This window comes from Lotus japonicus, chromosome 6, assembly GCF_012489685.1.
Source record: "Lotus japonicus ecotype B-129 chromosome 6, LjGifu_v1.2".
In the NCBI taxonomy this organism is placed as follows: Eukaryota; Viridiplantae; Streptophyta; class Magnoliopsida; order Fabales; family Fabaceae; genus Lotus; species Lotus japonicus.
This window is the reverse complement of record NC_080046.1, coordinates 29990401-30051348: the sequence shown is the minus strand read 5'-3', so window position 1 is coordinate 30051348 and position 60948 is coordinate 29990401. Positions and strand designations below refer to the sequence as shown.

Genomic DNA, 60948 nt, shown 5'->3' with positions numbered 1-60948 from the left:
ACCCGATCCCAAAAGCAAAACGAATCAGAGCTATTACAGTAACAACCAACTCCAAAAGACTCTAACCACCCATACCCCACACTACTATCATCGACCCTCCCTCGATCAGGCATGAAGTCCGGGTCCTCGTCGAAAGCTTCAGTAATAATCGTTCCGCTCCGGGTCTTTCCCGCACAACGAATCATCATGAACCGGCTGACAGACGCCTGGCAGCAGGCCGACCGCCCAAACACAAACATACAAACAAAGCCAAGGCTCTAGGGTCAACTTACAGAATACAATAGATATACAATCAACTTGTGATAAAGGGGATATATACATATGTTGTATATATATACATATAAGTTATGTATTGCCTACTCTAAGGTATATACATAGCATGTTCTCGAATCTCCTACACAGTTCAATCATTAATACCTAACGATGTTCATCAACATCAAATCATCATAATCTCAACATATGAAGTTAGGTGATAAGGTTAGTCAAACAATGTATCGTCCTCCCAACACACACGTATCCAACTAAACCAATGTTCCCTGTCGTTGCCCTAGGGTAAACGACGATGAAATCTCACGCTTCCATGAAGTCTCACGCTTCAATGGGGTCTTACGCTTTCACAAAGTCTCACGCTTCAGTGAAATCTCACACATTCACGAAGTCTCACGCTTCAGTGAAGTTTCGCGCCTTCACGAAGTCTCACGCTTCAGTGAAGTTGCACGCCTCCGCAAAGTCTCCCGCTTCAGCAAAGGTGTACGCCTCCGCAAAGTCTCCCGTTTCAGCGAAGGTTCCCGTCTCCACGAGGTCTCCCGCCTCAGTGAAGTTTCTGCTTTCACGAAGTCTCACGCCTCAGTGAAGCTTACTCACTTTCACGAAGTCTCACGCTTCAGTGAAGTTCCATGCTTTCACGAAGTCTCACGCCTCAGTGAAGCTTCCCGGCTCATCCTTTGGATGGCTAAATAAACTGCTCCGACCCAAACTCAAAACAACCCAAGAGTTAGTGTCGGTCAATACAACACAACTCCACCAACAAGATTACACGAGGGTCTAGTGTCGGTCAATACAACACAGCCCAAACAACAAGAGCACTAGGTGTCGGTCAATACAACACGGCTCCATAACACTTCCCCAAGAGTACTAACGTACTCGGTGACTTTCAATCATCACCATAGCTCACCTTAGTGGCTTTCCCAATTCCGATAACTCTCCAAACCCACAACAAAGGTCGACTTTTCCCCCGCCTTTCGTAAATATTTTTCCCCTTCAGTTCTCCTATGCTTAAACGTTAATAAAAATGATTTCAATTCAAATTAGTCAAATTATGAGTTTATTTCTCAAAGTCTAAGTTTCCCAAGTCTTTATTTTTCGAAAGCTCTATCATTCTAAGTTTCCAAAAATCAACCACCCAAAATACATTTCCCGGGGAAAGTCTAGGAATTCCAACGAATCCCAACAAATGGCTAAGTCTCAAACCCCACATTCGGACTTGCCTAGGGTTGTTCATCCAACCCGAAATGTCAAAGATCACCAGGTCAATGAACCTCCACTCCGAAGTTGCGTCAAAACGCTCAATTCAACACATCATCAATATCATAAGTTATGAAAACAATCATAACAATAAATCATCATCATAAACAACATCAGATAAAGCATAAGTCGAATTTATCGACGCCTATCATGCAATCATAGCTAAATATAGCAAGTTGCCCTAACCTCGAGCTGTTCCAGCTTCGCAAACAAAGTTCTCCTCAAACAATTGCTCTGAGTCTTCCAAAGTTCCCTCAACTGAACCTCGGAGAAAAACAAAGCAGAATCCAAACAAAATCGATTAGTTCGATCGCAAAACAATACATAAACGATAGACAAAGCATTAAAGCTTCAGAATAGGACAATCAGGTACGAAAAGACAAGTTTTCGAAACCGAAAAACTCCCCCTAAAGGAAATAGTCCACGGCCTCAAAGGAAAAAGGGCTTCGGCTCTTTTTCTTCGATCAAATCAATTTACAAGGTAGTTTTAGGGTAAAACTAAGGCAAAGAAACTGTCAGAACAATTTTCGGACAATCGGGTCGAAATACGACTACGCAGGGGCATTTTGGTCCAAAATAAAGGCTCAAAACTTCAAAGTTATCAGTTCTGAAAACATATTTGACAGCAACGATCCTCATGACATCCGTGACAACAAATCCTAAAGGCACGAAGTCAGATTATAGCTTTACGACAATAAAGTTTCGAAATGTGAGACAAAAAGAGTTTTGAGTCAATTTTTCAGATCCTGGACAACTGAATCGCAATCAGAGTTTACTGACAGAGGTTTTAGACTCAGGGGAACATAAGGAACATAACCCAAGCGAGAAATCAGAGAAATCGGACAATTTTAGAAAAGCTCAAAACTTAGAGCACAGAAACGACTTCAGAAACGCAATAGAAACAACAATCAGAGGTAGGAATCGTGTTAGTTACCTTGATACCTAGAAGTAGGGACGAACTGCACGAAGATTGGTCAAGTTTTCGCGAAAATCTCCTCCCCCCTTGCTCTCCACGAATTTGGGCCTCCAATGGTGAAGATGAGAGGATTTTTGCTTTTTCGCGCTATTTATAGGCGGGCGAAATCGCGGGAAAATGAAAATTTCGCGATTCCGATTTTTGCAGCACGTTCACCGAGGAATTTTAAGAGAGATTCTGGCGTCATAAATCCAGAACTCAAAACAAATATCTATGATATGGGAAAAACGATATCGAAAATCTCAAAAGCGGTGTAAGTTAAATCTGTCCTGAAAAACCACTTTTTGTTGTGATCGCCGGACGACAAAACTTCCTTCTGAAGAAAGATTGGAAACGTCGAAACAAATCTGGCAACGCGGACGGAATCTTCGTTAGAAGTCCCGAATAGAAAAAGTCTTCATCCATTGCTCGAAAATAGGGTTTCGAAGCAAAGAAATTAGCGTCGGCGGACATCCGAAAAGTGAAACCTATCGTGCGTACAGTCCAGAGTTCCGAAATGAAACGCTGGTCGATGGAAAAATAAAGAGAATCTTTAAATTTTCCGAGAGTTCGAAATCTCACTCAAAACGTTGCTTTAAGAGCGAAATAGCCTATTCTGGACACGCTCGCCATAAGGCAGGTGTGCAGACAACTCGCACTAATTCCTACAGCGACTACGCAACATACCTCAAGCAATTCCTGAACTTTCTTCTTCATTGATTTTTCTCAAACAACAAACTCCTGTCACGTTTACACTGATTCTACGCGTGAGTCGGAACTTAACTGGTTCTGCAAATCCAGGTCTTACAATACTCCCCTCCAAAAAGAAAGTTTCGTCCTCGAAACTCAGAGTTCTGCGAAAAGTCCGGAATACAGTTCCTTGATCTCGTCCTCCAATTCTCATGTAGTAGTGCCTGTGTCATTGTTCCTCAAAATCTTTACTTAAGCAATCTGCCTTCCCCTTAACTGTTTCACTCTTCTATCCCCACTGCTAACTATCGACATCTCAAAAGACAAAACATCATTCAACCTCATGTCGTCTGACTCGATTACTTGCGTCGGACCTCTGCTTGAAATGATACCGGTTGGCATTCCGTGCAGTCGCACCATCTTAGCCACTTACTTCTTTACTTTCGGTCGTCCGAAATTCTTCTTAAACTCGGTGCCTCTCTGTCATCTTAAGGTAAATACTCAACTCGTCCTCGTGATCTTCATCTACAGTCCAAAACTCCACTTGTTCGTTCGATAACTCCTAGACGAAATATTGCGTTGGAATCTAATAGTCCATTAAAACACCTCCAACTTCGTAACTATCTTTACACACACCAAGTAATCAAACCTCTACTTAGTCACTATTCGAATTAAAACTCGACTTATGTCCTTATTTCTTGTCCTTCACTAATCTTATCCCCTTCAACATCAAGTTATCAACAACTTATAAGATAATCCTCTTCTTAATATCTAACAATCCATTATTATCGTCTTCTTCCTCAAAACTTCCCTCACTCAAACCTATTTACACTTACTGAAATTCCTAACACTTCGCACAAATCGAGACTTATCCTCTAGAAGATTAAATCATAACTATACCTCAAGGGACTTAACTAGCCATCTTATCATCCGATCCTTCAACATTCTGAGATTTAACTCTTACCGTAACCGCTAACACCACCAAATCTCTTATGTGTACAGGAATCTCAGCTCTCTAGGACAACCTTAGCCCTAGGATTCTTATTCAACTTTAGCAAAATTCACTTGTTACCCGTAATGTGCACCATCAAAATCCATAACAAAGTTTCATTCCCTCTTAGACTCTGAGGAACTTGTCCAAACATAACAACTTCAAGTATTCATCTTAATACTAACACTTTCCTTTTTGTCACTCCATCACCATCTCGTCACTCAACTTCTTAATCTCTCAATCAAATTCTGACAAACTTCGAGTCCTACACACCTTAGACAGACATTCATAGATTTAAAACCTAAACCTTCACCAAGTTTGGTCCTCTAATGACCTTTAATCCTTCAATACTTCTTAAATGGATATCCGTTTCTTAAAAACTATAACTCCTTCACTTACCCAAACGACCTGATAAATGTCGTCATGCTTCCACACTCACCACTTGATCCTGCTATCCATAATCATAACTTATTATGCTAACATCATTCAAATTTTATCACATGGTCATTATGTCCGCAACCTCCTAATCAACATCAATCGATCACCAACTTATGACCAACCTTAACACCCTACACAACCCAGAATTCCTTTACTTCAAGATCACTCTTATATTATACCTCAATGGTCTTAACCCGAAACTCATCTCCAGGTCTTCAATCTTCTAAGATTCAACTCCTATTGTCACACCTACAACCATAAGATCTCCTACTCGTACGCGATTCTCGGCTCTCAAGATTCAATCTTAACCCTAAGATTTCAATCCAACTTAGTATATCTCACTTAGTAATCTCAGCATATTTCTTTGGAATCCATATCAACAACCTCAAGTATTCAACTTATGCTAAAACTTTCTTTCTCCAACTTAATCATTAATTCAACACTTTTCAAGCGAAAATTCATCTCTTAAGACTATAATGTCTCCACATATTAATCAAACGCTTAGCAAAACTTATTCCTCGAACTCGACTATAACAATCTAGTTCAGAGCTAATTCTTCTCAATCTCGCTACCATCAAGGTATCATCTAAAACATGATTAAATCCAACTTATTTAGTCTCTAACAACTCCCCTCAGCAATCACATAACCTATGACTTCATAACTTCCGAGAAACTACTTAATACTTTTCCAGCACTAAATCTCTTGACTTGGTCTACCTCTACTTGGAGTAATCACACGAACTAACCAATCAATGTCTATACGACACTCATCGACTTCCACAGATTCAAATCTTAATCTTTTACAATCAAATGCTTAACACGAACTTTCCTCCCAAATCCGACTAATCCTCAATCAATTCAAATTCATCTTACCCGTCTTTCTATCAAAGTCCATAACCAGTTGTGATTCCGAATATCACCCCCTCAATATTAGGTTGATCAGGCCTAATACATCGAAGGTGGAAATTTAGAAAAACCCACTGGAACAGTCAATGAGTTCCTATCCTCCAGTAGTCACAAATATCCTGATACTAAATCCTTTAATGATCCCGCTACGGAACTACACACCCTCAACATGACACGTATACTACCCATACGGAATCTCCCTAAGATTCGTTCTTCAGCTACTAGCTTCCTCATAATCGCATCGGTGGAAGGCTACTTTCTAGACTTAGTGTGCTATTCCCAACCTCGTGTAACTTCTATAGTTAAATCACGAGCAACCTCGAATAAGGTCCTACATCGTTCCCACGTTCTTCCTCGTTCAACTCCTCAGCTCTTGCCCTCCTTGGCATGAATCCTTTCCTCTGGAGCAAGTTGTTTTCCTTTCCCAACATTCCCTGATGATTCGCCCCTGAGTGCCTTACAATCTCTGGAGAAATGTCCCGGTTGGTTGCAATTAAAGCATAGTTTTCCCTTGATCTTGCACTTACTAGCATAGTGCTCTACTTCCCTGCACCTGTAACACGTCACTGCTCTTCCCGAAGTCTTGTTTCATGTCCCTTCGGTAGCATCATTCCCTTTCATCTTACTATCAGACGTTTCCTCCTGGGGTGTCTTGCAGTTCACAGCTAGATGCCCCTCTCGGTTACACTTGAAGCATCTCCATCCAGTCACTGAGCACTTGTTAGCAAAATGCCCAAACTTTCCACAACGAGTACATGTCACACCTTTGTCACCAACTGGCTCCCCTCCAGTATCAGCAGTCGTTGGTTTGTAGACTCTTGAGATAAGATCTCTTCCCTTGAAACGCTGATACGGTCCCCACTGATGGTAGCTCTCCCTTCTGTTGTAGCCTTGAGATCCTGACCTTATTGGTCCCCCAGCTCCTGTTCGGTTCATTCCTCTTTGTTGATACATTGCTGTCGCCATCAGTCGTTGATGATGCTCACGTGTAGCCTCCGCCATCCGGTTAAGATCCACCATCCTATATCCCATCGAACGTCCGATTAGTACTAACCATACGGTAGCACTAGACAAACCACTCAATCCGATTGAGTAGTAACGCAAGCAATTAGAGCGAAAATCGCTCTGCAGACAATCAATTTTCACTCTTTGCAGAGTCACACAACCTAGCACAGAAGACCTATTCCCCAAAGACTCCCAAAAGACTCGACTAAGCTCTGATACCACAATGTAACACCCCGATTTCCAGGTGTCACTTTAGTAACCAAAAATAATCTTTACGCGGAAAACAGGTAATTTTTTTTTCGTTTTCTTTCCTTTAAATCAAAACGATAAGGAAGTAAAGACAAAACCCAACTACTCAACTAACCGATATACAACAAATATAAACATGTACAGCCTCAGCTGCACTTCCACGTCCCACACACTCACAGTGACTCCAAAGCAGTGTGCCCGTAGGCAAATATATACAGACCCAGAAGTGTAAGTGAGAAAATTATGATTACAAACCACTAGGAGAAAGTCGGCCTCAATATGGCCTAAGCAAAGACCCCTATGGTCCAACTGACTCACTGTGATCCCTCAGTAAGAGAACCACACGAAAATTCATGCGTCGGAAACCTACCCGATCCCAAAAGCAAAACGAATCAGAGCTATTACAGTAACAACCAACTCCAAAAGACTCTAACCACCCATACCCCACACTACTATCATCGACCCTCCCTCGATCAGGCATGAAGTCCGGGTCCTCGTCGAAAGCTTCAGTAATAATCGTTCCGCTCCGGGTCTTTCCCGCACAACGAATCATCATGAACCGGCTGACAGACGCCTGGCAGCAGGCCGACCGCCCAAACACAAACATACAAACAAAGCCAAGGCTCTAGGGTCAACTTACAGAATACAATAGATATACAATCAACTTGTGATAAAGGGGATATATACATATGTTGTATATATATACATATAAGTTATGTATTGCCTACTCTAAGGTATATACATAGCATGTTCTCGAATCTCCTACACAGTTCAATCATTAATACCTAACGATGTTCATCAACATCAAATCATCATAATCTCAACATATGAAGTTAGGTGATAAGGTTAGTCAAACAATGTATCGTCCTCCCAACACACACGTATCCAACTAAACCAATGTTCCCTGTCGTTGCCCTAGGGTAAACGACGATGAAATCTCACGCTTCCATGAAGTCTCACGCTTCAATGGGGTCTTACGCTTTCACAAAGTCTCACGCTTCAGTGAAATCTCACACATTCACGAAGTCTCACGCTTCAGTGAAGTTTCGCGCCTTCACGAAGTCTCACGCTTCAGTGAAGTTGCACGCCTCCGCAAAGTCTCCCGCTTCAGCAAAGGTGTACGCCTCCGCAAAGTCTCCCGTTTCAGCGAAGGTTCCCGTCTCCACGAGGTCTCCCGCCTCAGTGAAGTTTCTGCTTTCACGAAGTCTCACGCCTCAGTGAAGCTTACTCACTTTCACGAAGTCTCACGCTTCAGTGAAGTTCCATGCTTTCACGAAGTCTCACGCCTCAGTGAAGCTTCCCGGCTCATCCTTTGGATGGCTAAATAAACTGCTCCGACCCAAACTCAAAACAACCCAAGAGTTAGTGTCGGTCAATACAACACAACTCCACCAACAAGATTACACGAGGGTCTAGTGTCGGTCAATACAACACAGCCCAAACAACAAGAGCACTAGGTGTCGGTCAATACAACACGGCTCCATAACACTTCCCCAAGAGTACTAACGTACTCGGTGACTTTCAATCATCACCATAGCTCACCTTAGTGGCTTTCCCAATTCCGATAACTCTCCAAACCCACAACAAAGGTCGACTTTTCCCCCGCCTTTCGTAAATATTTTTCCCCTTCAGTTCTCCTATGCTTAAACGTTAATAAAAATGATTTCAATTCAAATTAGTCAAATTATGAGTTTATTTCTCAAAGTCTAAGTTTCCCAAGTCTTTATTTTTCGAAAGCTCTATCATTCTAAGTTTCCAAAAATCAACCACCCAAAATACATTTCCCGGGGAAAGTCTAGGAATTCCAACGAATCCCAACAAATGGCTAAGTCTCAAACCCCACATTCGGACTTGCCTAGGGTTGTTCATCCAACCCGAAATGTCAAAGATCACCAGGTCAATGAACCTCCACTCCGAAGTTGCGTCAAAACGCTCAATTCAACACATCATCAATATCATAAGTTATGAAAACAATCATAACAATAAATCATCATCATAAACAACATCAGATAAAGCATAAGTCGAATTTATCGACGCCTATCATGCAATCATAGCTAAATATAGCAAGTTGCCCTAACCTCGAGCTGTTCCAGCTTCGCAAACAAAGTTCTCCTCAAACAATTGCTCTGAGTCTTCCAAAGTTCCCTCAACTGAACCTCGGAGAAAAACAAAGCAGAATCCAAACAAAATCGATTAGTTCGATCGCAAAACAATACATAAACGATAGACAAAGCATTAAAGCTTCAGAATAGGACAATCAGGTACGAAAAGACAAGTTTTCGAAACCGAAAAACTCCCCCTAAAGGAAATAGTCCACGGCCTCAAAGGAAAAAGGGCTTCGGCTCTTTTTCTTCGATCAAATCAATTTACAAGGTATTTTTAGGGTAAAACTAAGGCGAAGAAACTGTCAGAACAATTTTCGGACAATCGGGTCGAAATACGACTACGCAGGGGCATTTTGGTCCAAAATAAAGGCTCAAAACTTCAAAGTTATCAGTTCTGAAAACAGATTTGACAGCAACGATCCTCATGACATCCGTGACAACAAATCCTAAAGGCACGAAGTCAGATTATAGCTTTACGACAATAAAGTTTCGAAATGTGAGACAAAAAGAGTTTTGAGTCAATTTTTCAGATCCTGGACAACTGAATCGCAATCAGAGTTTACTGACAGAGGTTTTAGACTCAGGGGAACATAAGGAACATAACCCAAGCGAGAAATCAGAGAAATCGGACAATTTTAGAAAAGCTCAAAACTTAGAGCACAGAAACGACTTCAGAAACGCAATAGAAACAACAATCAGAGGTAGGAATCGTGTTAGTTACCTTGATACCTAGAAGTAGGGACGAACTGCACGAAGATTGGTCAAGTTTTCGCGAAAATCTCCTCCCCCCTTGCTCTCCACGAATTTGGGCCTCCAATGGTGAAGATGAGAGGATTTTTGCTTTTTCGCGCTATTTATAGGCGGGCAAAATCGCGGGAAAATGAAAATTTCGCGATTCCGATTTTTGCAGCACGTTCACCGAGGAATTTTAAGAGAGATTCTGGCGTCAGAAATCCAGAACTCAAAACAAATATCTATGATATGGGAAAAACGATATCGAAAATCTCAAAAGCGGTGTAAGTTAAATCTGTCCTGAAAAACCACTTTTTGTTGTGATCGCCGGACGACAAAACTTCCTTCTGAAGAAAGATTGGAAACGTCGAAACAAATCTGGCAACGCGGACGGAATCTTCGTTAGAAGTCCCGAATAGAAAAAGTCTTCATCCATTGCTCGAAAATAGGGTTTCGAAGCAAAGAAATTAGCGTCGGCGGACATCCGAAAAGTGAAACCTATCGTGCGTACAGTCCAGAGTTCCGAAATGAAACGCTGGTCGATGGAAAAATAAAGAGAATCTTTAAATTTTCCGAGAGTTCGAAATCTCACTCAAAACGTTGCTTTAAGAGCGAAATAGCCTATTCTGGACACGCTCGCCATAAGGCAGGTGTGCAGACAACTCGCACTAATTCCTACAGCGACTACGCAACATACCTCAAGCAATTCCTGAACTTTCTTCTTCATTGATCTTTCTCAAACAACAAACTCCTGTCACGTTTACACTGATTCTACGCGTGAGTCGGAACTTAACTGGTTCTGCAAATCCAGGTCTTACAAACAGCACTGGAAGTGGGGCTGGGATAACCATTGAAAGTCCAGATAAAATGATAATCGAACAGTCTCTAAAATTCGAGTTCAAGGCGAGCAACAACCAATCTGAATATGAGGCTCTGATCGCCGGTTTAAGGCTAGCCATTGAATTAGGAGTCCAAAAGTTATTCATCAAAGGAGATTCACAGTTGGTGGTTAAACAGGTGAAGGGCGAGTATCAGGTAAAGGATCCGCAACTTTCCAAATACTTGGAAGTGGTGCGCAAATTAATGATGGAAATCAAAGACATTAGAATAGAGCATGTCCCGAGGGGTCAAAATGAGAGGGCTGATGTGCTAGCAAAATTGGCAAGTACAGGGCGATTGGGCAATTACCAAACAGTCATTCAAGAAACCCTGCCTCGCCCAAGTATTGATTTAGTGGAAGTGAAGTTCAAAGCAGTAAAGTCAATAAGTGAAGGCGAGCCTTCATGGATGGAATCAATCAAGATTTTTCTACAGAACCCTCCACAGGGTGACGATTTGAACTCAAGAGCAAAACGTAGAGAGGTCAGTTTCTATACATTGGTAGATGGTGAGTTATATCGGCGAGGCATTATGTCTCCTATGCTGAAGTGTGTTGACACCAAGGATGCCCCGGGAATAATGGCGGAAGTCCACGAAGGAGTATGCTCCAGTCATATTGGTGGGCGATCCTTGGCAGTAAAGGTTTTGAGAGCAGGATTCTACTGGCCCACAATGAAGAAGGACTGTCTGGAATATGTGAAGAAATGTGAAAAATGTCAAGTCTTTTCTGACTTGCATAAGGCTCCGCCGGAGGAATTAACCACCATGATGGCGCCTTGGCCATTTGCTATGTGGGGGACTGACATTTTGGGACCATTCCCAGTAGCGAAGGCACAAATGAAGTATATCATCGTGGCGGTTGATTACTTCACCAAATGGATAGAAGCTGAAGCAGTGGCGACTATCACGGCAGCCAAGGTCAGGAATTTCCTGTGGCGAAGAATTGTGTGCAGATTTGGGGTTCCCATGGCTTTGGTAATGGACAATGGGACCCAATTTACAAGTAATGTCACCCGGGAATTTTGTGCAGAAATGGGAATTGAAATGAGATTTGCCTCGGTAGAACACCCACAAACCAATGGACAGGCCGAGTCAGCTAACAAAGTTATTTTGAAAGGCTTAAAAAAGAAGCTGGATGAAGCAAAAGGGATTTGGGCGGAGGAACTACCAGGCGTTCTTTGGGCATATAACACCACTGAACAGTCAAGCACAAATGAAACCCCGTATCGTTTAACTTATGGGACTGACGCCATGCTCCCAGTGGAAATAGAAAACCAAAGTTGGCGAGTGGCTCGGTTTAATGAGAATGACAACGGAGAAAATCTGATAGCAAGCCTAGTTATGCTGCCTGAAGAACAACGGGAGGCGCATATAAGAAATGAGGCGGGAAAGGTGAAGGTTGCTAGAAAATTTTCAACAAAAGTGGTGCCAAGAAAGATGAGGGTGGGAGTCTTAGTGCTCCGAAAAAATACCATACCTGACAAACACAACAAATTGTCGCCCAACTGGGGCGGGCCTTACAGGATTATAGGCGACGTAGGAGGAGGAGCGTATAAATTGGAACAACTTAACGGTCAAAAAGTTCCACGCACATGGATTGCCTCCCACCTGAAACAGTATTTTAGTTAAAAGAAACAACAAAGGTGAATGAAGCCGCACTCTTTTTCCCTTTCTTCGGAAAGGTTTTTAATGAGGCGGTATATGTAAGAATGAAGGAACAATTGTTTCCATATATGAAAAGTAATGAAAAGATCATTTCAACAGTATTGCTTATCTTTTGATTTATATTACGAGTTTTATGCAGTGCAAATCATATCAAGGTATACAATACCGCGAGGAAACCTTTCGGAATAAGAAAGTATCGCCATCAAATGTTAAAAGCCTTGGCAATTCTAGTGGCCACTAGAAACCAAGCCACGTTGAAAAATTGGCTAAAGTATATGAAGCCAAATGAAAAGAACAATTTAGTAAACAACAACTTAAAAGTAACAACGATTGAAATTAAACAAGTCATATTGAAAAAAGATAAAGGGGCGAAGCCCATACATGATTTAAAACAACAAGGAACAAAAAGGGCAAGGCCCAAAGCTAAAATTTAAACTTAACAAAATAAAAACAACAGAATAAATTCAAGCTACGTTCTCGTTGTGGGCGCTGTTTCCCTGGCTTGCAACAGCTTGAGGGTCTCCCTTTCCTTGGTCCTCGCCCTGGTTCTGGCCATCACCATTTTCGCCATCTTCTTCTTCTTCAGGCTCACTTTCATCATCAAATTGAGGAAGGAGATCGAGGCTAACGTCATCCTCGCCAACCACTTGGCCATCCTTAATGTCCTTCAAATAGCCAATGCGGGAAAGATCAAAGCCTGGCTCAACCACACTTATCTGCTCTTTGGCCGCCAGAAAGCCTTGAGCAAATTGGAGGGAGGCGCGCCCTAAAATAGAAGCATTCAGACGATCATACTTCTTTTCCAGCTTTTGACACTTGGCCTGAACAGCAGTATGTTTGTCGTTGATGGCTTCTTTCAGAGACTTGGTCTTTTGAAGAAGCAGGTCCGAAGCCGCCAAGTCATCAGTCAACTTAGCACACTTCTCCTCAGCAGATTTCAGCTTTTTGTTGGCAGTCTCAGCATCAGCCTTAGCTCGCTCATATGCAGTCTTGTAATCGGCTGCCTTCTTCTCAAAACGGTTCTTGGCTGAAATCAACTCCTTCACACACTGAGCCATCCCCGCCACAGTGCTGGCGGCAGAAAGGGCGTGATGGATTGCCACAGAAGCAATGTTGGGGGGGCCCTGACCGGAAACATCCTTATGGATCCTGTTGTCAAAAGTACGAGTCATAAAGTCCAACTCGTTGAAGTGAGGATCAGATAAGCTCAGCAAAGGGGGAGGAGCCTCGCCACCAGTGGCTGAGCTAGGGCCAGCTTGGCCAAACGGAGTTGATGGGCGGTTGATAATGCTTGAGTCTTGGTGGGGCGGCGGGACGTTGTCGTTTCCTTTCTTTTTCTCCGCCGGATGACTTTTAGAAGCTAAACCGGTTGGATCGAGTGTGGATTGATGAAGAGGTTTGCCGCCAGCAGTGCCTGAAGTCCTTTGGCGCTTTGGGTCCCTGACGTTGTCAGAACCCGAAGCACCGTCATTCTTCTTCTTTTGCTCAGCTTCGGCGGCCCTCTTCTTCGCCGCCGCGGTAGACTGGGCGAGGTATTCCTTCATCTTGATTGGGTTCGCGTCAACCTTGCTTTTTCCCATCGTAGCTGCATGGAAAGCACCCATTAGGCGAGATACATGAACAAAAAGAAAAACAAGTTATGTGCAAAGATTATAAACTTACTAAAAAATTGATTTAAAGTGCCGGATTTCGACGCCTCAATCAAGTCATGACCAGAGATTACTGGTAGTGTGCGAAGGTAATCGACGATGCCTTGCTCAGATTCATCCAAGGCGTCGTATGAAACGGATATTTTTCGGCGAGGGTTTTTTGTCCAGTAAAAAGGGAAGAGGGGGTTATTGTCAGAATCTCGGAACAAGTTCTTTATTTCGGGCGACTCCATAACTTTGAAATATTTTTTCTGCCATACTTTGTAATGGCTTTTAAGGGCGGTGAACCGGCTCATGTTCTTACAGGCCAAAAGGGGAACCCATTTCACAGAAGTCGGTTTAGTGGTGACTGACTTATAGAAAAGGAAAAACAAGGGGTAGGTCGGAGTGAAACTCAAGTGTTCACAAAGAATTTCAAAGCAGCGGATAAAACCCCAGGCGTTGGGTTGGAGTTGACAAGGCGCCACATTCAGAAAAGAAAGAACGTGACATATAAAAGGCGAGAAGGGAAGTTTGATATTCAAGTCTAAGAAGAAATAACCATAAACAAAAAAGAAATCAGGCGATTCGTCGGCTGGCTCTTTGCGCAAAAGAACACAGTCATCCTCGCCACATGGAAGAACATTCAACTGAAGGTCTTCATTATTGGAGGTGGCGGGGTTTATCTTCGTGAACCCTTGGGCAGATATTCGAAGCGAATTAATGCTCCCAACGCTGCTCCAGATAGAACGCAAGAGACACTTATCTTCAACTAAATGCGCGTTTGAGCGCCATTCAGGTGAAGACAACTCTCCATTAGAGGAGAGAATTGAATCTACAGAGCCGGCGGGACCGGAATCGTCGTGGGTAGAAGGCGAGGAGTGAATTTCAATTATGGTGTGAGCAACAACTTCCTCCTCCGTAGAGGGCGAAGAAAGTTCTAGGGAAGAAAAGCTGGCGTTTGGCAACGACATGCGAGGCAGTTTCATAAAAAGAAAAAAGAAGATGAACAAACTCAAAGAAAAAAGAAGATGAACAGAGTCAAAAGAAAAAAGAAGATGAACAGAGTCAAAGAAAAAAGAAGTAAACGAAGAGTCTCAAGAAAGAGGAAGAACTAACCAGGAGAAGAACTGTGGATTTGAGAAAGGAGAACGTCGGCAATGGGGGAGCACCGCGCAATGACGACGGCCGGAGTAAGGAAGGTTCACCGGAGTTCAAAGAAGAGAAAGTGAGAGCTGCGGTGAAAAGTTTTCAGAACAAAAGTTTCAAGAAAGTGAAAAATGAAAAGTGAAAAGGGGTTTTTATAGAGGGAAAAGGAGGAGAGAGAATGAGTGGGGGAAGATCTTGAAAGGACATGGGATTTGAAATTTGAAAAGGCATGAACTGAAAAGGTGTAACTCCTCGAGACGCACAACCGCATTCATGGCAAATGATGACGAAATCTCGGAAAACAAGGATTACGTGCGTCAGTTGAAAAGACGTGATTGACGGTTATGACAAATGGCGACCTATCTACAAAACGGCAACAAAGGTGGCAAAGCATGAAGGTGGCGTCGTATCAATGAACACTGAAATGGCGATGAACGAATAAACAATAGAGGCGGACTACTAAGTAACATGATAAAGACATTTCAACTCGTTACTCGAGTCTCATGTCTTAGGGGCATGTGGACTGGGCGGGACATAAAGAAGATTATGCCCGCCCAAAATGAACAATAAACGATTGAAGACAGCCATGGCGGGAAGTACGACACAACGAGCTTCTTTGCCCTTCCTTAGATGATGGACCCACAAGCCAGTTGGAAGATTCCTTTGGATTTGTCTTATATGTACAGGGATTTGGGCCCTGATTGTCAGGCCCAAATTTAGGAAAAGTCCATGTCATGACTTCACTCTCTATAAAAGGTAAGGTCATCAGCTTGTACAACTTAACTTTTTCAGCATTAATGAGAATATTCCTTTTATGATATTCTTGCTATTTTGAGTGCTCTGCTAGGGTTTACTTTCTGCCATTATCTTACGTAAGCTTTCCCTAGTACAGAACAGATATGTAGGGACTTTGATATCTTCCTTGCTTTTGAGATTTTGTTGCTGGTCTTTTTGGTATCAGTGGTGGGATCGTGATCTTGGTCATGTGTGGCAGTTTTGTCCAGGCTTTAGGATTTATGTACTCTTTTTCCTTTATTGGGTTTTTCCCAATGGAGTTTTTCATAGTAAGGTTTTAATAAGGTATTTACCTTTAGTCCATCCTTCAAGGGTTTTCTTCTTGTTTGTAATACTACTATATTTTCCTTGTCTTTTTCTTTGTATTGGGATTGAAGTACCTCTTGTACTTCTCTTCAATATATTTTATTGCGTATAAAAAAAATCTAGACCCAAACTCTTTGTTCCGTGCTAGAACATAGAATGGGAAGGTAGTACCCAAAGGGTGAGGAACGTGATATGAATGCTTAGAGAGAGAAACTCTAACCGTTTAGAGAGAGAACATGTAACTGAATTTCAATGTTATTATTTCTCAAATGAGCTAAAAAGTCTCTTACAATTGGTATTTCCCTCCTATTTATAGAGGTGGAGTTGGGCTTTGGCGCCCTTAATCTATCTAAATGGGCCAAGTGGGCCTAGGGAAGGAGGCCCAAGGTCCTGATGCGTCCCACGCCTAAGGTTGAGTCTCCTGGGCGAAGGACCCTTGGGTCTCGCCCAGTCCACAAGACACCGAGCTCGAAGCATGAGAGCTAAGTGTGTCTTTAAGTAAAAATTAAGGCGACAGACCTAAGAAAGCTAGCTGAAATTTAGAACTTAAGATTCAGAAATGAAGAACAATGGCCAACATGACCTAATAAACAAAGCTTTTATAATCAACACTTTGGACTTCCAGCTGCTTCCTCTTCTTCCGGGCGAACTAAGTCCATAGGCAGGCTCGTGGCGATAGCATTTAGCTCGCCCGCCTCAGCATAGTTATGCACGTGCCCTGAATCATGACATTTTGGCACGTGTTGTGTCCATCCCACGCGTCGTGCCTTCAAGTGACGCCAGGGTCAGTGAATCCACAAAATCTCAACCGCTACCTTTGAGATGTCCTTTCCAGTCACGTCACAACCTTGACAATCTGAATTTCAATCAATCGGCAGTAACCGTTGCAACTTTTATTTAATGCGGCACCCCCGTTTTTCCAAAATCCATGCCACGTCTCATGGGCAATCATTCCACCTTTGTCATGATGGGGCACGATTTCCCAACCGTTTCTTTTCCTAACTTTTAAATTCAACTTCTTTCTCTCACTTGCCACTTTTGAAACCCTCAACAACCTTGCAAAGTTACCCAAACTGTTACCCCAGCATCTTCTCCCTTTTCCGTCTCAGTTCCTCTTTGTAAAAGATGACTCCTCAACGCCGCACGAAAGGATCCTCTCGACTCCGGAGCCCCGCTCAAACATCCCGCGCCCCGGCTATTCCTCCTCCTGCCGGGGGAATTCCCCTTAATGAAAATGAGAAGAATGCCTTATGGCACCAAGTCCTTTCCACCTTCCCTCCGTCTGCTACCCGGGAACTCACTCTGAAAGCCATCTGCCAACCCTCTGAGTATTCCACCGACAAATCCATCGCCGAGTTAGCCCGCCGGGTCGGAGGGTTATGCCATGAAAAGTCCCTCGAAGATGTCCTTATCACCAGCCGGGGCTTGAGCATCCGTCGCCCCTGGAAGTGTCGCACACTCGAACAAGGCGCGGAAGAGCCCACTTCTTTTATGTTTACGAGTACTTCTTTCTTGACCTAGGGATCAAACTACCCTTCTCCCCCTTTCTTTGCAAGGTTTTGAGGGAGATCAATGTAGCCCCAAGCCAACTTCATTTGAACGCCTGGGCTTTCATCCGATGCTACGAGATTCTATGTGATGCCGTCAAACTTGAAGCCAAAACCTCCCATTTCTTCTACTTCTACGGCGGGGAGCCAAGATCCTTGAAAGCCGAGACCCCCGGGTGGGTCTCTCTGAAGTCCCGAACGGGTCGGTAGCGTCTCCAACCTTATAAGAGCAATATCAAGATGGGGCTCGGGCGCCGATATTTTCGCATAATCGTGCACCCCTCCTATCCTAAAGCTTTCACACGTCGGGACGAGACTGCTTCGTTCCCTTTTTACTGGACCGAGGATCCCCGCGACGTTCCTCCGCCACCCGATGCGTCATTGAATGATGAAGATAAAGCCATCCTCGGCTTCCTCGCCGGGTTCCCCATCCTTGAATGCTCCCAGTTGCTCGAAGCCGCTCGTGAAAACACATTCCACACCCTACTAGAAGGAATTGACTTTACTGTGACCGCGCTACAGCGCGCCCTAACCGCCAATTCGCTCGAGTTTCCTCCTGTTTTCAATACCCAGGTGAGCAAGAGGAAACGCGTCGTCGCCGATTCTGACGCCGAGGTTGCCGTTCTCCCGTCGAAGAAGGTCAAAAGATCTTCTACAACTGACCCTGCTCCAGGTGCCGCTGGGTCTGATGAGGCTACACCAGGTGTCGCCCCATTGCCCGCAACTGACGATCTGGTTCCTAGATCCAATGATGATGCCGTTCCGCCTTCCCGCCCAAAGAGGTCCCGGAAATCTAAAAAAGTTAACCCTGATCCAGATGGAAAATCTGGGGTCGAGACTTCCTCGCCTCAGAAGTTGAAAAAGAAGAAAAAGAAGGGTAAGAAACCTCCAGCTGGTGAAGCATCTGCCCCACACCTGGCGGGCGAAGAGATCTCGAACCCCTTGGGCGGTGCAAGGTCCTCACCTTGTCCGGAGGGAGTTCCCGCTGGTCAACAAACTCCTGAAAATTCTCCCAAAACAATTCCTTCCTCTGGTCAAGTCGGGGCGGACCCAGCTGGAGTATCTTTCGCCCGATCGATGAGCCCTCAGGACGAAGGTGCAAACCCCCAAGCGTCGTCAGTCTCTTGCCACCCCAGTCCTGAAATCAACCATGCTACTACTGGCGATCAAACGGGATCTTCACCAAGCCAACAGCCTTCCACCATCGACTTCATGTTGTCCAACGCCTTTCTCGGTAGTATGAGAGCGGATGAGATTCCTGATCTTGACATCACAGCGCAGGAAGCCCTCAACCACCTCTTGCGAGCGGGGTGTCTCTTCGCCCAACTATCCCAAGACTCAGCTTCTTCCGCAGAAGTGGAGAAACTTCAACAAGAGGCTGAAGGTTACTGCGCGGCCACGCAGGAGGCTCACAATGAGTGGGACAAGTTGCTGACCCAGGTGGTAGCTCAAACGAGGAAACTGACCCCTTAGGCATTGATATGAACTACCACGAGGAGGACCTGGCTGCTTGCAAGGAAAGGAAGAATGAATTGGAGTTGGATTGGTACGAACTCCAGCAAGAGGTGAAGGCAAAAACAGAGACAATCAACGCCGGCAGGGCCGCTTGCATCGTCCAAGACAAGGAGATCGCATCCCTTCTCAGCGAGTTGGGAGCGACGAACGAGGCCCTAACTGATGTGAGGTTGCAACTTGAGGTAGAAAACCAGGCCCTCGCGGATATGGACTCCAAAATCAAAACCTCTCAAGCCAGGTTGGTGGTTGGCGTTGCTGCCGAGGTCGTGGAAGAACGTGATCGCAGCTTCTTTCTCGCCAAGGCTTAGGTTCAACATCTCTACCAAGGAATTAACCTTGATGGAATGGGAGCTTTCAAGAAGATTACCTCGCATGGGCTTGTTGGCCTTGACGATCCTCCGGGTTTCTCTGCCAAGCGCTTCGCCGCTACTGAAATTGAGAGGGAAAAAACGTCAATGTAAAAATAGCTATGTTGTTTCTTTTTTTTTTTTTGCTCTGACTCTCTTTATCATCTTCTGTAATCGATTAATGTTCTTATATTTTTCCTTAGTTTGATTTCGTCTCGCGTTTGCCCGTCGCCATTTAGGCCACGTTTTAGGAGTTTTCGCCTTGCATTCGCCTGTCGCCATTTAGGCCGCGTTTTAGGAATTTTGCGCTCGTGTAGCGATTTTGAAGGTGTGCCGAAGAAACTAGATCTTTTTCTCATTTTGAGGCTTTTATTCACACCAATATTTCCCGTAAGAGCAGGTGTGGCCTTGACGGTTTTATCCCGCCAAGGGCTTACACTGCTGGGGGCCCAATGGCCATATGGGTTTACCCAGACTTATGCCTAGTTTATGTTCTCACCCATATTTCGGGGAGGCCTCGTATTCCCAGATTTCGGGGAGACTAAGGGGATAGGGGACCCACCCCATTTTTGGGATGAGTCGCTTTCCCGCACACATCGCCAACGAGAGGTCAGCGCTTCGCGCCGGACTTTCTCGGAGCAATCCCCAGACATCAAGGTCGTGTTGGGATGGCCACCTTCGGGGAATTTTTCCCACCGAGCAAATGTGACGTGTTAATTGAGTTGCTATCTGGGTAGCATCGGTTCGCGTCGGACTTTCCCGGAGCAATCCCCAGACATCAAGGTCGTGTTGGGATTGCCACCTTCGGGGAATTTTTCCCACCGGGCGAACGTATCTTTGTAATTTGAGTTAGGAGTATTGCTAGTGAATATCCTTTTGCATTTCATCTGAATAAAAGTTTTCTTTCTACATCGAGGGATGCCTCGTTAAAAAACTCTCGTGTCGGAGAAAAAGAGTGCATCTTTATTTTTTATCCTACTTGTTTTGATCTGATCCTTCTGCCGCGCTCTCGCCCTTGTCAAAAAACTTCCAGGTCAAAGTATCGTGCCCAGAGCCTCGTCCTTTGTTCATGACGTGCTCGCCACCCACTCCATGCCGCCGCGGATTTGGCGTTCCTGCCAGCGGGTTGCCAATTCGCTCTCTTGCACGCTCCACTTGTCTTTCCTGCCCTTGAAGACCTCTCCCCTTACCGACTTCCGTTGCCTTGCCTTGGCCTTACCCTTATCCTTGATGCGGTAGGTCAGGCCTCTTCGCCCTACCTTTTGCTTATCCCAATCCTGTCCAAACAGCTCTGTTCTTTCCTCCTCGCCTTCTTGGCGTTGGAGAATTCTTAAGTCTGCCCCTGGGCTCACCACCCCTTTTACCTTCCGCACGCTCGGTCCCTTGCTCATCAGAGCTAGTGTCCTGAACTGCGGAAGTTCCCAAAGTTCCATATCTTTCGGGCTCCAGCTGAAGAGGTCAAAATTTTCCTCTACCAACTTTTCCAAACGTCGTTCCTGTTCGGACGTGAGCCTGGGCCCAATTGCCAACACTCCTCTACTGAATTTGTACCTTTCTAGATCGTAAACTATCCCTGCCCAGCGCTCCTCTGCCATAATGTCTGTGGACGGTCCCTTTCTTCTTGTTTCTTCAACCTCTTTCACCTACCTTTGATTATTCTGTTGTCTTTTTACCTTTTCACCGGCATTCTCTCCCATCCTACGCTCCTGTTTACCGCTCTTGTTCTAGTTTCCTTCCAGAATTTCTATTTCATGACACCGATGTCCCTCGTCAGCTCCTTTTTTGCCGTACATGTTGAGGCAATTGTTGTAACATTCTCTGGCTCGCCTTTGGTCGACTGCAATCTTTCCCACTCTTCCGCACATCAGCGGATACTTAATCGCCAGATGAGCCGTGGAGATTACCGCACAAAGGTGGTTAAGTGTGTTCCTTCCTATAATGACGTTGTATGAAGCTACGACCTGTATCACAAGGTATCTCACACGAAGGAGCTTGGCATTCTCATCGATCCCAAAGATTGTGTCCAAATCTATATATCCCCGCACCCAAACTTGCTCGCCTGAAAACCCCACCAGAGTTCATGTATAAGGCATTAAATCTTTATCCGTTAATCCCAGCTGATCGAATGCATCTCCATAGATGATATCAGCAGAGCTTCCTTGGTCCAGAAGGACTCGGCGGACATTGAAACTGTTGATCCTAATCATGACGACTATAGGATCATCCTTGTGCGTTTTAACCCCCTCAAAGTCTGCCGTTGAAATTACTATGTCAGGATGCTGGAACCCAAAAGGAGTCTCGTATTGTTGCACCGACGTCACCACCCTAGCGTGTCTTCTCCTCGCTGAAGCTGTTACACCACCCCCGCCGAAGCCACCTACAATTCTATTTATCGTGCCAACTGGTGGCTCAAGATCCTTATTAAAGGTTTCCTCCGCTCCTTTCTTCTGTGCGGCTAGCATCTCCTTTTTGTCAGCATTTGGCGTGTGGCGACGATCTTCCCGCCGACGATCGTCTTGCTGGCGAGACCCCCTGTACTTGTTCCCCTGCTGTCGCTCTCTGTTCCAGCGATCGCCACGTTCATTCAGCTGCGACCGCCCCGCTCGGATGAGCCTCTCGATTTCATTCTTCAGAGTAAAGCAGTCCCCCGTGTCATGTCCTGCTGAACGGTGGTATTCACAGCACTTGTTCTTGTCTGTCGTTGCCCGAGGCGAGTCAGTCCCTCTTTCGCCCTCTTCAACTGCGTGCGTCGCCTTAACTTCACGCAGCAGCTCTGTTAGGTGGGCGTTCAAACTTTTCCCTACCTCCTCTCGGTGACGGGAGTCAGCCTGATGCCAGGGCCGGCGCCGCTCAAAATATTCCTTTTTGGGATACAAAGATTCCCTCGGTGCCCTTTCCCCTGTTCGAACCTTCCTGTCACGTCTTCTGCTTCCCTTTACTTTCTCCTTGCTCGGCTTATCTTCTGGTGACACATCCCTCTGGTCGCCATCCTTCTCTACCTTTGCGCGTCTCCGCTTAAAAGCGTCATCCTCCTCGTCAAGTATGTACGTGTTCGCCCGGGCTCGCACCCCCGCCATTGACCTGACTAGCTTTCGACTCAATTTACTATTTAGCTTCCCTGGCTGCAATCCGTTTTTGAAGGCGCGGGCACAAGCATTTGGCTCGAATTCCTCTATCTTTACTGATGCAGCGCTGAACCGCTTCACGTACTGTTTCAAAGTCTCACCCTCAGATTGACGCACGTTGTACAAATCTTCAATCGTCACCTGCATAGTTTTGCTTGCCGAGAACTGGACAAGGAATTTGGACGAGAAGTCACGAAAGTTCGTGATGGATCCTCGTGGTAGAGTCGTGAACCACGCCATTGTTGTGCCTTTGAATGTGGCTGGAAACATCCTACACTTGACCGCATCAGAAGCGGCGCTGATCACCATCTTTGTATTGAAATACAGCAGGTGCACCTTGGGATCAGCCTTTCCACTGTAGGTCTCCAGAACTATATTCTTCATATTGTCTGGAATGACAACTTCTCTCACCGCCGCTGAAAACAGTTCGAACTCAGCCACAGCCTCTGCTTCGCGCTCTCCCTCATCTTGCTGCTCAAAACGATACTACTCTAGCTGCTCTTGGAGATTCTCGTTTCGTTGTTGTATATCGTTAATACTACTAATCAGACGTCTCCAATCTTGGCTGGAGATCGGTGCCTGAGGCGCCTGAGTCTCTCCTCCTGAAGCTGCGGGTGACCTCTGCCGCTCTGGCGAGGATGGCGGTGAGGGCAGCGGAGGCGTCAGAGAAGGAGGAGGTGGAGGCGGAGCAGGAGGAGTCACTTGATCCGTCTCCTCGTGTTGAACCTGCGCACGTCGTGGCCTGCCTCTGACGCGGCGCGAAGGCGAAACATGCCGATGCTCAGGATCTTCATCACGTCGTCTGCGACGTGTTTCCATCGGAATTGGAGAATGTCTACGGAAAAACTCGGAAACTGAAGAAACTGTGCAGAAAATCAAGGAATCTTCTTCTGGATCACCATCTCCGAAAAACTCGAGAACAATTGCTTAGAAGAACAAGCTTCACTCCACTGAATCGTGATCCACGTAGTCCAGGAATAGAAATCTACAGGTTCCCACAGACGGCGCCAATGTTCCGTGCTAAAACATAGAATGGGAAGGTAGTACCCAAAGGGTGAGGAAAGTGATATGAATGCTTAGAGAGAGAAACTCTAACCGCTTAGAGAGAGAACATGTAACTGAATTTCAATGCTATTATTTCTCAAATGAGCTAAAAAGTCCCTTACAATTGGTATTCCCCTCCTATTTATAAAGGTGGAGTTGGGCTTTGGCGCCCTTAATCTATCTAAATGGGCCAGTTAGGCCTCAGAAAGGGAGGCCCAAGGTCCTGATGTGTCCCACGCCTAAGGTTGAGTCTCCTGGGCGAGGGACACTAGGGTCTCGCCCAGTCCACCCTTATTACTTCTACAACTCCATAGTGCTTTTCGAAGAAAAGGTGCAATTAATGAATTATTCTGCTCATTACTAACCTTTCTAACTCCAAACCTGTAAATGATGGTCTCTCCAATTCTACATGCAAAAAACTTGTCAAAATAAATCATTGTGATGTGAGGTCGTGGATGTGATGGTTTCCTTGATGTAGAATCTCAAATTCTCATGAAAGTCATAGATATAGTTATGCTTGAGAAAAAAGTCACACAAAGACACATGAACATTTAGAATATCCACAGGAAGAAAGTACGAAAATTGGGGATTTGGGTTTGGCACCCCACCTATTAGGTTTGGCACCCCATGTATTCAATACGGAAATTTAATTTCCGTTTTCAAAACGGAATTTAAAATTCCAATTTGTTTTTTATATGCAATGAACGGTTGAAAATGTGCCACATATGCTAAAATACATAACGGTTTTTTAATTTCCGTTTTTTTCGTATTAAAATCGGAATTTAAATTCCCGTTTTTAATAAAGTGGGGTGCGAAACCCAATAGGTGGGGTGCCAAACCAAATTCCCTAGATAAAAGAAGGACGATGAGCACATATCCTTGAAGAATTTGATAAGCAAAATAAAGAGAAGTCACTAGTTATGACACTATAAAATCCTCAAAGAAAATTTTCAAGAGAAACTTTAAGAGAGAAGTTAATTCTATAATGAATCAAAGTCCCCAAAATGTACATGACTTCCTCCTTATTAGTTTAGGTACCATTTCTCATCCTAATCCAGATAAGCTTCAATGACTTTTTTCATCAAGGTAGCTGTCGACAGAAGTATTTCTTTCTTTTTCTTTAGATGAAAGAAGGAAGTAATTTAAATTACTTCATTCTCCTATTCAATGTTACTATGAATATGGGAAAAACAAACATCTCTTATCGTTCTTGAAAAGAAAAGGACACGCAAGCTCCAATGCTCAGAGCATTAATGGCCCTCCCTTGCATCGGTGATATGGAAGATTCGATTCTTCAGACGAGCGTGGTCTTCAAAATCTAGAACAGTGGGAGTGACAGTGAATTAGGCTGGTTCACAGGTTGGTCCAAAGTACATAAAAAAAATTGTTTGAAATCCTAAAAAAAAAATTGATTATAAAGTTTAAAACTACTTCCTAAATAATGTTAATTTATTGCAAATATTATTATTTTTAAAGAAGTTTTTCTCTTGTTAAAAACTAAAAACAGTTTATAAAATAAAATGATCAAACAGGCTCTGAGTGAGTCTCCACTAGTTTTTGTAATTTCACCCGAATAATAATGTATGCTAAATTTGCGAATGGTATAGTTTTCCTCAGACACAATGCTTAAGACTCTTACATTACAAGGCCTTGTTATCAGAAGACCTTGTCAAAATAATGAATTGCTGCGCTGATGTATGAAATATAAAAATCGAACAACAGAGTATAATCAAATTGTAATTACAAACCTTGAAGTTGATCATGCAATCTGAACCGGCGGTTTAACATGATCACTAAAAAATTGTAAGGCTTTGATACAAGAAACACATATTTGCAATTAGTGTCTAAGATTTAACAATCAGATGTAGAGACAAACGGCAATTTAAAACTTCACAAGCTTAAACAATGAAGTAGATCACCAATAACAAGCCAGTGTCAGAAATTGACTTGACCTCAAATATGGAAGCTGTGTATCTAATTCATCACTTGATCTGCAGGAGACTTTTTTTCTTCATATAACTTTCGCATATTCTGTCTCTTAATTCCATTTCTGAAGGAAGTGCTTGCTAGACATGGTTTGTCTTTGTGGAGTAAGTCCAACCTTTGGGGCTCTTTAGTTTTCTTTTTTAGGTACTCTACTGCTTGCATCTGAACTGATATGACAAACAAGCATTAGCAGTGATGAAATGACAAACACAAATCCATTTCTGGAATGAATATGAAAAGATGACAAGTGCAGTATCCCAATATACCCTTCCAATGATATGTATGACTTTACACTGTATACTCAAGCGTACACAAAAAAGGAGGAGGTACAGATAGAAGCTGACTTAATTTCTAATTATCAGGGATCAACAGATTACTGGTAACTAAATGACATAAGAACAGTGAAAAATGAAAGGCAAGGAAAAGTTGATTCAAAATACAATCTCAGCCAACTTACAAGATTGAAACTAAATAGTGTATAAAAGATTTAAATTTGGGAAAAGAAAATAATACATAAAACAGAACAAACACAAAGGAAATAAATAGAAGCAAGAATGCAGCAAGGCGGTCCAGTTGACGTAGTATTGTTAGTCTTCATAACAGTTGTATACTTAGTTTAGTTAGTCTATATAAATTACATTGTAAACAGAATTCATTCAATCAATTGAATACAATTTCATTTGTCATTTTTTCCCTAATATCTTCTTAGCTATAACACGGTCCTAATTCTTATTACTAAGTGAACTATAGGGCAAAAATATGCCTTTATAGACCAGGGCATTCTGCTTTAACACCACATTACAGCATAAATCACACAATTCTACAGAATCTTGGCTCCTATTTGCAACCAAAATATTTTCTGAGTTTAGAACAAATCATTAGAAACTATACTAAAGTACAGATGCAAATTTAAAAATGGGTGATGGAAAGTGCAATAGGACCAAACAGTTGCTGCTAAAAAACAGCTGAGATTTTGAACTCACATGGTCTGAAAATGGCTCCTACGTACTTAAATAAAAAATTGCCTTAAAGATTCAAATACACAGAAGAGAAATGACACGAATCTTCAATGCAATGGATGAGAATTGAGAAGATACCCGATCGTGAAGCAACTGAGGCCATTGCACAGTTCCTGAGCCTTGTAATCTCGCTAACGACGTCCTTCAGATTTTCAGAATCCGCATCGCTTCTAGTCTTTTGAACATCATTATTCGCAAGGCACGATAACGCGTTTTCACATGCCTAATTGCCAAACAATCATTAAGCATACCGCAACAAAGTATACAAACACAAATTTCAAACCGAAAGATAAATATTGTGACAAAAACTAGAGCTAAATCAGCCAATGTATCTTCATGGAAGCCCAATTAATTAAGTACACACTAAACTCCTAAATTAGGTTGATAGCTTCGTCAACCATCAACCATCAACACAATACAATTTTATAAAATGGATTCAAAACTGTGCTAAATCCGTTCCAATTAAACAGAGCAGTTGTTAGATCTCAAGTTGCAGATTATTACCTTTTCTGCAACAGCGTGAAATCCATTGTGCACCGCGTCCTCCACAAAATGCAACCACTCCACCGGCGAAACTTGTAGCCATTGACAGCTAGCGGACTTGATTTCCCGCAGAACTAAACCCTCGTATCTCAAAGCCAGACAACTCTACAAAATTGGAATTCAAAAACGCAAAAGAAAGGGGAATAAAATTGAATCAGCACATCGTTGATGAGCGTGCATTGTTAATTTGAACAAATTTTGATCCACGAGATGTGAATTAAGACATCGTTTTCGGATTTGTGAAACTCGGAAGCAGGAGAAGAAGTACCTGTAGATCTCCAACGAGAGCGAAAGCGCGGACGAAGAATTCGAGAACGAGAAGCTTCTCGTGGAGAGTTTTTGCGGCGATTGAGCGGATGACGGAGAGCGATTCAGATCTGAGGAGTCGCGTCAAGCTGGATCGAACTTCGATCGACGAGGTCACGTCCTTGGAGAGCAAAAGCGATTCCAGAAATTGAAGCGTGGCGTTGCCGAAACTGCGAGAAATGAAATGGAGATGTTAGCTACAGAGAGAGGGGAAGAAAGAGAGAGAGAGAGAGAGAGAGAGAACCTTCTGGTTTGGATTAGGGAGCGAAGGAGGGAGAGTTGTTGCTCTGACATGGCGGGAAGGAAAGGGAATTGGCAGTTAAGGGAACGAAACTCGCTTTTGAAATTTAGAAATGGTCAGGGTTGGGCTTTAGTTAGCAAACATGTGACCCATATATGTGCATAATGTTTGGGAATTTTTGAAGTGTGAGTAATAATTAAAAAATAAATAAAGAACTCTCACATTAAAAAAAAACTAATGAATAGTTTATAAGTGAAATAACGCATACACTCATTGCATTCGACTTTTAGATGAAAAATGTTGTGTCATACTGTCATTCACTAATGTGGTAAACTCCTCATAAAATGTAGTTATAAATAAAAAATATATTCATGATCATGCCCTCTCAAGTATACTCTCTCACACCAATAAGACATAAATCAGCCACTATATGAATATTTGCCATGCTAGTGAAAGCTTCCTTCGTTCCTCCTACTTGTGACGTGAGCAAAGCTTATAGCCCTTAACTTCTTAAAGAGTAATGATACCAATTTACAAATATTAGTCCTAGTTTTTCAACACCACAAATATCTGAAATCGCCGCAAATATTTGCAACGGTTGAAAATCGTCGTTAACATGTGCATAGGAAGGTGTCCGACGAAATTGTAAGTCTCTCTATAGCTTTTGTTTCTTAAATATAACCTTAAGGCCTAAGGTGTCACCGAAGTTAGAGTACATCCTCTAACTAGTGATTTTTTCGGCGCTACGAAGGACGTGATCTACAACCCTAAAAAGGCTTGAAGATAGGACGACGTCTAATACGCGCCACATTGGAAAGGTTTTGCACCATATAGCACTAAATATTCGAGGTTATACTGGAATTTCGTCGATATTTAGTGAATTTCAAAAGAGGTCGTTGGTGTGAAGTATTTTCGCCGAAAACACATGCACCACACATGAAACCCACCACCAGATATGTCTTCCTCTACATTTCAATAGTTTTTAAAGCCCCCCATATCACCTACAATGTTCATCGATTTGAATCAACCCGATGATCTAAACCAATTTAATTGGTTCGAATTTGCTTAGTTAATTAATTCACATCACCTCAAACCCAAATCAAACCAATTATATTCGTTTCTTAGAGTTATAACACAATCCAAATTCTTTTTCTAGTGTTTTTTTTGTTACAGTAGGAAAGAAAACAACAAACAAAAGAAACTAGCTAAGAACGGCCTGACATAGCAGGGATATCACTGTTGGTGGTGGTTGAGACCAGAGCTTCCAATCCCAATTCTCATTAACAGCGAGCTTGGCGAGGGCATCGACAACCTAGTTCCGTTCCCGGGGAACATGAGTAACAGACACTCTCCATTCCTTGTTTAGCAATGCTCGAATAGCTATAATATCATCTTTGTGCCAATAACTGTCCACGTCCCTGTTGCTTGTAATGATTTGTTGAGCTTCCAAGCAATCTGTTTAACAAGTAACAGATTTGATTCCCATCTCTCAAACATGAGTCAGGCCCTTCTTCATTGCCAAGAGTTCCGACTTGAGAGCATCACCGCCACCTAAACTTGCTGCAAAACCACAAATCCAGCGGCCAATTTCATCCAGAATTACACCTCCGCCCCCCATTCTATTCACCTGGGGGTTCCAGCTTCCATCAGAATACAAAATAACAAAATTTATCTCGTCGGATGCTTTTTCTAGTGTTTTCTTTGCACTTTCAATTCCAACACTAATGAGGACGTTAAAATAAAATGTTCGAAATCTACGTAACAAATTGACCAATATGTGAATGAAATGGGTTGTCTAAATGACCCATGAGAAAATTTGAGTTAAATAACTCATCATCCAATCACATTGAAGATAAGTGAGTTGGAATTTCTATATTTTATTTATTAATTTATTTACAACTCACTTATCCCCAATATGTTTGGATGATAGGTTATCTAACCCAAACTTTCTCATGGGTAGTTCTCATTTTTCAACTTTTTACACTTAAAAGCAGATGATTTAACCGTTAAATTGAGTTTCTATCCTTTTAGTGTGGAGTACAAGTGTCATTTTACATTATCCGAGAGGGTCATGATTTCTTGTGGGAAAATCCCTCATATTTTCTCATGTTAATATTTTATCTCTTCAAGCACGGGCGCACTCGGGCATCCCCCCCCCCCCCCATTGTGTTTCCTTAACAATTTTTTTTAGTAATACATCCAAACTGAGAAGGGAATAGAAAAAAAATGAATGAATTCATTATGTAACGTAATAAGAAGGTAGAAATAAAGAGAATGTGTGAGATGTCTGCATATCATAATTCTTCCTTTATATTCTTTTCTTCATCGGAAAATTAGAATTCTTTCTTTATATTGCATGTATTATTTATATTATTTTTCCACACAATTTTATTTATTTATTATAATACAACTTATCTATATGTATGCTATCTTTACAACATACAATTTCTGAATTTGTCATTGCTTATCTCTCTCTTTATATGTATTAATTAAATATGGGTTGTTGGAATAACAATAAAGTGAGAAAGACTTAACAATATTTCATTTAACATTATCATGTGTTCATTTGAGAGAACACGATATACACTTTTAGAAAGACTTAACATTCATGCATAGTTGGGTGAAAAGTTCACTTGTGTTCAGACCAAAAAAAAAGTTCACTTGTATGCTGCTTGTAATTGAAGAGACCTAACAAGTATAAAATAAATATGAGTGCTAGCAATACTCACTTTAACAATCTATTTTCAACATTATTTCATTAACTACTTGAAATTCATGAGCCCCATTAAATTGATTTTTTTTTTATAATTTACTTCATATTTGTAGTGAATCTCAAATGAATTTTAACCAATGAACGATAAACCTTTAAAAAAAATTGTTAAAGTGAGTCTCGTTAACCATTTATTAATATAAATCAAGACTACATTCTGCCAGTATATAAAAGTGTTGAGCCTATTTGGTAAGACTTATCCTTATGTAATTACTCAACTTATTTAACTAGCTTAAAAACTCTTTTAAAATATTTGGTACACGAGTTTGTTTCATTAAAACTTTTTAAATAAACTACTTGAAACTCAGAGCTTATTGAATGTATAATAATTTTAATAAAAAATTGCATCACTACTATATGTATACATTTTAAAAAACATACTAACCCATAATAATGGTATTTCATCTCCTCTACAGTTAATCGTTGTTGTTTGTTACTTAATAGTCATTGTCGTGCTCGACCACTTAAAAATCAGACAAGTACGTCATTTTATGTTATTTTACAATTTAAACTTATTCACCAAGTAATTTTGTCAAACACTTTCAACCTCAACTATGGAATTTAAAATTAACTTTTCCGTAAACTAATCAACAAAATGTTAATGCTATATTGAGTATATTCTTTGGTTATAACCACGTATATCCTCTTTGCACAGACATTATGTTCAAACCAAAAAAAACTTCTATGACTATCAAAAGTCAAAACTCTCACTACCAAGTACACACGCTTCGGTTGTGAACACCCCCACAAATATTTCTCTTCTAGTAAAGATTTTTTTAATCAAGAACATTCAATATACATTGTTTCTATTCATAGGTCTTCGCAATTTTAAATATTTATGAACTAGTTATTAGAAACATTTTTTAACAAACATTTCTTGAAGCAACTATGATATATGCTTTCTACGTACTTTCTCTTCCTTACATCACTTATAGTATCTCTCATGTTTCTCTCTCTCTTCTAGGTGTGGGAGTGTGGAGTGTCGACAAACAATGTTCCATCTTTAAGTGAATGAAACTTCACGAGTCATGATTCACACACACCTTCAGCATTTCCTGTCAAACACATTTCATATCATCTATTTCACTCTTTTCATTTCTTATGTCTGTGGAGGTGTAAAAAAATTGTAAACAAAACATTATTCAAGAATTCACCATAAAGTTATGAAGTACTTGATTCAGCCTTTTTACGAGAACAACTCGTCAAACTATTTGGAATTTTGGAATAAACTTTGGCGTACGTGTGTACAATAAGTTTACAAAATACTTCTATATCAATCTACTTAAAAATCTTCCCATCACTACACTTCTCAAATGCTAGATTGCAGATAAAGATTTGGGTTTAATATAAGAAGTTCTCCAAATGTTCTGATCAAATGATTAAATACAAACTGAGGGATAATTACCAAATTATGTTTACTCTTTCCAACCTTAGTATTTGCTACAAAAATGAGTTAAACCAAAGACCACGTGTATATTACAGTCAAGAAAGCTCCGACACACGATTTAAGAAATAATTATTTTCATCCCATGAAATCATCTTAAAGACTTCAACAATCGACAACTGCTTAGCATTGCACAACCACTCATGGCATCAACCTGCAAGCACCTATAAAGCCAAAGAAAGCCTAAACCGAAGCCACGTACAGCCCACCTAAAGTCCTAAACACCGAGGGCAAACTCCAATAGCTAGCTTTAATTACCAATGAACTAAAAAGAACCTCGATTTATATCCAATCCGCTTCTTTTATTCTTTCAAACTTCATCAATCTCACTAGTGAACTTATCGGATTTTTCATTTTGCAAAACAAACTCACAGACATCACATGGCTTTTACCTTGAGCTGCTTGGCAGCAGTTTAAACAGTTCAAATCTGAACTTCTCAAAACAGTCATCAAGTAATGTAAGGGTATGTTTGGATATTTAAAGAGTAGAATGGAATAAAATGGGATCAATAAAATGGAGTGAGAATTAAGTGACCATTCCACTGTTTGGATAATTTCATGATGAAATGGCGAAAAATGGTCTCGTTCCATTCCATCTTCATTTGATACAGTCCAAACAGTGAACCAAATATGATTCCATTCAATTCCTTTCCATCAATCTAAACATAGCTAGTCCGACAAAATTTTATTAAATTACAGTGCCTAGCTTTCCAACTGGCTAAGAATATAAAACTTGTAAAGAAACGATTATAAACACTTGACAATTAAGTGCAACTAGCAGCCTGAATCAATACTATCCTGGCAAAACAGACACTTGAAATACAAAATTTAGGATTTATTGATCCATGGTATTATAACTGAAAAAACATTGAACATTCAACTATTCAAAGCCAGCAACATTCTATTAAGTAATGTCATAGATTGCTTGCACCACATGCCACATGGTATGAGCCATGGATGCAAGCATTTGCCAATTATCCACATAATGACACATGGTTTAATTTCCAAGCAAGTATAAAGCACGTTTGCATGAAAGCAGCACTCACCTGAAATAATCAACCTACCTTAGCAGCAAGAAATTTGGAGACTATCCACTTGCCTCTAAAAAAACATTGACATGATTTAATTAATCCCTCTGACTAAAAGACAAAACCCACCAGCTAGTTATAAACAAAAAGGAGCGAAGAGGCCTTGCTCAAAGTAAGTGAACAACCTACCTCTTTGCATCCAGTTCAAGAAACCAGCCAACTGAAATAACAAACCCCAGACCACAGTTCATAGTACATAAAACTTTCAGCGTCGAAGCATCTAGTAAGGACGTGAACGATTCCCGCTATAATCACGCCTATCAGGACCAGAATTGTAATTATCTCGGCGCCTATCTCCACCTCCACCGTAGCCACCCCTATTGCCCCTATAACATAGAACCAGGGTAAATAATCAATTTCAACTTCAAAAGGATAATACAAATTTCACATGGAAATATTCCAACACAGAATATAATCAATTGACATACATGATCAAATATGTAATAAATATGCATACCAATTAAATGTTAAAAATTCAAAGTACAAACAAAACAAAGTTGCCACCCCATTGTTTGGATAATGGACGGAACGAAATGAATTATAACTTTTTTATTCCTATATTACCCTTTCTTATATTTTTTATTTTGGTTTATGCATATGATTTCTTAAATATAATTATCAAATCATATCCTCACTCATTCGGCTCCAGAAATTAAATTATGTGTAGTATGATCCACTTAGAAAGCTGATTATGGAGTTGTATACTAGATTTAATAAGATGAAGATGTAACCACGTACAGCATATTGTTATAATCTTGTTACTTCTTTTCCACATATATTTCATATTCTACTGGGTATAAATGTTCATGTTCTGTTCACTCTTTTGTTCCTGGGGTTTGAAATTCTCAGCTTTTACTGGGCATCTTCAACAAGATGATCTACTGCCATTTTGATTTTACTTGTTCAAACACAAAACAACAATGCAGTATAATAAATTAATACACAACAATTACTTGTGCAAGGTGCAGTTGCGTGAAGAACGAAAGAACAATTTTTAAGAAGAATGTGTAAGATGCAGAACAAGGAATAAGATAATAGAATGGGTAAAACTGCAAAATTTATAATGTTTTAAAAGAGTGAAGCTTTGGTTCCATTCCATACCCCCCAATTTGGGTGGGAAACAAAACGGGGGGGATTCAATGGAATTGGATGGTATGCATCCTACTCCTTTCCATCCCACCCTTCATTAACCTACCCAAACAATGGAACATAATAACATTCCGTCCCACCCCATCCCATCCCACCCCTTACCACCAATCCAAACATAGCCTAAAAAACCAAATCTGAAAGCAATCATTTCGCTGTTTTTATTATTTTTTTTGATTGGAAGGCAAGGAGCTCAATATTCCATATTTCACATATATTCTTGAAGTGAATGAGAATCATAATGAACATGCATAGAATTTTATGGATTAAACATTTGAACTATTATGAAACATAACACAAGTTATTCCAAATCCACAACATAAACAATATGCCACTGTCAGCACTAAATATTTCAACAGGATTCATACTCAGACAAATAGAATCAGACAATCTTCAATCTTAAATGCATACCCCTGGTTAAATGCAGGCCTTGGTGCAGATTTTTCTGCCATAGTAACACTGATTTTGTGACCCCTCAAATCATAATCTGAAATAGAAGATTCAAGATTAGTGTCTCTTTATATCAGAAACCATATACAAATAAAACAAGAAAAGTAGCTAAATGGAGTACTGTTGTAAAAACCGCCAGCAGAATGGGCTGCAGAGGGATCTTCATAAGCAAGGCAAGCGTCACCCTTGTTGTTTCCATTTTCATCCGTGTAAATCTTAATGTTCCATGGCCACTGATCTTTATAACCCCTCTTCTGCTTTATTCTTCCAACCTAAACAGTTAAAAACACAACATGTAACCAAATCTCTAGCATGTAATCTGCATTTTAACAAAGAAGGGAGGCATGATAACATTTCTCCAGGCAAGCATAACATGATTAAGCATAGAGTAAAGATAACATGATGCACTGATATAGATACAAAAAAACATGCTTGTATGATAACATGCGAGGTTCTATTGAAGAGGCACTGTCATAAAATTGAGAAATATAGCTTGTGCAAAAGTCAACAGATCAGAACTTTACTTGTCCAATGCCTCCAAAGAGATCCCTCAATTCTTCAATAGTCACATCTGTTGGTAGGTTTGATATGTAGATTCTAGAGTTGTCACATGTATCCCCACAATTCTCATCACACTGCTTCACCGTAGCTGGGGACTCAGCAGGAGCTACACCAAATCCACCCCGATTACCAGCTGGAGGCCCAGACCTACCACCACTCCGTGCATCACCTTGATTATCCCCACCATAACCACCCACGCTACCCCCGTATGAAGGAGGATATGAATTTGGTCCACCAGTATAGCCTGTAGGTGGAGGAACTGCATCTGTTCCGTAGCTTGCATTCCCACCATAAGAAGGTGGGTAGTTTCCACCAGCACCACCACCATATGATGGGGCAGTAGGAGGAGGAACTTGACCATATCCACCATCATCCCTACCTTGACTACCACTGAATGAACTCCCCCTATTGCCCCCTCCACTTCTACTATCATTGCCCCTTCCACTAGTGTAGTCATTACCTCTGCCTCCATCATAGTTCCCTGATCTACCTCCTCGATTATTCCCATATCCCCCACCTCCACCACCACCACCGCTTCCTCCTCTGATATAACCACCACCTCCACCACCTCCACCGCTTCCACGGTCATTGCCAGTACCACCAGTAGGAGATGGAGCACCGCATTTGTTACATTCAGTCCTTCTTGCAAAATTCATGTTCCCACAACTATATATAAAGAAAATTTGAATCAGATACAGAAAAGAAAGATTCAATAGCAGTATAGTATGGACTATTCAATAAACAAAATATTCTAACGAGTAAATCACAAACCTTTGGTTTGGGCAACGCCAATCTCCGTCTCTACCACCGCTACCACCACCGCGGCCGCCACGACCACTACCCCGATCTCCACCTTGAAAACCACTACCACCTCCTGAAATTCAAATTCAAATCAAATAAGAACATGATATAATTGAGAAAGAATCAAAGAATTTGAAAATCTGATTGAAGGAAACTACAAACCTCGTCCACCATATCCACCTCCACCACCGTAACCTCCACCTCCTCGACCGCCACCGCCGCCACCGCTTCCTCCCCTTCCTCCATAGCCTCCGCCATCGTTGCCACCACCATACCCGCTCCTTCCACCATAACCTCCACCATCGCTACCACCATATCCTCCGTTGCCACTGCCTTTTGCTCCATAACCTCCACTGCCGTCACCAGCACCAGCGCTTCCTCCTCCGTAGCCACCGCTACCATAAGCATCAACTCCACCGGCACCGCCTCCGTAACCACCGGCAGAACCGTAGCCACCGCTAGCTCCGTAGGACGGTGGCGCGCCGCCGTCTTGACCGTACCCTCCTGACATGATTCGATCTAGGGTTCGCAAGAGAGAAAAGATAACTGATATTTTTTTGGCAATCTAGAAGATTGCAGAGTAATGTAAAGAATGGAGAGTACAGTGAAATGGACTAGGCAGTACTCGAGGCCTTAAGGTTAGCCCAACTCTTTATGGGCCTTTTAATTCGAGTAAACAATAAAATGTGCATCATTGCAAATACTTTTCACAAAAAAATAACTACTATATTCCCTTCTAATCTCTTTTTTTTTTATCGGCAAAGAAATGCATTATTGAGAGTACAAGGGGTACTCAACCCATAATACAAAGAGCAAAGAATAAAAGAACAAAAGAAAAAAATACAGACCCCAGTAAAAATAACAAACAAATGAAGCCTACATGCTACCAATCCTCACCCCAATTACATAAACGAACCTTCCACTGACCAAACTCAATTAAATAACAAACAAATGAACAGAAAGAAATAGAATACTAAACTTTACACACTACTTATGAGAGTGAGATGTGAACGCTTCAGTAATATACTTGCTTCGTCCCTAATTATAAGTTAAAGTTGAGACTTATGTTTTGTCACTAAATATAAGCTAAAGTTGTAAAAGCTAATATTTCTTTCCATATTTATCCTTGCATTTATTGGTAGTGGAGCACTATTAGTAGTATAATGATTAAAAAGTGTTATCTTAAATAGGGGTAGACATGGAAAGTTGTACCTTTTTTTTGAAAACCAATGCATCAATTAAGACTTTCTTAATAAGCGTGATTTTTACAACTTTAGCTTATAATTAAGGACGAAGGGAGTATATGTTATGGATGTGGCAAGTTTGATAGTTTGATCATGTGTTTAAGGAATGTGATCTGAACCCATTTTTGTATGAGGAAGAAGACTTGAAAATTTTTCTATATGGTCCAAGACTTACACTTTGTTTGGTAGAGTGAGGTTTGGATAGAGAGAGATGGAGAAGAGAGAGTTAGGGGGAGGAATGATGAAGTGTGTGTTTGGTAGGTGAGAGGGTGGAGATAGAGGGGAGAAAAAGTGGTGGCCAAATTGAAGAGAGATTGAAGAGAGATGAGTGAAGGCTTGATTTACACTATGTTTGGTAGCATAGAAATAGAGAAGAGATTGAGGGGAGAGAGAGATAGGAGAGAGATTGGAGAAGTACCTTTGTTTGGTACATGAGCACTGTAGCAAAGAGAGAGATAGAGGGTGGAGATTTTCACCTTTTTGTTCTCTTCGCGTTTTGCGAAGAGAAATGATGGCTGCTCCTCCTTTTTTTTATTCTGTGCATTTAGTGGCGGTTAAAACCGCCACTATCTGCATTCTGACACCACTTTTACTTTTCATTTTCCGTTTCTTGTTTTTAGTGGCGGTTTAGAACCGCCACTATTTGCATTCTGACATTAAAAAAATATTTTAATGAAAAGTTAACTTTTTTTCTCTCTTCCACCTCATTATTTCTCTTCCCCCTCTCCCTTATCTCTATCATACCAAACAACCTCTAAATCTACTCTATTTCTCACATATTTCTCTCTACTCAACTTCTCTCTTCTCTACTCTCTCTTCTCTATCTCTCTCTTCTCTACCAAACGGAGTGTTAGGGTAGTTAGGGGTCTCTCTCTTCTCTATCTCTCTTCTCTTTTTATCATACCAAACAACCTATAAATCTACTATATTTCTCACATATTTCTCTCTACTCAACTTCTCTCTTCTCTACTCTCTTTTCTCTATCTCTCTCTTCTCTACCAAACAAAGTGTTAGAACTCCTTCTAGAAAAGGAGGTATTGTCTCTACATATCGTGGGGAGGTGTTTAATAAAAGCTTGAAGGAGGAGGGAGTAAGGAGGGCAATAGGGCTACGAGTGTTGATGATATAATTTGCTCATTATCAAAGGTATGTGTAGTAGACGGGGTGATTTTTGTTGTGGAGGTGGACCAATTAGTAAATCCGTAAACAAATTGAACAAGTACATTATTAGAATTCTAGTATAAATAGGAAACCCATTGTAATATTTTACTATCAAATTTGATAATGAATGAATATTGGAATCAATTTCTCTACTCTCCATTTCGCTATGTTTGGGATCCCATTGAAGAAATCCATGTGATTTCTAACATGGTATCAGAGCTCCAATGGAGCTCACCGCCACTTCCGTCGCCGCCGTCGCCGAGTTACGAGCGCTTCCTTCGACCTGCTCGCCGTGGCTTCAAGCGCTGCCGCGGCAGCACCACTGCGAGATTATCTTCCTTCAATTTCTCTGATTTGATCGCTGATTTTGGAGACATCACCACAGGTTCATCTTCTCTTTCGCTGTTCTCTGATTCAGTCATGAGCTCTGGTTCGTGTTCAACGTTCTCTGATTCGATGGCCATGGCTTCTGATTCTCTCATGGTGCAAGAATCATTCGTGAAGGTTCAAGATGAGGATTATGCCTTGCATCCTCCAGTTCCTCTTTCATCTGCGTGCTTTGATTCTGCCATAGATGAATCGATTTCTGAGAAGATTCTTGATCATTTGCCTGTTTCTTTCTTCGCTGATCGAGAAATCAAGATTCCGGCGTGGAAACCGGCGATTGAACCTTTCAGTTTCGGCACTTTCAGCAAGGGTTTCTTTGGTTCTTCATTGCTACTGGATTCGTAGCTTAATCCAGATTCATCTTCATCTTCGGCGTCCAATGAATTGTCTTGTTCGTGTTCGTCGTCGATGAATTCGTTTGTGTTCGAAGCCATTGCTTCTGATTCTGCGCCAACCACCGATCCTGCTGTAGCATCTTCTTCTGTTTCACATCTTTCCTTCTTTGTCGATCGAGATGTTCAATTTCCGGCATGGAAACCTGCCACCAATGCTTATGTTTTTGGAGATTTCAGTGAGGGTGCGATCAATCTTGAAGCAGATTCGTGTCTCATGAAGAATTTGATCACAGAGGTAATTCAAATCCTTCTTTCATTCAAAGAATTTCAATTGTCTTGGCTAGGATTATTGAATATCTCTTTTGATTGGAAGAATGATTCGAACTTGTTGCTTGAGATTGATGGTCCTTGTTTTCGCACACCAAGTGTTTGTGGAAATTACTCTGAGATAGTAAATCTTCCTAAGAAACTTTCATTTGATCCTGGAGGATTTTGGGATTGTTCACATGTTTTTTGTGAAAAATCCTCAGAGATAGCAAATATTCAGTTTGATCTTGATGGATTCTTGTGTTGCTCAAAAGGTGTTTGTGGAAATGATTCCCAGATAGGAAATCAGTTTAGGAAAATTCCACTTGATCCTGGTGAATCCAGAAGTTGTAGACAAGCTGTTTGTAAAAAGGTTTCAAAGAAAAGAGCTGATAGAATTGGGGTTAAGAATGGTATAGACTATGTCTTTGTTCACTGCAAGTTCATTCTTCCACAAAAGACACCATCGTTTTGATCAATTGAAGTGTGAGATTAATATATCAAATTCATTCACTATCAAGTTGAATTTTACTAGACATGTTCTTGAAGTCTTCATATTGCTTCATACAAAGACCTTCTTCCAAGGCTCTTTTCTTCAAATTCAACCCATTTTCATTGTGTGCAAGGATGCTGATGTTGTTGCAGTAGTTGACATGTTGTGGTTTTGGATGGCATGGAAATTAATTTGTGATTTGATCAAGCTGATTACTAGTAGGGAAATATATTTGCATCAGTGGAAATACAGCTTGGTATACCTGAGAAGAAAAGGAAAGTTGTGGGAGTCAATTATAGATATGGTCATGAAGATGATAGCATGCTTGCTGAATCAAGCTTTTATCAGAGAAACCAGACATGTGTCAAGAATTGCTCACAAATTGACAAGTTCTTCAGTTCTTGTCTATATGAGAGCTTGAGTTCCAAGAGCTGCAAGAAGGGACTGAATAGCAAACTCAAAGGCATTAAAATAAGATCATCTTTTCTAAGGGAGAGACTGATTCAGTACTTACAAGATCTTGCTACTCCAATTAAGCTAGAAGCCTTCATCAGCATGTTCCTATAGAGATTTTCTGTGATTCAGAATTTGAAGAAGAAAATGCAGAAGTTTTTTTTAGTGGCTTATCAGAAGCTACAGGGTGGTCATCAGCTTGGATTCTCAGTTCATTAGAGATTGAATATGCTACAGAACCTTGTTCAGATTTCAGAATTGGGTGCTTCTCAAGGTCTTGAGTTAGGACTGAAATTGTCCAAAAGTGCTGATTGTTTTTGCCTTGTTGCATATCCTGTGCTTTTATTCTTTTTGTTGTTGTTTTTAGCTTTGCTTTGTTTTTGAGTAGTTATGTTTTCAAGCTGGTAGTGTTAATTCTTACCACTTCCAGCTTGCGGGGAGATATTAGAATTCTAGTTTAAATAGGAAACCCATTGTAATATTTTACTATCAAATTTAATAATGAATGAATATTGGAATCAATTTCCCTATTCTCCCTTTCGCTATGTTTGGTATCCCATTGAAGAAATCCATGTGATTTCTAACATACATGTTGGACTCGAGCTGGCGTGTTGATTTGGGTTTATTTAGTTGGACACAAGGTGATTCGGTTCTGTTCTCAGGTTGGGGGTGGACACCCTATGGCACCCAAATCAAGCCGACCACACAACCTGTAACACTAAAATAGTAAAAACCCATCTACTCACTTTCAAAAGTTTCACTTGCTGCCTTTCATGCTTACTTTTTAATGTGCCTTTGCCCCTTCAATTGCCTCCAGATCCTCTTCTCTTAATGCCACTGCTCTATGCCTCCATGACTCTCACAACAACACTCTCCTTCTCCTTTCACATTCCTCACAACCCACAAACACTTTCGATTGCAAGAACCACCCAATTGATATCCGCCATAGCTTAAATTGCTTTGAGGGTAAACGCGGTATAAAGCTTTGATAAGCATCTTGGTTACCTACCACCACCATGGATAAATCAAAAACCTAAATTTTTTATTTTGTAAAAAATGTGTCTGGAAGAAGGAAAAAGCTCAAGCTCTATCTCATGGAAAGAGAAGTTTTCAAGTTCCTATAGTGACTCTCAAGTTTCACTGGTTCAATGACACTCAAAGTAGATATTAAAAAATAAAACAGCTTCCACCAAAAAAAAATTCTTTTCTAAATAAATATATTGGCCGTCATGACATACCCTCGCCTCTACATTGGGGGCACTAGCTAGTGCACGATCATACTCACATCTATATATCTATTGTCAATCATGAACATTTGTGACTGATTGTGATGATTATCACTCAATTTCAGGAGATGGCCATCTCATATCAACCACATGCAATTGATTAACTAGAAATGTATGCGGTGAATAACCATGAAACAGGGAAACCAAAGTTACATCCTAATTCCTGAATACCTAACCTGCATGAATAAATTACCTGAGAAAAAAGTGATAACCATTTTAATTCAACAATAGACATCTACTGTAAAAATATCCTCACCTTTACCTAACTGCCAAGAAGGTTGTTACAAGTAAAATCATCCACTGGAAGCTGCACACCCTGCTAGATTCAGCTTGTGAAGTGCGAATCTCAATCGGAAACCTGCAACGATCCATGGACGGATCAACGGTGGTGATTAAACCAAGACCGCCAAAGTCACAGCTTTCTGCTGTTTGATCATGCTGCTGATAATAACTGTTAAAAGCATATGATATGTTACTAGGCCAGCTGATGTTAAAACAAGATCCACCAGGAGATAGAGCAGTACAATCAGCATTTGCACAAGCTTCTGAAGCGCTTGCAGTTGCATTAGACAAGTCTTTGTTGTTGTTCACAACACACCACTTAGAGGAAAGATACTCAACATTTTGAGCATTCACAAGACTCTTTGAGCCCTGGCCAAGGTCCACATGGTACTTTGCTTGGCCATCAAAAGTGAACAATCCCCAATGCCTCTCAAAGTTTCCGGCAGCAATGCTCCTTTCGTCCTCGTCAAGAAGGCTTAAAATGTATGTTTCGGGCGGTTGCTGATGCGGCCTGAGCGGGGTCCCCGAGCTTCTATGAAGATGGTTTATCAGGCCTTTCATGAATGTTTCTGCTAGGTATGAGCTTGCATTGGCAGATCCATCCGTCGGCCAACCAATCTTCGCCACAACAACGTCCATGCTAGGAAATCCAACTTCTGATAATGCAGCAACCACTGTATCGTAACTCAAGTCGAAGCTATTTTTGTATGTTTTATGGCTGAAATTACGAGGGCGTGCAGTTTCTTTAAAGAGGAAAAAGTCCAGTGAGGTGTTTTTGGTTTGAAGGAAGGTTATGAATGGAGAAATGGTCACAAAGAAAGGGGATCCGTGCTTGTCAAGAAATGAAAGGAGCTGAATCATGGTTTTGTTGAGGTCAGGCCTGAAATGCACTTCTGAGGAGAGGTTCGATCCTGACTCGAAACTGTCAAAGCTACATGGAACCACTACTTTCACTCTGCTGTCCAGTTTAGCTCTCTTTAAAGCTGATTGAATGTTCATAGCAGCTCCAATTACAAAGGGATGAAACTGTTCACCATAACTTTTAAGAAACGGCTCATCACCAACAGCAACATATCTGCACAATTAATTTTTAGAACCATATGGGGAGTGAATCATACTTCAGAGAGATAGCCAGTTGTTTCAACTTTGAATTCAATTAAAGAAAAAAAAAAAATCAAGAGTGCAGCTCAGTTGATCTAGCCAAACTGCCAAAGCATGCCACCTAGAGGAATTTCTTCAATAGCTTGTTCTGATCTGTTAGCTGATTAAACTCTTAACAAAGACAAAGATGAGACAGACCGTCTTACCATTCTGATCTGTTTACTATGAAAGACTTCATGCCAAAATATCATGACAAAATTGAAAATCTATCAAATATTGGAAAACATACATGGGCAGAGATGATAAAAACAGTTACACAATCCTAGACAAAAGCCATGTTCTCTTTCATTCAGTTCACACTAAAGTTGTTTGCACCAATTAGCATTTTTGTTTGTTTCCTTATATAAATTGCACCCCCTTCCGAATTCAAATATGAAGCAGTTATGAAGACAAAATGAAGGGTTATATGCTTGTTTTACAACTACAGGGGAAGAACCATAGATAATAGATTATGTTATAAAATTGCTTTTTAGCGTAGCCCTTAAAAGTGTATCACCGAAGCCTAGAGAAAAATTAATTTGATGGAAACAGAGAAAGTAAGAGATGGGTACAATTGAAACAGCCTAAAAACAAATCAAGTTTTTATGCCAAGGCTGCCGGCACATGTTTGTAAATTATTTAGGCAGAAAAGAAACTACACATTTACAGCAGCAGCATATCTAGACCCAGAATGAATTCTAAGATAAGACCTTTTCAAATTTATTAAAATAATTTTAATAAAACTATTATATTTTACTTTGAAATTGATATTTTTGGCTTTTCGAGATGTAAAATTAGGTACCATGTAAAGGAGATTGGTTTATATTGGAATTTAGAAAGCAGAAAGACAGCATTTGAAAGCATCACTAACGCTAACCTGTCTTTAATAGGTGCTGAACAATTAGATAATAATCAATGTTTTGTAGACTTTCATATATTCTAATGTTTATAATATTAAATAATTGAATATATGAACTTTAACTAAGGTTAATAGGATAAAAGAAGTCAACTAATAAAAGAGTTAGTTAAGACTTAAGATAAGGAGCTTATTTTTTAAAAGGTAAATCTTTACTTCTAATGAGAGAATATTACCAACTAAAAATACTTTTTGGGGCAGGGACTTCACTTGCTCAAGGGCTGAGTCAGCCCTCAGCATCAGTATTCTCAAGTTTGCAAACCAGCATTTCATGCTCATAGTATGCAATCCTGAGAAAGTAGTAATGTTATTTTGTTCAAATATACACTCTTCAAAGAAATGCAATATAAGTAACATATAGGATCTCTCAACCTGTTTCTATCTCCTTTTATGGACTAGCAAGATACTTTTGAGTTTTGACAATTTTATTTACAGAGCACATCACCCAATTCAAGTTGCAATATGTAGTGAATCAAGGGAGCTAGTGCAGAAAAAGGAGGGTGAGCAATATGTAGGCTTAATGAAAGAAGCAAATTCAAGAAACCTGGCTGGCATGATCTTATTTTCTTCCTAGTACATGTTTCAAGTACATGTTATAGCATTCTCCATTTGTCTATTTTCATGTTCTTAATTTAAGCTATGAAAAATCATATGGTTATTGAGAAACTGTTCAACTGTTTGACACCTATGGCGTTGTTCTCTATAAATTTACAAAACTTCATCACACACTCACTAATTCTTGTTTCACTCATCATGACGTCATAAAGGGCCAGAATAACAAATATGAAATTGAAAACCACCCTTTAGAATGATAGAATGTTCAGGATTTTAAGTCAACTAAAACAAAATCAAAATCAAAAGTCAAACAGGCAACCATAACCATGAATTGAGAACCAAACTACTTATAAAAAAGGAAAGTATTAACTAGAATAAGACTGCAAAATGGAGGAAAAGTTGAGCAAATTAAGAAAAGGGGCAACATAGAAAAGCAAGAAATTTGACATACTCAATTCGAGCTACACTTCCCCCATTGGAAACATAGCGGGTTACATTATCATGTACCCAACTATCCGCAGCCTTCTTGGAAGAGTTCAAGCTTCTGAGCAAAATGTTAGGAATACCCACAGTGACAGCAACATTAGACCCAGAAAGAGCTAGAAGAACACTAGAGTTGGCATCAAAGAGCTTAACTTTGTTGATGTTGTTGGATTTCAAGAGCTTCACAACTTTGGGGGCTGGTAGAGGGTGAGAAGCCTCGGTGCCCCAGTTCACACCCACAGCTTGAGCTGCACAGGCCATGGTGGAAATGGTTAGGAAGGTGAATGTGACGAAGTGAGAAATGGTGGGCATTTGGGAGTTAAGAGAGACAGTGAGGTGTGTGGATGCGTTGGTTCTGAGTTCTGAGTTTTGATGAATGTTGGGAAAGGAGGGGAAAGGTGTAAAAGTGAAATCTTTGAGTCAGTACTCAGTAGCAACATTTTGTTTGAGGCTTTGAAGCTAACCTGATAAGAGCATCTTTATCCATCACACTCACTAGAGTATTTACATTTCATTATTTACAATTCCTCATAGTGTCACATCATCTAAATCATTTTACTAATTTTTTATTACAACCTAAAAACTCTTAAAAGTTTTTCTGGTAGATCCCACATTCAACTACACACTTACCAAATACAATGGTTTGTTTAGAGGGGGGTTGAATTTTGTTGAGGGTGTGTCGTGGTTGATTGAGGTTTGTTGAAGATGAGGTGGAGGAGAGAAGTGTTGAGAGGAGTCAACAATGTTGAGAGGGGAGCCGGCTGCCACGTGGTGACTTCAGATTGGGGAACGACAGGCGCGTGCTCTCCACACGCAGACAAGGCGCGTGGGAGCCAGAAGGAGGAGAGAAAAATTGACGGAAATCTTTGAGTGTGACACGTGGCTGGCTTTGATTGGGTCGCTGGATTTTTATCATTTTTATCTTTTGAACTTAATTATTTCATCGAAAAAAAAATTTAATGGAAAAATTTTTTTAACCAAAATTCATGATTTTTTTCCTCTATAAATAGAGACTTGGTTCGTTTGATTTGGACACAGAAAAAAAACCAAGTTTTTCACCATCTTATTATCTTTCTATTAGCCTTTGTTTTGAAATGGATTCCAACAATTACCATTTCAACACCCAGAATTCTTCTAACTACCCATTTAACTACTAAAATCCCAACAATTATCAAGATCCAAATCAATTTCCCAACCAACGTCCTCAAAATCCCAACAATTATCAAGATCCAAATCAATTTTCCAACCAACGTCCTCAAAACATACATAATTTTGGTTTTGCACCAAATTTCAACCAGTCATCCTTTCATCCATCTTATGGATCTATGAGATATCCATCTTATATGCCAATGGTGAATGAAAATTTTTCGAGTGTTGATGCACCTAAATTTCCCGAATTTTCAACACAAATGACTCTTGGTGGCATGACAGCTGCTAATGAAGTCACTCCAAATCAAGAGGATTCAACTCCTAAGAGTAAGAAAATCCCGTCACCAGCATGGAACACTGCACAAAATTTGGTGCTAATTATTGGGTGGATTAAATATGGAACAAGCAGTGTTGTCGGAAAAAACCAGAAAGGAGAAACATTTTGGAGAGATATTGCTGAGTATTGTAATGAGCATTGCTCATTCGATCCTCCGCGCGATGGAGTTGCATGCCGAAACCGTTGGAATTATATGAACAAAATACTGGGCAAATGGATTGGCGCTTATGATGGCGCTAAGCGTGAGCAAGGAAGCGGTTGGTCGGAGAATGATGTTTTGGCAAAAGCGCAGGAATTATTCGTAAGTGGGAAGAATGTTCAATTTAATTTGATGGAAGAATGGCACACTCTCCGTGATTAACCACGTTTTTGTAGTCAAGTAGGAGGAAATGGTGGCTCAGGAAGTAGTGGATCTAAGTGATCTCACGAGAGTGATGCATGTGGCTCAAACTCTATAGGATCAATTCCTCATCCAATGGGTAGGAAGGCAGCTAAAAAAAAGAGTAAAAAGAAAAGTAGAGAAGCTGTCTTGGAGGAGGTGGACAAAGATTAGGCTGAATTCAAACAATTCAAGAAGAAAGAGTTTGAACGATTGGAGAAGATAGCATCGGTGCAACAAGAGACTAACCAATTGATGAAAGACAAGACTCATACTAAGAAAATCAATTTGTATCTAAAGCTAAGTTCCGAAGAGCATCTTGATGACCGTAAGAAAGAGCTGTTGAAGCAGTTGTCCCAAGAGCTATTTGGAAATTAATTTCAATCGAGTATTTGTCTGTATTCGATCAAACTTGTCAATGGTGTCAAGTCTGTAGTGTTTGCTTTAATAATTTGTCAATGGTGTCAAGTCTGTAGTGTTTGCTTTAACTGTAGTGTTTGCTTTAATAATTTGTCAGTGGTGTCAAGTCAGTAGTGTTTGGCTTTAATGTATGGGTAACTGTGTTTGAATATGTACCACTCAATTCGAATCTAGTCCTTTTCCGATAATTAACTCTAGTTGATAACTTATTTAGAATCCGCTAGTGGTGTCAAGTCTGTAGTGTTTGCTTTAATAATATGTCAGTGGTGTCAAGTCAGTAGTGTTTGGCTTTAATGTATGGGTAACTGTGTTTGAATATGTACCACTCAATTCGAATCTAGTCATTTTCCGATAATTAACTCTAGTTGATAACATATTTCGAATCCGCCAGTGTCCACCATTCAATGTACGTATATATATGGACTCATAGATCCATTGATGTATCAATATCTCAAATCTCTTCCAATCTACTTCAAATTTCACAACAAATGGATCCATCAGAAAATCCTTTTGATCTCGCAACATACGTTCAAAATTGTGAAATTGAAGAAACTTATATACTCAACCGATTTAGAGAGCGTCGAAACAAAATATTGGAAGATAGGGCACCTCGTAGTAGAAAATATCTCAGTAGAGATCATGCAGCGGCAAACCAAAGGCTAGTTGACAACTACTTTGCCAATGAGCCTACATACGACGATGCAATGTTTCGTCGTCGGTACCGGATGCAAAAACATGTTTTCCTTCGAATCGTTGGGGAACTTTCAAGTAGTGATAACTACTTCACCCAGCGAGTTGATGCAGCCAATAAAGAAGGTATATCACCCTTAGCAAAATGTACCACAGCAATGCGAATGTTAGCATATGGTGTGGCAGCAGATGCGGTCGATGAGTACATTAAAATAGGAGGTACTACAACATTGGAGTGTTTACGTAGATTCTGTAAAGAATCATACGATTGTATGAGCAAGAGTACCTGAGAGCACCAACCCAAGATGACCTGCAAAGAATACTACATGTTAGTGAAATGCGGGGGTTCTCAGGCATGATTGGGAGTATTGACTGCATGCACTGGGAGTGGAAAAATTGTCCTAAAGCATGAGAAGGTCAATTTATTAGAGGGGATAAGGGAACCACAACAGTTATTCTTGAAGCAGTTGCATCTCATGATTTATGGATCTGGCATGCCTTTTTTGGATGTCCGGGAACGTTGAACGACATAAACGTTCTAGATCGGTCACCAGTGTTTGATGACGTGGAACAGGGAAAGACTCCAATTGTGAATTTCTTTGTGAATCAATGTCCCTATAATATGACATACTATCTAGCTGATGGTATCTACCCTTCTTATCCAACTTTCGTCAAATCGATTAGACTTCCTCAAAGTGAACCCCATAAGTTATTTGCAAAATATCAGGAGGGATGTCGGAAGGACATCGAACGTGCATTTGGAGTGCTTCAAGCTCGTTTTAAAATCATTCGTGAACCAATTCGCTTGTGGGACATAGCTGATTTGGGTATCATTATGAGGTCATGCATCATATTACATAATATGATTGTTGGGGATGAACGAGATACATATTCTCAACGTTGGACCGATTTTGAGCAATCTGGGGAAATTGGATCTAATACACCACAACCATACTCAACCGAGGTGTTACCCGCTTTTGCAAATCATGTGCGTGCTAGATCCGAGTTGTGTGATCCAAATGTTCATCACGAACTGCAAGCAGATCTAGTGAAGCACATCTGAGCAAAGTTTGGAATGTTTCCTCATTGAAGATGATTTGTATCGTACTAATTACGTTATTTGTGTGTTGTGTACTTTTAGTTTGTTGTCTTGCATTTTAAGTTAAGAAAATAAAATAAATTATTGTGTGCTTAGTTTGTTGTCTTGCATTTTAAGTTAAGAAAATAAAATAAATTATAGTCTATATTTAAAAAAAATTAAATTGTTAAGTGTTTATTGTTTTAATTTAATTTAAATCGATAATTGTAATTTTATGTAATCATAAAAACAAAAATATAAAATTAAATAAAAATATGAAATAAAAAAGTGGTGGGGTAGGGTGTTTAAATGAATCATAACTAATTGGTAGCATTCGTGTACACTTTATATTGCTATTTTGTTCAGAGATTTTGGAGGCCGGTAAAATGCTAAGTAGGAGCTACCATTTTCTTCTCCATTTATTAAAAAATAATTGAAGACGATGTTAGGTTTTGATATATTATTAACTTTATTTTCTTATCTCTCATTTTATTTCCAATCACTTTAATTTTACTCTCTATTTTTACGACGTTTGCAACAACAAAATGACAGGTGCTTAAAACTTTTAACTTATCAATATGAACCATTTAATTAATTAAAAAAAACCAAGAATTTGTAGCATGAAGCGGTAGAGAATTCATATTTAATTTTTCTATTTCATCACTCATTATATCTCTAATTTATCTCTATTCTATACCTATTTTTCTTTGGTTGTCGATAGATTTGAGCTATGAAAATATATTTTTTCCCATATATATGGTTTGGGCTGGCCTTGAAAAATTTGATTTTACTGTAACCAAAATTGATTCTTGAATAATAATAGGTAGATATATGCTTTCTGACGGACATTCATTAGACATACGTTTTTGTGACGATTTTTAACCATTCATAACATTTTATGGCGGTCAACACCCCTCACAAAACTGCATGTTTAAAGGATGTCCGTAAAAAGTAAATGACAATCAATCATTTTCATTAGTTCTATAATATTTTACTTTCAAACTAGTCCTCAAAGGATAGCTCAAGTGGTAAGAGTTAGAGACATATATAAGAGCATCTCCAATGCAGGGTTCTTAGTTCTTATTTCTGAGTTAAGAACTAAGAACTGAGTTCTTAACCATTTGAGGGAGCTGTCATGGAGTTCTTAGTTCTTAAAAATAAGAAGCAGTTCTTATATAATGAGTTTTACTTTTTGAGTTCTTAGCATAAAAAATTATTATTTTTCTGTCATTCATCAACAAATATTTAATTTAAATATTGAATTAGCATTTAAATTTAAATCAAAATTATATGAAAATAAAAAATATTAATATAATGGTATTATGAGACCAAATGAATAGTGCTAAGAACTATGAACCCATGGTTGGAGTAAAATCTGCAAAGAGTTGCTTAAGCACATGTGGCAGTACGAGTCCACATGAATAGTGCTAAGAACTAAGAACTAAAAACTTAGCACTGGAGATGCTCTAAGGGTTAGGTGAGATGAAGGGTGAAGGTCCAGGGTTCGAACCCCGATGACTAATTTACTAACATTACTAACAACTAACATTTGCCTATAAAAATAATTTACTTTCAAACTAAACATGCTATTTTTTTTGGATAGAAAACTAAACATGCTATGATCTATGAAGTGAAAATCACTAGTTAAACTATTTCGATTTTTTATAACCATGACCTATCATCAGTTGAACTAGTTTAGGGCTTGAGAACACTTGGGCAAGGGGAATTTTTTGGATTTAGATTTAATCCATTGCAATCATAAATGCAGTCCACTTTATAGAAATCATATGAATCATAATTTTAACATATACTAGCGTTATTATCCCGTGCATTGCACAGCGAATATTGATCTCATTATTTAGGCACGTATTAATGAATTAAGATATGAAAAGAAATGAGTATTCAACCAAACAAAATCAATCACAATGAGTATCACACAACTTGTAAAATTTGACAAAAACTCCATATATATATATATTTAATCTTAAATATTTTTAAAATTATGAAAAATATACTTAAATTAGATGAAAAATTGTTCCCGAGCGTTAGCAAAAGTGGTAAAAGCTATGAGACATGTACCTTTTCATAGATTCTTCCCAACAACGCTGAATAATTAGCACCAAAGAAAACTGTGGCAGAATAGGAGTGTCCTGAAAATGAAGCCATCCATATAACTAAAACATAGACGAGCGATGGCAGGCCCTACTGGCTATGCTAGGGCTTCTTGGATTCATGACAGAAGTTACGGAGAAAGTAGAAGATTCAGGTCATCTGAACGTACAAGGAAGCTGGAACAAAGGGAAGGAATGACGTTGTTCGTGGACGGACTGGACGACAGAGTCAAATACAAGCAACTGAGAAAGGCATTCGAAAAATATGGAAAGGTGGAGAGTATCTTTCTGCCTAGAACAAAGAAGAAAATGAGGAGGTTTAGATTTGGATTCATCCATTTCAGTTCAAGAAATGACGGCTGTCGAGCCATCCAGGGTTGGCATAGACAAAGACTGAACAATGTGTACCTGACAGTGCTTCCAGCGAGATTTCCCTTGCGGCAAAGAAATGACAGATTCACGATGAAAAGGGGAACGAGTGGTCAATATAACATCAAGAATAAGGTATGGAAACCAAAGGTAAAGGTTGACAAGAGTCAGGGAGCGAGCTGGACAAGGAAATCATTCACACGTAAGGAGTGGAGGGTCAAACGAAAACGTCCGGAGAAGAAGGAGTGGAGGGTCAAACAAAAACCTCCAGAACAGCAGGAGCCTGGTAATGCATGGAATCAAGCGCAAGTTGTAAGGCCCAAGTTTTAACGCTTTGGATAAGTGAATAAAATAAAAGAGTTTATTTGATTAAGATAAATTTGTGAAGGAAAAAGGTTCAGGAAAAGTCCAAGAATTTATCGAAAAACCGATAAGAGTTATAGCACGACTAACATACGCTTAATCCTAGGTCAAAGGTATTAGTGAATAGTTAATTTACGCTTTAGGACACGATGGAAACTAATTCCAAAAATCCTCAGAGAAATGTTAGAACTTCTCTTTTCTGTCCTTAAACAATTATTTCGATGCGAAATCCTGGAAAGTACGAACGTCAAATTTCAATTCTCGGAAGTTTGCCGAAACGGAATCCCTGATAGTTCGAGAAACCTAAGATCGACAGACGATGAAGACTTTTTCTATTCGGAGCTGCAAATTAAGATTCCACCCGCGTTCTCCTATTTCTCTCATCATTCCTAATCTTTCTTCAGAAGGAAGTTTTCTCATCCGACGATCACTGCAAAAAGTAGTTTTTCGGGATAATCCGACTTACACCGACTTATGCCGATTTTGGATCTTTTGGTTTAATTCCAAGAATCCTGTTTTGAGTTCTGGAATTCTGTCGCCAGAACCTATCTTAGAATGCGCAGAGGAACGCGCAGGAAAAATCGGAATCGCAAAAAAATCTTTTTTCCGCTTTTTCCAAAACCTATAAATAGCTTGAAAATTAGATTTTTTGCAAAAAAAATACCCATTTCCCCTCCCCAAACCCGCGAGCACCTAGAGAGAGAGAGAGAATCCGGATCTTCGTCGTTTCTTGCCCGTTTGCTTCACCGATCGTCGCTAATCGAAGACCTCGAGGTAGGTAAACTATACTCTCCTTCGAATCGTCGTTTCTGTCCACTTCTCCTACGATTTTCTGAGTTCAAAATTTTGAGGTTTTTGAAAAACTGTTCAAATACGCTGATTTCAGTGTCTAAACTTCTTCCCTGCATGCTCCTGAGCGTGTTCTGCGGATTAGATTTTGTCGAATGTCGACGAAATGCCGCCGGGATCAATTTCTACCTTAAATACCCATTTTTCGGCAAAGTCGCAACCTTTACGCTCTAATCTATCGACTTGGCTTAGTGCTAGTAGGATTTGTCGTCATAAACGTCGTTGTGGACGTCCCCATCCAATTTGTTTTTCAAAAATCCAATTTTGAAATTTTGAGCTAAAAATAATGACCAAACTACCCCTATATCAGTTTTCGATCCGAAAATTTTTCCGAGCTTAGAACCGTCTTAGTTACGGCGTATGTTAATCTAGGAACCAAGTTTGATCGAAGAAAAATCGACCCTCCCAATTAAGGAAAGTGGCCGAGAGCTATACCAAGGGGGGAGGAAATCCGACTTTTTCGAAAACTTGTCTTAACGCGTTAGATTGTCGTACCACCGAGTTTGTAATGTACCGTGTAACCCTAGGACTTATTGCTTGCTGAGTTTCTGACTCAATGTGTTGATTTCTGTGATTTTGGCTTAAGGTTCTTTTGAGGAGTTTCCTGGAGATCAAGGCGAGGAACGTGAAGGAGGTTGTGAGGAAAACGCTGGAGGAGTTACAAGTGAGGGCTACTCTCTGAATTACTAGATAATGCTTTAGGGGTCGACAATTTCGACTTGATTTATGTGTTATGCACTAAATTGCTAAATGTCTGAATTGTTCTCTGAGGCTTCGGCCGACCTTGCTGAGTATTTGATGCCATGATATTGTGTGCTAAATGATTCACATGCTACGTGCTACATGGTTAACTTAGGATGTGTTGGAATATGCTGTTTATGCTTTTGACTGAGCTGTTTTATTTATGCTATTCCACTTGTACCTGAGATTCTGAGGAGTGAGGATTACGGGCAGGTCATGCCAAATTTTTATGTGATTTTGAGAGAGTTTTAAAGGATGGACGGAGTTCGGACCTTGTTATGTTTTAATGGATCGAGACCTTCTCAGGGAATTATTTGAGATTATGGGATCTCTAAAAACTCTTAGGAAGTATTATAAGATTAAAATGAAAACTATTTTATCACGGAAAACTCATAAGACATTAATCAATTTCTAAATCCTTTGAACAATAATGATACCCTTAGATAAGAGCTTAGAGTCTGAATATTAGTTTGGGAAATATGAGAAGTGTCGTCGAGTCCAAGTCTTGAGGAAACTTACAAGTTTCCGAGTATGCTTATACTTTTTCGCTCGATGAGCAGTTTAATGTTTGGCTATCTAAAGTTTAGCCGGAGACTATAAGTTTCCAAGTACTTCGGTACCTTTTCGCTCGATGAGCAGTTTATTGATTGGCTATCTAAAGTTTAGCCGGGAACCATGAGTTCCAAAGTACATTCTTCTTCTTTTTGATTAATTCATTTTGTCGCAGAATCGACATTTGCCTTAGGGTAGGCTTTTTAGAGACAATAAGTTAGCTAGAACACGTGACGACGTGTCGAGTGAGGTCGGAGACGTTGTTTGGCTAATCACTTGCATTCATGCACTCATTTTGAGGTTAATACACGGCGGATTACCGGACCTCGGTGGATTCCAAAATGGTCATAAGACCCGGATTTCCATATTTAGGACACTATGGTGGTCCTCAGTAGCAGACGGAATGGCAGACCTACGGGTTCACTGCTGATCTGACTACTTTTGTGTGGTGTAAGAGACGCCCGAGCGGAATGGTCCCACTTTGGCCGGTGTTAGGGCTGACTCGATGGTGTCCATCCTTCTTCCGGAATGCATTTTGTTACCCAGCATTGCATTTCATGCAACATACATGCTGACTTAGTTGCTGAGTGTGATTGGTAACTGTTTATCCTATTTTTGAGGCATGCTACTTGTTTTTATGGTTCTTTATATTCATTGTGATACATGCAACCCTAGGAAGCTATCCCAAAACTTATAAGCCTGAGAGGCAAGTATTTATTATCCTATAATTATATCTGGTTTTATTAATTATATAATTCTTTGGAGTTGACCCTCGCGTCTTCTGTGTGTGTTTGGGCGGACTACGCCATTGTCAGTTGAGTATGGCGGACCGGTTCACGATGGTTCACCCTTCAGGGGAAACTAGGTTGAAGAAGCTTGATCAGGAGGACTACGGTTCAGGGGTGGTCGACCCCGCTGGCCACCGAGCGACTTACTCGAGATGGGATTAGTGTAGGAGTAGTGTCGATGCTCTGACCGTCATGCTTCAGTTTTGGGGACAGGGTAGTTTCCTACCGGTAGCTTTTTGTGTGGTTTCCTATGGAGATCACAGAGAGCTGGTTGGATTTAGGGGGTCTTTTCTTAGGCCGCTGGGCCAACTTGTTCTCAGATTTTGAGGTTTAGTGTTGCGGACACAGTATTTTTACCTTGGTTTGTACTTTTGCCTACGGGCGTTACTCTCTTTTACTTTCCGTCACTGGAGGTTTACTCGTGACGTGGTTTACAACTTACAGTGGGGGCTGTAATCATATTGTACATTAGTTCTGTTATCTTCGTTTTAGAGTTTCATCTCTTTCTGTCTTTACTTACATTATCGAAAAAAAATAATTCACGTTTTTCCGCTTAAGTTATTTCTTTGGTTACTAAAGTGACGCCACCGAAATCGGGGTGTTACACAAGTAACAAGGAATCCCAATATATCAAAGCTGGCAGCTGTTAGCTTGAAGAATTTTGATTAAGAAAAAGAACTCCACTTGATGCTGGGATGTCAAGATTGGGGTGAGGTGGTGATTAAACCTTTTGGTGCACTAGAAAGAATCGTTGAATTTCAATCGGAAGAAAATTGTGAAGAATTCATCAAGGACACGCACGGAAGAAGGGTGAATTTTATCGAGCAGGTAAGTCGCGTTGAACCATGGGCATGTGCCAAGAGCTTCTTAACCTGGGTGCGAATATGGAAGATTCCGATTGGCTTTTGGTCAGTTGACTTTTTCTCAAAGCTTGTAAAAAGCTTAGGAACTCTGGTGCGGATAGATGATAATGGGGGATGCGATGGCTATGAGTCTGCAAAAATCCTGATTCACTCAAACAATCCTTTGCTTGAGAATGTCAGTATTCCAATTTGTGTGGATGGAAGAGAGATGGATATTTGGGTTGAAGTTGATCGGACGGATTCTGATCACGGGTCAGGATGGGAAAAAGCGCGGGCACCGGAATATTCCTTTGTGGCGGAGTTGGAAGAAGTTGGAGAGGCAATGCTGGCCGGAGCAGGCAAATCAGGAGAGGAAGAGCCACTAGAAGACATAGGGAATGACAACACCGCCGACAGAGCATTGAATCTTTACAATCCTCAAGGTTTGGCGTGCACGGGTGAAGGCAACGTGGGTGATTCGATGCACTTGTTTGGGACGGGTGTGAGTAACAAATTATTGCAGTGGGCCCATGAAGTTAATGAGTGTGAAGGTTTAAATTTAATTGTAAAGGGGTGGGACGAGTTTTCAAATGATAACCTGTTCAAAATTATTATTCACACTGAAAGCTGGAATATGATGCTTTTTGGGTGTAATTTTCCTATGATAGGCATGGGCTCTCTTGTCAATGGGCTTTTTTTGAAGAGTGGGTCTAGCTCCAATGTAACCCATTCTCTCATTTGTGAGCCAAACACACCAAGTCTTAGTGAAGACAATCTGATCGGTGTTGAAAATATAGAATTCTCCACACCCATTGACCTGAGTCCAGAGACCAACGAAGCTGAACCCCAGGAGGTTAGCGAGAGTGAAAACAGTGATAGCGAAAGGGATTTGTTCCTGTCCCTAGCACAAGCGACCAAGGGAGTGGGAAGAAGAAACAAGCTGCGAGCATTTGAGAACCTGGGTTGCGACTGGGACAGGAGAACACAAAAAGGAAGAAAAAGAGGGAGAAAACCAAGGGCGGAAGTGGGTGCTACCATTCTCAGAGAAATTGATGAAGGTGCAGGTGTTGACCCAGTAATTTCAAGCCTGCAAGCTACGGCAGAAAGAGAGGGTACAGGTGCGTACTTTACCAGGGCAACCAAAGCGTGGATGTTAGGCAAATCCGCAGGACTACGGTACCCGGGCACTGACGCAGAAGCAATCAAAGGGCTGGCAGAGGAATTGGAAGAGGATAGGCCTGTGAACCTTGGGGACTAATGGGAAGAGAACGCAAATGGCTGTCCTGGAACGTCAGAGGGTTATGCAATGCTGAGAAATGTCGATCAGTGAGAGATGCCATTAAGAAAGCCAAAATTGAGGTTTGTTTTTTGCAGGAGACAAAATTAGGAGAAGAGAAAGCAAGAACCAGTTTGAAGATGATTCAAGCTCTTAACCTACAAGGGGAATTTAGTCCGGCAAATGGTTCTTGTTGGGATCCTTCGAAAAGTACAGTGGAAGAGGTAACCAAAGATATCAACTTCATTCTTATTGTTGCCAGGGTGTCGCCAATTTCATGTCCCATTGTGCTAGGGAACATTTATTGTCCAACTATTGAGAATGAAAGAAGACAAGTGCTTGATAGATTACATGAGAAGTTGATTTCATCTGGATGTGCAATCTGTCTGGGCGGTGAATTTAACGGGACCCTGAATCTAAGGGAAAGAAGGGGAGGGGCTGATGACATTGATTGCAATTTATCTAATTTTGTGGAGGGTTTGAACCTTATCGATCTCCCTCTATCAAATGCCGAATTCACATGGTTCAGTTCGAGGAATAGAGGATTATGGAGCAGGATCGACCGCTGGTTATTGAGCGAGGAATTGATACAAGAATTGGCAGGGGTTAATCAATCGATTGCCAACTGGGGTTTTTTCAGACCATAGAGCAGTGATTTTATCAATGGGGGATGTTGACTTCGGCCCTAAGCCCTTTCGCTTCTATAATTACTGTTTAGAAGCAAGGTGCTGGTCAAGAAGTGCTCTTAAAATTGGTCCTTACGTGGATTGACATACTGTGCTGCTGCATAATTGACAATTCAGCTGCTGGATTGTGAAGGGATCATACGTTTTTGGCATATTGTGGTTGGTTATTTGCTTGGCATGTTCTGTAGCTTATATGATGAATGCGTTTAGGCCGTGCTCTCTTTTGTTATTTTTTCTGGTTTGCTCTAGTATGAGTACTCTTTTTCCTCCCTGGGGTTTTTCCCACTGGGTTTTTCCTAGGGAGGTTTTAACGAGGCTTGTACTTGAGCACTGTTGGAAACCAGATTTTTTTTAGGGTCTAAGCCCCATTATCTTGAGTTGTACTCAACCAGAGTTCTGGCTTCTTGCTTGTTTTTTATATTCATCTACATGAGAGGATTGTTCTCATGGACATTTCTTTATCAATGAATTTCAGTTAGTTCTAAAAAAAAAAAAGCTATGAGACATAAGGGTTGGAGGGGAATGAAGAGTTAGCAAAAATTATTTGTTTTTACATGAATTATTTTTTATGTAAAATGTTTTTCCCCATGGAAGTTTTTTACCATGTGATATAAACATAAGTATATAATACTCATTTAAGAAAAATGTTTTAAAATCTGACTGAAAATTTGACCCTAATTACTATTATTTCGTACTCATTTTAAATTTCAAACTCAATTTTTTTTTTCAATTTTTAAAAAAGGAAATGCATTAACCTAAGCTGAATATTGACTCCTTAATCTATGAGATGATTCTATAAATTATATTTATTTCTATAAACCCAATTAATTATTGTGAGCGTTTCTTACCCGTGCGTTGCAGGGCAAATTTTGTTCTTTTTATTTAAGTATGTATGTTCATATTAAAATTGATATACTGAAATTAGTATTGCCATTTTTTTTACCTGCGAGAATCAAGAAACTAAAAAAATATGAGCACTCAACAAAATAAAATCACAACAAATATCACACGATCTCCAACCTTTCACACAACTTTTACAAATTTTACCCTTATAATTATTTTTAAAAATATGAAAAAAAAATGCATAAAGTTATAAAATTTATTTTCTATTAGGTTTAACAATTTACTTCTTAAAATGTTCCTTCCCGTAGGAGAATTTAACTCCTATAATAATTTGTATAAAAAATTAAAGTAGATTATATTGTTATGTACTACAAAATTAACATGATATTCCGATAAAATCTTATTAACATTTATTTTTATTTTTATGTAGAAATTTCATGTAAAATGCTCAACCCCTTAGGAGATTTTAACCTTATAATTACCAATCACCAATTACATTATCATTATCAATTCTTCAATGTAAGGAAAAAAAATTCAATTTTCTTATAAAATTTGGAAAGGCGAGAAAATCTCACCTCCCATTTCCACACCTTGAGAAACTTCCATATAATCTTTATTGTATGAATCAGAACCCAAAATAAATAAATTTAAATAAATGAAATAGTGAACCTGTATCTTCAGCCTTTATAAGCAAAACAATAATGTTTGGAGAGATCTCTAGGATGGGCTCTTCTAATGTTTAGAAGATCAGAACCCTGAAATAGTGAATCAAAATATTATTTTCATTAATAATCTATATATACAATTGCAGATGAATGCTATGTCATTTAACTTAAGTACATACATAAGTTTCAAGCAAATCTGAACATGATTTGTTCAGTAGAGCAGAAGCCTCTTGATCAAATAACACAAAGGTAGTCGTGTCTTTTGAATCCATAACCCTTAGTTGAAATCTAAACTTGTGGGCCGGAGAAACAACGTGACGATTACATGGCTCACAAAAATATAAGTCATCGGCAGAATATACCTTCTTGCTACACTTGCACGCAGGGTAATGCCAAACCATACCCTCTGCAATATACTTAACAGTACCAAGAACGACACAAAATGACTTATGTAAAAAAAAGGCTAAAAAGCACTTTTGGCCCCTGATGTTTCAAGTTTGTGCAAATTCTGTCCCTACTCTATTTTTGTCGATGTTTCTACCCCTCATGTTTTCAAACAGTGCATCGTCTACCCCTCATGTTTTCAAACAGTGCAGTGTCTACCCCTGACGGAGGGGTAGACGGTGCACTGTTTGAAAATATGAGGGGTAGAAACATCGACAAAAATAGATAGGGGCAGAATTTGCACAAACTTGAAACATCAGGGGCCAAAAATGCTTTTTAGCCGAAAAAAAATGCACTAATCAATAACTTTAATATATGTTATTTGAAAGAGACTTAATTACTATAGTTGAAATTATAAAGTGAACAATATACTTCAGCAAGATCTTTGAGTTGCTCGATGGTTTTCCCATCACTCTTTTTCAGAAAATCATCTTCAAGGGATGATTTTTTTGCAGAGTCTTGAAGCGGACTAATAATTTGTGCTGCAAGATCATTTGACTCCAAGAACCTAGGGATTATTCGTTATCACGATTAGATTCAAATCATTGAATTAATAAATTTGTTAAAAAAAACAATTTTTGAGATAAATCCATAAGAATATAATTTATCGAGCACGGAGAGGGGCAACTTCTTGAATTAGAGGATTAAAAAGAACCCTAGTAGCACTATAAACATTTTGGATGCTAGTCTTTCCTGTAAAAAAAGGATAGATAAAAATGAACACGTTCAATTATTTTCACTGTCAGATAAAAATAAAATTAATTAATACCTTTAAAAGTCTTTATCTTGGCACATTGCACAACCACGACAACATTGGTTGCATCAAGAGATGAAAGATAACCAACGACTTCAGCAACATATTTTCCAAGAAAAGGACATTCAACCCGAACCCCTAATCACAAAAATCGTTATTAAAATTAATTTTCTTATACATAAAATTAGGATCGATCAATTGAATAAGCAAAGAACATGAGGTGTACTCATCTTGGTCAAGTTCAATAGTTATCCTTTTCTGTTTAGTACCATCTTTCTCGAACTCTTGTTCTCCACTAGCTCCAATGAGAATTCCAATTACATCTGGTGAAATACAGAAGAAAAAAAATGTAAGGAAAATTAATAACTATTTTTCAAAAACTCAAAAGGCTACAGAAGAGTTAATACCTATAAGGAATTGGACTGGGCGAGACTCCAGGGCCCCTCGCCCAGGAGCGCTGGCCTAAGGCGAGGAGCGGACCAGGGACTTGGGCCTTCATCCCGGAGGCCCAACCGGCCCATTAATTTAGAGGTGCTAAGCCCAACTCCCCCAACTATAAATAGGGGAGGGATACCAAATGTAAAGGACTCTTAGCTCATTTGAGAAATAACAAACTTGAAA

At 40.3% G+C, this 60948-nt stretch overlaps 6 protein-coding genes across 12 annotated transcripts; 2 read left to right on the top strand and 4 right to left on the bottom strand.

Annotated features, from left to right (window-relative positions):
* Window positions 1–21504: 21504 nt before the first annotated feature.
* LOC130725187 (uncharacterized) lies at window positions 21505–22935 on the bottom strand. Its single transcript, XM_057576437.1, has one exon. It carries the CDS (start codon window positions 22933–22935, stop codon window positions 21505–21507), a length of 1431 nt encoding a protein of 476 aa, XP_057432420.1.
* A 1709-nt stretch (window positions 22936–24644) lies between these two features.
* Window positions 24645–28595, bottom strand: LOC130723873 (protein DOUBLE-STRAND BREAK FORMATION). 3 transcript variants are annotated; one of them, XM_057575016.1, is made up of 6 exons: window positions 27694–28589; window positions 27412–27619; window positions 27105–27248; window positions 26679–26823; window positions 25548–25748; window positions 24645–24913 (listed from the first exon to the last, which is right to left on the bottom strand). In XM_057575016.1, the coding sequence occupies exons 1-5, from the start codon at window positions 27741–27743 to the stop codon at window positions 25570–25572; spliced, it is 726 nt and encodes a 241-aa protein (XP_057430999.1). In that variant the 5' UTR covers window positions 27744–28589; the 3' UTR covers window positions 24645–24913; window positions 25548–25569. The 3 variants fall into 3 exon arrangements, with proteins under 3 accessions (XP_057430999.1, XP_057430998.1, XP_057431000.1); XM_057575015.1 differs by lacking the exon at window positions 24645–24913 and having other exon boundaries at window positions 25271–25748; window positions 27694–28586; XM_057575017.1 differs by lacking the exon at window positions 24645–24913 and having other exon boundaries at window positions 25578–25743; window positions 27694–28595.
* A 4123-nt stretch (window positions 28596–32718) lies between these two features.
* On the bottom strand, window positions 32719–36531 carry LOC130723871 (transcription initiation factor TFIID subunit 15b). 2 transcript variants are annotated; one of them, XR_009014376.1, is made up of 7 exons: window positions 36113–36530; window positions 35921–36023; window positions 35113–35815; window positions 34710–34860; window positions 34550–34625; window positions 33122–33318; window positions 32719–33005 (listed from the first exon to the last, which is right to left on the bottom strand). XR_009014376.1 is itself a non-coding variant. In XM_057575012.1 (6 exons), exons 1-6 carry the CDS (start codon window positions 36459–36461, stop codon window positions 33213–33215), a joined length of 1488 nt encoding a protein of 495 aa, XP_057430995.1. In that variant the 5' UTR covers window positions 36462–36531; the 3' UTR covers window positions 32719–33212. The 2 variants fall into 2 exon arrangements, 1 of the variants encoding a protein (XP_057430995.1); XM_057575012.1 differs by having other exon boundaries at window positions 32719–33318; window positions 36113–36531.
* A 2757-nt stretch (window positions 36532–39288) lies between these two features.
* Window positions 39289–45429, bottom strand: LOC130723872 (glucan endo-1,3-beta-glucosidase 9). 4 transcript variants are annotated; one of them, XR_009014378.1, is made up of 5 exons: window positions 44960–45429; window positions 41872–42972; window positions 40391–40437; window positions 40256–40320; window positions 39290–40138 (listed from the first exon to the last, which is right to left on the bottom strand). XR_009014378.1 is itself a non-coding variant. In XM_057575014.1 (3 exons), the coding sequence occupies exons 1-2, from the start codon at window positions 45301–45303 to the stop codon at window positions 41874–41876; spliced, it is 1443 nt and encodes a 480-aa protein (XP_057430997.1). In that variant the 5' UTR covers window positions 45304–45429; the 3' UTR covers window positions 41693–41791; window positions 41872–41873. The 4 variants fall into 4 exon arrangements, 2 of the variants coding, with proteins under 2 accessions (XP_057430997.1, XP_057430996.1); XR_009014377.1 differs by having other exon boundaries at window positions 39289–40138; window positions 40256–40437; XM_057575014.1 differs by lacking the exons at window positions 39290–40138; window positions 40256–40320; window positions 40391–40437 and adding an exon at window positions 41693–41791.
* Window positions 45430–47764: 2335 nt separating this feature from the next.
* Window positions 47765–49029, top strand: LOC130722004 (uncharacterized). Its single transcript, XM_057572595.1, has 2 exons — window positions 47765–47917; window positions 48973–49029. The coding sequence occupies exons 1-2, from the start codon at window positions 47765–47767 to the stop codon at window positions 49027–49029; spliced, it is 210 nt and encodes a 69-aa protein (XP_057428578.1).
* A 2207-nt stretch (window positions 49030–51236) lies between these two features.
* LOC130725186 (uncharacterized) lies at window positions 51237–51854 on the top strand. Its single transcript, XM_057576436.1, has one exon. It carries the CDS (start codon window positions 51237–51239, stop codon window positions 51852–51854), a length of 618 nt encoding a protein of 205 aa, XP_057432419.1.
* The last annotated feature ends 9094 nt before the right edge of the window (window positions 51855–60948 follow it).

What these genes read in the sequence shown, in the direction of transcription:
- LOC130723872 (XM_057575013.1), bottom strand. Translation starts at nt 45,303, where the DNA reads ATGCCCACCATTTCTCACTTCGTCACATTCACCTTCCTAACCATTTCC. An exon ending in GGAAGTGTAGCTCGAATTGA is followed by an intron (nt 42,973 to 44,959) that starts GTATGTCAAATT and finishes TTAATTGTGCAG; the next exon opens with ATATGTTGCTGTTGGTGATG.
- LOC130723871 (XM_057575012.1), bottom strand. Translation starts at nt 36,461, where the DNA reads ATGTCAGGAGGGTACGGTCAAGACGGCGGCGCGCCACCGTCCTACGGA. An exon ending in AGGTGGATATGGTGGACGAG is followed by an intron (nt 36,024 to 36,112) that starts GTTTGTAGTTTC and finishes TTTGAATTTCAG; the next exon opens with GAGGTGGTAGTGGTTTTCAA. An exon ending in TGCTGGCGGTTTTTACAACA is followed by an intron (nt 34,626 to 34,709) that starts GTACTCCATTTA and finishes CTTCTATTTCAG; the next exon opens with ATTATGATTTGAGGGGTCAC.
- LOC130723873 (XM_057575016.1), bottom strand. Translation starts at nt 27,743, where the DNA reads ATGTCAGAGCAACAACTCTCCCTCCTTCGCTCCCTAATCCAAACCAGA. An exon ending in CTCTCGTTGGAGATCTACAG is followed by an intron (nt 27,249 to 27,411) that starts GTACTTCTTCTC and finishes CCAATTTTGTAG; the next exon opens with AGTTGTCTGGCTTTGAGATA. An exon ending in TTCACGCTGTTGCAGAAAAG is followed by an intron (nt 26,824 to 27,104) that starts GTAATAATCTGC and finishes TTTGGCAATTAG; the next exon opens with GCATGTGAAAACGCGTTATC.
- LOC130725187 (XM_057576437.1), bottom strand. Translation starts at nt 22,935, where the DNA reads ATGAAGAATATAGTTCTGGAGACCTACAGTGGAAAGGCTGATCCCAAG.
- LOC130725186 (XM_057576436.1), top strand. Translation starts at nt 51,237, where the DNA reads ATGGCAGGCCCTACTGGCTATGCTAGGGCTTCTTGGATTCATGACAGA.
- LOC130722004 (XM_057572595.1), top strand. Translation starts at nt 47,765, where the DNA reads ATGGATCCATCAGAAAATCCTTTTGATCTCGCAACATACGTTCAAAAT. An exon ending in AATATCTCAGTAGAGATCAT is followed by an intron (nt 47,918 to 48,972) that starts GCAGCGGCAAAC and finishes GCTAGATCCGAG; the next exon opens with TTGTGTGATCCAAATGTTCA.